Source organism: Impatiens glandulifera, chromosome 1, assembly GCF_907164915.1.
Source record: "Impatiens glandulifera chromosome 1, dImpGla2.1, whole genome shotgun sequence".
NCBI lineage: Eukaryota > Viridiplantae > Streptophyta > Magnoliopsida > Ericales > Balsaminaceae > Impatiens > Impatiens glandulifera.
In genome coordinates, this window is record NC_061862.1 from 19,064,571 (window position 1) to 19,136,659 (window position 72,089).

At 32.1% G+C, this 72,089-nt stretch overlaps 4 protein-coding genes and 1 pseudogene across 8 annotated transcripts in view; 3 read left to right on the plus strand and 2 right to left on the minus strand.

Moving 5' to 3' along the window:
• The first annotated feature begins 27,400 nt into the window (after window positions 1–27,400).
• Window positions 27,401–28,265, plus strand: LOC124919896 (annotated as a pseudogene).
• A 2,257-nt stretch (window positions 28,266–30,522) lies between these two features.
• On the plus strand, window positions 30,523–40,765 carry LOC124922279 (DNA (cytosine-5)-methyltransferase 1B-like). Of its 5 annotated transcripts, none has more exons than XM_047463015.1 (15): window positions 30,524–30,628; window positions 30,704–30,756; window positions 32,157–33,453; window positions 33,537–35,019; window positions 35,138–35,302; window positions 35,374–35,521; window positions 35,617–35,728; window positions 35,888–36,035; window positions 36,566–36,763; window positions 37,003–37,287; window positions 37,372–37,533; window positions 37,626–37,844; window positions 38,211–38,354; window positions 38,489–38,667; window positions 40,313–40,765. In XM_047463015.1, the coding sequence occupies exons 3-13, from the start codon at window positions 32,159–32,161 to the stop codon at window positions 38,349–38,351; spliced, it is 4,356 nt and encodes a 1,451-aa protein (XP_047318971.1). In that variant the 5' UTR covers window positions 30,524–30,628; window positions 30,704–30,756; window positions 32,157–32,158; the 3' UTR covers window positions 38,352–38,354; window positions 38,489–38,667; window positions 40,313–40,765. The 5 variants fall into 5 exon arrangements, with proteins under 5 accessions (XP_047318973.1, XP_047318971.1, XP_047318970.1 ...); XM_047463014.1 differs by lacking the exon at window positions 40,313–40,765 and adding an exon at window positions 38,814–39,154; XM_047463013.1 differs by lacking the exon at window positions 40,313–40,765 and adding an exon at window positions 38,857–39,154.
• A 7,018-nt stretch (window positions 40,766–47,783) lies between these two features.
• LOC124921896 (auxin response factor 1-like) lies at window positions 47,784–54,771 on the minus strand. The gene is made up of 15 exons (XM_047462595.1): window positions 54,609–54,771; window positions 53,668–53,786; window positions 52,948–53,063; window positions 52,360–52,455; window positions 52,199–52,255; window positions 51,874–52,026; window positions 51,672–51,756; window positions 51,205–51,295; window positions 50,960–51,124; window positions 50,641–50,760; window positions 50,478–50,553; window positions 49,654–49,819; window positions 49,028–49,455; window positions 48,702–48,892; window positions 47,784–48,367 (listed from the first exon to the last, which is right to left on the minus strand). The coding sequence occupies exons 2-15, from the start codon at window positions 53,711–53,713 to the stop codon at window positions 48,187–48,189; spliced, it is 1,971 nt and encodes a 656-aa protein (XP_047318551.1). The 5' UTR covers window positions 53,714–53,786; window positions 54,609–54,771; the 3' UTR covers window positions 47,784–48,186.
• A 10,139-nt stretch (window positions 54,772–64,910) lies between these two features.
• Window positions 64,911–70,082, plus strand: LOC124920035 (extra-large guanine nucleotide-binding protein 1-like). Its single transcript, XM_047460423.1, has 8 exons — window positions 64,911–66,681; window positions 66,759–66,896; window positions 67,602–67,706; window positions 67,836–68,021; window positions 68,299–68,479; window positions 68,648–68,889; window positions 68,984–69,150; window positions 69,224–70,082. The coding sequence occupies exons 1-8, from the start codon at window positions 65,365–65,367 to the stop codon at window positions 69,327–69,329; spliced, it is 2,442 nt and encodes an 813-aa protein (XP_047316379.1). The 5' UTR covers window positions 64,911–65,364; the 3' UTR covers window positions 69,330–70,082.
• A 1,099-nt stretch (window positions 70,083–71,181) lies between these two features.
• Window positions 71,182–72,089, minus strand: part of LOC124919764 (protein root UVB sensitive 4) — a 2,892-nt gene continuing 1,984 nt past the window's right edge. The window contains 4 exon segments of the mRNA XM_047460091.1: window positions 71,182–71,533; window positions 71,684–71,749; window positions 71,834–71,985; window positions 72,078–72,089. The exon segment at window positions 72,078–72,089 is cut by the window's right edge and continues 91 nt beyond it. Coding sequence (XP_047316047.1) covers window positions 71,294–71,533; window positions 71,684–71,749; window positions 71,834–71,985; window positions 72,078–72,089 — 470 coding nt within the window. The 3' untranslated portion in view covers window positions 71,182–71,293.

A 72,089-nucleotide genomic window follows, 5' to 3' on the forward strand; every position in this document is an offset into this window, starting at 1 on the left:
TTTCTCGACACCACAATCTACTGGAATGGTGAACTTCACAGTTGGGTTAAGCATGGAATTTTCATCAAAGACAACATTCCTACTCAGAATAACCTTCCTCTCAGAAGGGGACCAAATCCTATATCCTTTCACACCATTCCCATAGCCTACAAATACTCCCTTCTTTGCTCTTGGCTCCAACTTCCCCTCATTAACATTATAGTAGACCGTGCAACCAAAAGTTCTCAAAATAGAGTAATCAGTAAGCTTCCCAAACCACAGTTCATAAGGAGTTTTCAGATTTATACTTGTGTGAGGTCCACGATTAATCAGATAGCATGTTGTGTTAACTACTTCAGCCCAAAACATTCTTGTTAACCCAGCATTTGAGAGCATACACCGAGCTCTCTCCAGTAGTGTCTGATTCATACGTTCTGCTACACCATTCTGCTGAGGTGTATTCCTAACCGTATGATGTCTGGGAATCCCCTCAGTCTTGCAAAACTCATTAAACTCAGACCAACAGAATTCTAAACCATTATCAATTCTTAACCTCTTGATCTTCTTTCCAGTTTGATTCTCCACTAATGTCTTCCATTGCTTGAAGTTCTTGAAAGCATCACTCTTATGCTTCATTATGAATATCCAGGTCATCCTTGAATAATCATCAATCAACGAAAGAAAATACTTGTGACCCCCCAAAGACTCTACACGTGACGGCCCCCAACAATTAGAGTGGATGTAATCAAGTGTTCCTTTTGTTCTATGAATCGCTTTGAGGAACTTGCTGCAATATAGTTTCCCAAAAACACAATGTTCACAAAACCCAAGATCCTTTATCTTATGCCCACACAGAAGATCATCTTTAGATAGAATTTGCATCCCCCTCTCACTCATATGCCCAAGCCTCATGTGCCACAACTTCGTCATGTCTCCTTGGTCAATCTCGGAGGAAGCAACAACAACAGAATCAAATATCGTAGTACCTTGTAGAAAATACAAAGTGCCCCGCTTCACACCTTTCAAAATCACACATGAACCCTTGTAAACATGTAAGGCTCCACTTTCACCTTTGAAACTAAACCCCTTCTTGTCCAAAAGACTTAGAGATATCATATTTTTTGTCATGTGTGGAACATGTCTAACTTCGTTCAGTGTATGGAATTTTCCATCATGAGTCCTAATATTGATCGAGCTCATCCCAACCACCTTGCAGGTAGAGCTATTGACCATAGAAATATTTCCACCATTCGCTCCTAGGACAAATATGGTAAGATGCTCCATAATCCAGAACCCACACATCAGTGTAATGTGTGTGACCATCAGAAACTAAGGCAATATCCTCTTCGGAGTTTGTACCATCTTCAGCAACTGCAACAGTACGTGGTGCCTTCTCATGTTGACTTTGTCTCTTCTTTGGACATTCATTCTTCCAATGTCCCTTTTTCTTACAGTAATTACACACATCTATTGGTTTCGAACCCCTACTGACTGGTTTCTTGGGGAACTTCTTTTTCCCCGGTTTACCATATCCTTGATGGTTGTTTGCAACTAGCCCAACAGCCTGACTATCCGAAACAGTGCCACTGCAGCTATGTCGCAATTCTCTACTGTGAAGGGCAGATCTAACTTCTTCTAGAGCCAATGAATCTTTACCACTAATAAAAGACTCCCTAAAGTTTTCATATGATATTGGTAAAGAAACTAATAGAATCAAGGCAGCATCCTCATCATCTATCTTAATATCAATATTACGCAGATCTAATAATATTGCATTTAATTGATCTAGATGGTCTCTAAGAGGTGTACCTTCCTGCATACGCAGACTGAACAGACGTTGCTTCAAAAGCAACTTGTTGGTTAAGCTCTTCTTCATGTATAAAGTCTCCAGCTTAGACCACAAACCAGCAACGGTTTCCTCCTCAGCCACCTCAGTAATGATATCGTCTGTCAGAGCCAATAGCAATATTGAGTGTGCCTTTTCTTCCAAAGACTCCATATCAAGAGGTGGTGGGACAGGTGCAGGCTTCATCAAGGGAGCCCATAGGCCGTGTTGTTTCAACAATGCCCAGACTTTGATCTTCCACAAACTAAAACTATTCCTCCCATTAAACTTGTCGGCTTTCAAACTTTTACCTCCAACCATCGTTCTTGCTTGAGCAGATCTGAACAACCCTGCTCTGATACTAATTTGTTATAACGGATGCGAAAACAATGATAATAATAATAGTAAATGACAGAATGAAAGCGACACCCGATTTATCGTGGTATCCAACAAAAGTGCTGACTAATCCACGGGCAGAGCCACTGAAAAATATTCCACTATAATCGTTAACACAGATTACAGATACTCAAAATAGTTCAAGAGAAAACTAACACCCAAGCCCTTTATTTATAGGGTCAGGTCAAGACATTTTTCTTGCTCACTTTCTATGTGGGACAAACACCCAAAAAGAATATTCTAGGCAAAGAAACCAACAGAAAACACATGCCTCTGGAAGATAACAATCATCGACAAGTACATACTTCGAGATAACGAATGGATGCCTCTTTTGGGAAGAAAGTCTAAGGGTAGAAGCCTATGGGGGCGTATCTCTAAAACATGGGAGAAGATTCACCCCCTTCTAATATTTACGGTTGGTAATGGTAAGAAAATCAATTTCTAGAATGATTAGTGGCACCCTAATGAAAAATTATTAGACTCTTATCGGGATCTTTTTGAGATCTCTAGTAAAAATGAGGCTAAAATGGAAAACTATTTCCGTCCCATATCTAATCAAATTATTTGGAGAATTCCTTTAAATAGACGTATTTCCATTGAAGAAAAGGGATGCAATATCTCCTCATAGAGGCTCTTACCAACGTTTCAATTGACCTAGAGATTGTCGACAAGTTTTTTCTATCCAACTCTCCCGATTTTAAGACTAGCTATATTTATCATGCGTCTATCCAAAAAGTTTCATCTTAGTTTCCTTGGAAAGAAGTGTGAAGATAAAAAATTTCATCCAAAAATCTCAATTTTTGGTTGGGAAGCTATCAATGGAGGAGTATTGACATTTAAAAAACTGGAAAAAAAAAGTATCTCGCTAGTAGATGCAATATTTGTTTGAAGAGTGAATAATCCATTGATCGTATTCTTCTTCATTGTGCCTTACCAAGACCATGTGGGCTCTTCTACAGAAACTTCTTCAATTTCAATGGGATACACCAATAAAAGTTGTTGACTTATGTTACAAATGGATTGCATGGAGTTTTAACAACAAAATTGTGGACAACTGAAAACCAATTTCCCTCATCATATAGTGGACAGTCTGAAAAGAAAGAAATAGAAGAGTTTTTGAATGAAAAAGTTATGGATAAAAGCGTCTCAAATGATTTATGTTACACGCGTTCACTTCAATCCGAAAAAGAGGGGTTTGTACGGGATGACAATTTTTCGATCTTAATGGCATTTAACTTTTTTATGTTGTTTTCTTATTTATTGTTTTATTTTTTTCCTTTCATATTATAACGTTTTAACCCATCTTGCGCTCTTTTTAATAAAAGTTACCTTTTTAAAAGAAATATTAAAATAAAACTTAAAATAGAAACTAACGGTTAGTCCACTACTAACAATAAGTTTAAAATACACTAAAAACGAATATGTGCAAAATATGTGCACTATTATAAATTTAATATAATAAATTCCACAACCCTATTCGGTTTTTCAACATCATACAATTCTTTCATTCTTTGGATTATATAAGTTGTTTGTTTGAGAATATTTTATTTTCCGCATATTCTTTGGATTATGAAAATTATATAGAATTAAAGAATTTTTTTATTTTAATAAACATATTAAAGTTAGTTTCAAACTGAATTAATTAAATGTAATTTAGATTAAACGAATAATTAAGTTGGTAATATTATGTTGACATTTAGCTTGTTGTCAAATTATTTAGTTATTATAGTTAGGAGAGTATGAACTATTAATTATTAATTAGTTATTGTTGGGTTGTAATTAAATTTTTGACAAATATAATTTTTGTAATTTGTTTTAAAATAACTTTAATTAGTTGTTGTTGGGTTGTAATTAAATTTTTGACAAATATAATTTTTATAATTTGTTTTAAAATAACTTTACATACACCTCCATAACCACTTTACAAGTTGTAGAATTTGCATTGTATATGTAGTAATTATGATTTTAAAATATAATTATTAATATATATTTATAAATTTCATTATAATAGATCAAATTATAAATGTATAAAATATATTTTAAAATAAATTTAATTAAATGAATTAATGGGACCTTAAATAAAGTGAATGAATTAATCGGAAAAGTCACGCGGATGGATTTTAGGGGAAATTTGAGCAGATGACCCTAAAAATAGGGTGAAATGCGAAAAGTGAGGGTGGATAATTTAAATAGCGTTGGTGACCCCTTTTACTGTTTTTGGACGAAACTGCCCCAGTTGCGTCACGCAACTTCAGGTTGCGTGACGCAATTTTTTATTTTATTATTTTTCTAAAAATTTTAATTATGAAATTTTTTGGACGAAAATGCCCTAGTTGCGTTACGCAATCGCGTCACGCAACTCCAGTTGCGTCACGCAACCCTAGTTGCGTCACGCAATCGCGAGACGAAAAAAAAATTTTGAAAAAAAAAAATTCGGTTGCTTCACGCAACTGAAGTTGCGTTACGCAATGGTACAATTGTCATTAAAAAAAAGAGGGTCACCAGCGCTATTTAAATTTTCCACCCACACTTTCCGCATTTCACCCTATTTTTAGGGTCATCTGCTCAAATTTCCCATTTTAGGCGTTTGTTCAAATAAAAAAAAAGTATAAATACACTCCTCCTCCAATGAAGAACTCTGCGCTAGGTTTACGCCAAGCCAATTAGAGGAAAAGCGATCGATCGGATCCACCACTGAATCCGCGTCTCTCTTCTCGGTCGGTAGGTCGGTCGATCGGAGCTCTACACCAGTTAAGAGGAAAAGTATGATCGGTCGGAGAGTGAAATCCACCACCCGACCGACGACCGTTCCTTCCACATCATCCTTAGGTCAGTCATTCAGTCTTCTCTAATCATTTCTTGTATTGTGAAATAATTCTAATAATTAATGGCTCAAGACAAACCCTAATTTCCCAAACTTTCTTACCCTGTTTGATCAATCAATCAATCTCAATCAATAATCATGTTTCTTAATTAGTTGATCAATGAAACTCTTTCTTGACGTAAAATGGATCAAGGTTCGTCCCATTGCACCTCAAAACATTATTTGATATAAGGTTTTTTTTGGGTCATGCTGATATTATTTTTTGGATTATGATCCAGATTTTTCATTTGGTATACGAATTAGATTCTGCATCAATATTCCCAAATTGTAGTATAATATTGTTCTGCTTCCTTTGAAAATATTTCTGTATCTTTTTCATATTCATATCTTGCTTGTTGCGCTAAGAGCACCTATGAGTGAATTGTTCATAGTTGCAGTCTGTTTGATGTACTAGCTATCAGCAAAAGGCAACAATGGAGGAGGAAGACACATTTGTCACCCACTATGAAGATTACATGAAAAAAGTCCAATTCAGGTTCATACTCGGTTTCTTTATCAAAAGTAGTCTTTATGTTCAACTTTTTTTTTCTTTATTGTGTTACTTTTAACCATATTTTCCCCACATTTGTGTATGATGAGCTCGAGATAATGTGGATGATTTATAATTTTCAATACTTCTTTTGCTAATCTATCTGACACTTGATAAACATGGAACATTTACCTTATTAACAGATGAATTCGTTCAGTTTGACCTCGGTGTGAAATGTTTAGAGGGTTGGGTTATAAGTCCCCAGTCTCTTCTTTTCTTACTTATGATGATGTGTGATGATCATTTATACAAGGAAAATAACTTATTGAGAGACATATGATAAACTATTTTATTGTTGTGTGTGCATGGCATTCTGTTATGTAGATGTATATATATCGAAAACATCTTTGTCTTCCTGAAAAAGTGTCACTAGTTATTATATTCCAAGGCCATTTTGTGTAATAGTTATTCCTACCAAGAGTAGTATATAATGGGTAATCACTATTATGTTATGTTAGTTGAATATTGGAGCCACTTTGACAAATCCAATATCACTTTATTCATATTCTTATTACCAATGTTAGTTTATGGTGATTGTGATTTAAATTGGGACATATTATTATATTCGGTTTAAAATTATAAAAATTTTGTGTATGAAAATACTTCATTTCTCCATATTTTCATACTTAGATGGTTTAGTCTATAAGACCATATTTTTACGGTATGGATAGAAACACAAAATTTTAAAACATTGAGAATGATCACTTACTAATGTTATTTATATAGTGATTTTGATTTGGTGTTTTTAGATTTGATTGACTTGTGATTTGAGACGTATAATTATATTCGGGTTGAAACTATGTATGAGAATACTTTATTTATGCATATTCTCCTACTTGGTTGATTTAGTCTTACAAATAATGTGATAAAACTATATTGTTGTGGCGTGGATAGAAATACAAAAATTCTAAAAAAGATTGAGAAAGATCATTTACAAATGTTGTTTTATAGTGATTGTGATTTAGTGACTTGTGATTTGTGCCGTACAATTATATTCAGTTTGAAATTATAAAAACTCTGTGTATGAGAATACTTTATTTTTGCATATTCATCTACTTAGTTGATTTAATTTACAAATAATATGATAAGACTATATTGTTGCCGCGTGGATAAAATCACAAAAAATCTAAAATATTCAGAACGATCATTTATAAATGTTGGTTTTATAGTAATTGTGATTTGGTAGATTTAGATTTGAATGACTTGTGATTTGAGACGTATAATTATATTTGGTTTAAAATTATAAATACTCCGTGTATGAGAATATTTTATTTCAGCATATTCTCCTATTTAGTTGATTTAATCTTAAAAAAATATGATAAGACTATATTGTTACGGCGTTGATAGAAACACACAATTTTAAAAGATTGATAACGATCACTTATTAATGTTATTTTATAGTGATTTTAATTTGGTGTTTTTATATTTGATTGACTTTTGATTTGAGACGTATAATTATATTCGGGTTGACATTATAAAACTATGTATGAAAATACTTCATTTCTGCATATTCTCCTATTTGGTTGGTTTAGTTTTACAAACAATATGATAAAACTATATTGTTGTGGCGTGGATAGAAACACAAAAATTCTAAAAAAAGATTGAGAAAGATCATTTACAAATGTTGGTTTATAGTGATTGTGATTTAGTGACTTGTGATTTATGGCGTACAATTATATTCAGTTTGAAATTATAAAAACTCTGTGTATGAGAATACTTCATTTCTGCATATTCCTTAGTTGATTTAATCTTACAAATAATATGATAAGACTATATTGTTGCCGCGTGGATAGAATCACAAAAAATCTAAAATATTGAGAACGATCATTTACAAATGTTGGTTTTATAGTAATTGTGATTTGGTAGATTTAGATTTGAATGACTTGTGATTTGAGACGTATAATTATATTCGGTTTAAAATTATAAATGCTCTGTGTATGAGAATATTTTATTTCTGCATATTCTCCTATTTAGTTGATTTAATCTTATAAATAATATGATAAGACTATATTGTTACAGCGTTGATAGAAACACACAATTTTAAAAGATTGATAACGATCACTTATTAATGTTATTTTATAGTGATTTTAATTTGGTGTTTTTAGATTTGATTGACTTTTGATTTGAGTCGTATAATTATATTCGGGTTGACATTATAAGACTATGTATGAAAATACGTCATTTCTGCATATTCTCCTATTTGGTTGGTTTAGTCTTACAAACAAAATGATAAAACTATATTGTTGTGGCGTGGACAGAAACACAAAAATTCTAAAAAAGATTGAGAAAGATCATTTACAAATGTTGGTTTATAGTGATTGTGATTTAGTGACTTGTGATTTGTGGCGTAAAATTATACTCGGTTTGGATTATAAAACTCTATGTATGATAATTCTTCATTTATGCATATTCACAAAATTTCTAAAAGATTGAGAACGATCATTTACACATATTGGTTTTATAATGATGGTGATTTGGTGACTGTAGATTTGAATGACTTGTGATTTGGGACGTTTAATTATATTCAGTTTGAAAATATAAAAATTATGCGGATACTTCATTTCTGCATATTCTCCTACTTAGTTAGTTTAGTCTTATAAATAATATAGAAGACTATAATATTACCGCGTTGATAGAAACACACATTTTTTAAAAGATTGAGAACAATCACTTACTAATGTTGATTTTATAGTAATTATGATTTAGTGAATTTAGATTTGAATGACATGTAATTGGAGGTATAATTATATTTGTTTTGGATTATAAAAATTTTGTATATGAGAATACTTTATTTCTGCATATTCTCTTATTTAGTTGGTTTAGTCTTACAAATAATATAAAAACCTATTTTGTTGTCACGTAGATAAAAATACAAAAATTATAAAAGATTGAGAACGATCACTTATTAATGATGATTTATGTTTAATGTGATTTACAGACTTGTGATTTGCGGCGTAAAATAATATTATGTTTAGATTATAAAAACTTTGTGGATAAGAATACTTCATTTCTGCATATTCTTCTACTTAGTTGATTTAGTCTTACAAATAATATGATAAGATATATTGTAGCCGCGTGGATAAAAACACAAAATTAAAAGATTGAGAACGATCGTCTACCAATGTTGGTTTTATAGTGATTGTGATTTGGTGACTTGTGATTTGAATTGGGACGTATAATTATATTTGTTTTGAAATTATAAAAACTCGGTGTATGAGAATACTTCATTTCTGCATATTTTCATACTTAGTTGGTTTAGTTTTACAAATATTATGATAAAACTATATTGTTGCATAGTGGATAAATATAAAAAATCTAAAAGATTGAGAACGATCACTTACTAATGTTATTTTATAGTGATTATGTTTTGGTGGATTTAGATTTGAATTACTTTTGATTTGGGAAATATAATTATATTTGGTTTGACATTATAAAACTATGTATGAGAATACTTTATTTCTGCATATTCTCCTACTTAGTTGATTTAGTCTAACAAATAATATGATAAAACTATATTGTTGTGGCGTGGATAGAAACATAAAAAAATCTAAAATATTCAGACCCTCTCTCCAACTTCAAATAGTTGAATCCAAAATAAGTATGCTCAATATTCAGAATATCATCCAAGTTTGTTCTCTTTTTGAATTGCAGAAAATAGAGATCATGGATGTTTGCAGAAACCTTCTTCAGTCCCTTCTGTTCAAATTGTTTCATTAGTGATTTCTTACTGACTAAGATAGATACATAGTTCTTTTCTATGTAGTTCCTAACAGATATATTTTCTCAATCTTTGGCGCATTTCTCTTCCACTTCAGTGAGCAATTTAAATTCAAAAGAACAGTTGAGAATCTCAACTTTTGTTTAAAACTCACCAAAATAGATTTGACCTTTGTATGTATGATCCTCTACTTTCTTATTTGCATTCTTTTTTCAGACTTCATTTACCTTCTAGTTGGAATTTCTTCTGATAGTATAGGTCTTTGATTTTGGGGACTTCATTAACTCTCTTATTGTTTTTACCGACCAGTTTATTATCTTTTCGTATTCTTCCTTTTTTAGTATGTTCAATCTTTAAAATATTGTATATTTAATTGAACAGTTGTTTGCTATATTTTTTCTTTATTAAATATAATCTCTCATTTTTTTGTATGCCTAACTTTGCGATTTGATTTTCATGTCCAAAGATATTTGCTTAATCATTATACCCAACCTTCCATATTTCTTCATTTTTCCCCTTTTTTCCTGCTATATTTTTTTTCAAAATTTTTATCAGCAATTGGTTCCTTATCTTTGCTGCATTCCTATTTTTCCTGGATAATTTCTTCAGCAATCTTATCAATTTCCTTTTCAGTTGCCTCCCTCAAACCTTCCATCACAAATTCTTTCACTCCTTATTCTTAATACTTTTCATTCTTCCCATTTTAATGAAGAACATAACACAACAATAAAGTAAAACAATTACATAATAGGGTACACTAGAAACTTTAACTATTATAGACCAGGGTAAATTACAAATCCTAAACTTCCAACCAAGCTTTGTATATGATGATCGACCTAGCTATTAGAGTCGATACCATGTTGTTCGTGCTGATTGTGCCGATCGTGCACACGTTCTTGATTTGATAAGGGATCCTAACCAACTAGAAACCGCTACCACAACAAGAGAACCGCGACATTGATATTGTGTCGTTCGTGCTGTTTTTTTCGTTTGTGTCGATTGTGTCGATCGTGCCGATCCTGTTTTCAAATCTCCAGAGCTTTTAAAAAATTAAGAATATTCACTAGGGAGGTTTGGGATATCCACCTCTAATTTTTGCTAGGTTATAGAGAGAAATTAAGAATACTTCATTTATGCATATTCTCCTACCAGTTTGTTTAATCTTACAAATGATACTATAAGACTATATTGTTCCCAACGTGGATAGATACACAAAAGTTCAAAAAGTTCAAAAAGTTCAAAAAGATCGAGAACGATTACTTACTAATGTTGGTTTTATAGGTATTTTGATTTGGGTGGATTGTGATTTGGATGAATTGTTATTTTGTGGCTTTAGATTTGGATGGATTGATATATGTGACGTATAATTATATTCGATTTGAAATTATAGAAGTTTTGTGATTGAGAATACTTCATTTCTACATATCTTATTAATTAGTTGATTTAATCTTAAAAATAATATTTGATAAGCCTATATTGTGTCCGCATAAATAGGACCACAAAAATTTAAAAATGGGAACAATGTCACTTACTAATGTTGGTTTTATAGTGATTGTGATATGGTGGCTTGTTATTTGAATGACTTGTGATTTGGGATGTATAATTATATTCGATTTAAAATTATAAAAATTGTGTATGAAAATAATTTATTTCTGCATATTTTCCTACTTAGTTTGTTTAGTTTTACAAATAATATGACAAAACTATATTGTTGTCTACGTGGATAGTAACACAAAAGTTCAAAAATATTGAGAACGATCATTTACTAATGTTTGTTTTATAGTGATTTTAACTTTGGTGGATTGTGATTTGGATGAATTGTTATATGTTTGACGTATAATTATATTCGGTTTGAAACTATAAAAGTTTTGTGTTTGATAATACATCATTTCTGCCTATTCTATTACTTAGTTTGTTTAATCTTAAAAATTATATACGACAAAACTATATTGTTGGTTGCGTGAATAGAACCCAAAAGTTTAAAAAATGGGAACAATACCACTTACTAATGTTGGTTTTATAGTGATTGTGATTTGCTAACTTGTGATTTAAATGAATTGTGATTTTCGGCGTATAATTATATTTGGTTTGAAATTATAAAATATATGTGTATGAGAATACTTCATTTCGACATATTCTCATATTTAGTTGGTTTAGTTTTACAAATAATATGATAGACTATATTGTGATTTGGTGGATTCAGATTTGAATGACTTATGATTTGGGATATATAATTATATTCGGTTAAATTATAAAAACTTTGTGTATGAGAATACTTTATTTCTGTATATTATCTTACTTAGTTTATTTAGTATTACAAATAATATGATTTACTATATTGGTGGCTTCAGATTTGAATGACTTATGATTTATGACGTATAATTATATTCGGTTTGAAATTATAAAAACTCTATGTATGATATTAATTTATTTTTGTATATTCTCCTACTTAGTTAATTTAGTCTTAAAAAAAATATGATAAGACTATATTGTTGCCACATGGATAAAAAACACAAAAATTCTAAAAAATTGAGAACGATCAACTATCAATTACCAATGTTGGTTTTATAGTGATTTTGATTTGATGACTTGTGATTTGAATTGATATGTATAATTATATTTAGTTTGAAATTATAAAAACTATGTGTATGAGAATACTTCATTTCTGCATATTCTCATACTTAGTTGGTTTAATCTTACAAATAATATGATAAGACTATATTGTTGTGGCGTTCATAGAAACAAAAAAATCAAAAAAAATTATTTATATTTTTTGTATTATCTTTTACAATATGCTTTAATTCGATTGGGTGCACTAGATGTATAATAATCTAGATTAGTTTGAGGAGTCGTCGCAGAAGGAACTTACTGAGAGCTGTTTTGGCTAGTTTCATCGGTAAATTTAGGGTTGGGGAGCTGGGGATAATAAGTCTCCTCTTCTTGGTCGACGGTTTGGGAGTCCTTTCATCTCTTTCATTCTTTGTTTTCCTCACATCCAATTCAAATAATTCATCATAAATGTTGACTCGCATATCTTCAAAGTCCTCCCCGGAGTACTTCCTCTTCTCCTCCTCAGACTCATCAATTTTTCTGAGAACATTGCACTTCTGGAGGACAATGAATACCTCCCGTAGGGAGTAACTCATGTAGGATGTATAGAGCAATGGGGAAAAAGAGACTGACGGGGAAATTTGATCAAATGACCCTAAAACTAACCCTCATCTCAAAACTAACCTTTATAAAACGTTTTTGCAAATATAACATTTTTGTAAAAATTCTGACTATTTTACCCTTACTAATTTTTTTTATTCACGTTAGTCTCTTTCCCCCCATTTCTCATTTTTATTTCTCTTTTCTCCGACGACTGTTGCTCTCCCTCCCCTTCTCATCTCCCCGACTCCCGCTCCGACTCCCCTAACTACAATCCAACATCCTTGACGATTGCCAAGCCCTAGACGCTTCCCCCACGAGCCCGACTCCCCGAAGATCGCCAAGCCCTGAATGTTTCCCCTGCGAGCCCGACTTCCCGACATTCGCCGACATTCAGGTTAGTTTTTGTTTTTTTCGACTACTCCTCCCTCTCTTGCATGTTGAGTATGAAAGGTTTTAGGGTTTTAGTTAGTTCTATATTTTTTGCATTTAGGGTTTTAGATTTTAGTGAGTTCTATAGTTTTTGCATGTTGAATTAATGGTTTGAATGATGGGTTTTTCTAGATTGATTTGTGAACATTGTTTCTGAATGGATTGAATGTGTGGTATGCAAAAGCAATTTACGTGGTGCGCAAAAGAAATTTGAGTGAGTACACAAATTTGCGTGGTACGCAAATATAATTTGCGTTGGTACACAAATTGCTAATTGAGTTTGCGTGGGTAAGTAAATTGTAGTTTTGACTTTGCGTCCCCACGCAATTTGCATTGGTTTACGTCTGAAATTGTATATATGACATTAATCTAACCAACTGTTTCTTTACAGATGACACCAACCGAAACCATTATTAATAATTTTACTGGTCGTGTTTCATGGAAATCCACCAGCACCAGCTTGGCAAGGATAAATGAGAGATTTACTCACCATGATCTTTTGGATAGGGCTTTGTAGACCCAATTCCAGTATTTATTCAAAGCCCCGATAATATTTTTTTAGGAACCATACTCCATCAGACGCTTATTAGGAAAATCAGCTCAACTTCGAAGGAGATAAGGTTCTTGGTCAATGGTGAGGAGGTCTGCTGGGGCATGAAGGATTATGCCTTGGTGACAGGCCTCAACTTTGGCAGATTTCCTTTGGTGGAAAACATGGAGGTTAAAGAATGTCCACCCCTTGTCCGCAAATATTTTAAGGGTAAAATGGATGTTAGAGTGAGAGAGGTTGAAGCCATTTCGTCAAATACTCTGATAAGAAGAATTCATGGAACATGGGGCTCATATTCCTCATTTACCAGTATCTGTTAGTAGTTAATAATAGGAGGAAGGTAAGTTTCAAAATATTTCGCATGGTGGAGGACATGGAGATGTTCCTCCAATTTCCATGGGGAAATGTGTCATTCAGAGTAACTTTAAAGGGTATTAACAAAGATATGAAACACCTCTAAGGTTATATCTCACCAAGAAGAAAACTTGGAAGAAGAAAAGCGTTTGTGATGTCGCTTATACTTTACATGGGTTTGCACTAGCCTTCCAAGTGTGGACCTATGAGTTTATCAATACATTTGTCCCAAAATTTGCGGAAAGGACATGACAAAATCCTACAAGCCCAAGGATATTGCTTTATACATCCTACAGAAGTTATTTCCTATAAGAGATATTCACTGCCCTCTAGAAGTGCAATGTTATCAACAAAATTGATGAGTCTGAGGAGGAGAAGAGGAAGTACTTTAGGGAGGACTTTAAAGATATACGAGTCAACATTTATGATTAATTCTTTGAATTGGATGGGAGGAAGAGAAAGAATGAAGAAGATGAAAGGACTCCCAAACCGCCGGCCAAGAAGAGGAGACTTATTAGTCACCAGCTCCCCAACCTTGAATTTACCGATAAAACTAGCCAAGACATGTCTCAATAAATCTCTTCTACGACGATTCCTCAAACTAATCAAGAGAAATCTACATCAAGTGCACCCAATTGAGTGTCTCAAGCCCATACTGATGCCAAACTTGATGAGCTGACAAAAGATGTAAAGGAGATTAAAATTGAAATTAAGCTCAACAAGAAGAATAACATCTTATAATCACATTATTGGGAGAAATAAAGGAACAAAAGATTGGTGATTTAATGGAGGAGTTTAAGGAGGATGATACTACACTTGATACTGAGAATGAGAAGAAGAGGCAGAAGAGAAAGGAGATGAAGAAGAGGAAGGAGGATGAGGAGATGAAGAAGAGGAAGGCGACTGAGTTAGCCAAGAAGAAGGAGTTGGCCAAGAATAGGAAGGCGAAGGCGGAGATGTCTGAGAAGGTAGATTTGCGCACCACGCACCATACTAAATGTATATTAATATAATTTTTTGATTGTGTAGAACGAGGAGGAGAAGGAGAAGGAGAAGGAGGAAGAGGAGGAGAAGAAGAAGGTAGATTTGCGCCCCACAACCAAGCCCCGTGCACCACGCTAAATGTATATTAATCTAATTTTTTGACTGTGCATGACGAGGAGGAGGAGATGACCAAGAAGGTTGATTTGCGCCCCACGCTCCACGAAAATTCCATTTTGCCTCCCACGCAAATTGCATTTTGATGGCCAAGAAGAGAAGAAGGAGGAGGAAAAGGAGAAGGAGGAGGAGAAGAATGAGGAGGAGGAGAAGAATGAGGAGGAGGAGAAGAAGGAGGAGAAGAAGAATGATGAGGAGAAGACTGTTAAGAAGGAGGAGGAAGATGAGGAGAAGGAGGAGAAGAAAGAGGAGAATGTGAAAGAATTGAGTCCATTAAAATTTGCTGGAAAATACTTTCACAGAAAGAAGAAGTCGAAACTATTGGAGGACTATACCAACCCTATTGGTAAAGGGTTTAAACTCAATGATCCAGTAACGGTTAATCCTCTTTTACATTATGACGAGGAAAAGATGAAGAATTTGAAGAAATGATTGAAGAGTAAGGATGAAGACTTCAAGGATGTGATTACTTGCAAAGTAGATCGTTGTTTATTTACCAGATTGCTCACGCCTCAAAAATGGTTAAACGATGTTGTAAGTATTTTTGTTCATTATTATACTTTGGACTTGCGCGCCCCACTCAAGGTGCATTTTGCGTGCCCCACGCAAGGTGCATTTTGCATGGTACTTTGGACTTGCGCCCCACGCAAGGTGCATTTTGCGTGGGACTTTGGTCTTGCGCCCCACGCAAGATTCATTTTACGTGGGACTTTGAACTTTCTCCCCACGCTTAATCAATAATTTTTTTTGCAAGATATAGATTCCATATGTTTCCTAATGAGACGAAGGGTTGCGGAGTTCCATTAGACATATCCAAATAAATTCACAATAGTTGACTGTCATCTCTCAAAAGTTCGAGAATCACTATGATATGTTTACTGTTGATCCTGAAAGCTTCAAGTTCGACATAACATTCATGAAATATTTAATTGGTGATGCTAAGAGATATTTGACTTCTTGGAATACTGTTGATATCATATATGTTCTTATGAACCCGAAGTTGAAGCACTAGGTCCTGTGTCAGGTTCATCTACAAGATTGGTGCATATACGTATATGACTACGAACAGAAAATTTTCCAAAAGGATGTATATGACAACTTCATGAAACCAATGTGTCAAATGATTTCATACATGCTTGAATAGGGATTCACCTATATAAAAAAAAGCCAGGTTGTCGCGGTTCAACTTGGAGAATATGCCATATTCTATAATACCATACCCAACAGTCCCAAAGACAACCAAAACTGGGGACTGTGGTGTTTTTACTATTATGTATATGGAATACCTTACTGCCTCATTGGATGTATCAAATATGATCACCAAAAACATGACTTTTGGAGAAAGAAATGGGCCAGTAAGGTTATTCCACCAAATAACATACCCGTAATCTACATTGAATAGATCTACATTTTTGTTATGAATAGAAATACATTTTGTTATGAAATATTTGTGTATAAAACAATAAGAATTTTGGCTTAGAATAAATTGTTATCAAATAACCAAGTACAATGGCATCCACCAAATTGTTCAAAAATAAAATCAAGAAGCATTCCAATCAATAGGTGAAATTAGGCCAAACCACAAAGTATGATCCCTCAAATTACCTTAGAACACTATTTGAAAAACCACGCCTTAGCCCCATGACCATGCCAACGCCCAAGCCCACGTCTTAGCCCCACGTCTTAGCCCCACGCCCCACGACCAAGCCCACGCCCCACGCCTTAGCCCCATGCCCCATGCCTTAGCCCCACGTCCCACGCCCTAGCCCACCCCTTAGCCCACGCATTAGCCCCACGCCACATGCCCTATATCATTCAGGCAAGTTATCTCAACAAACAATACAATCCAAAAAAACAATACAATCCAAACAAACAATACAATTGAGATTCAATCCAAACAATACAATTAAGATTTATCCAAATAATATAATTTAATTAAAAAAAATGTTGTCTAGAGAATGTGTCAAAGGTTGTGTACAAGATTGTGCACTAAACTGTGAAGGTTCTAGAGAATGTGACAAAGGTTGTCTTGTAGTATATGGTATAGGCATCACTACTGAGCATGTTTCCCTGTTATGGCCTCGACCGTCACATGAGCTGCACTGTCTCTATTCCTTACAAGGCTCACCTTATGATGGCCTACACTTTGTTGTTGTTCAACCTTTCTTAACCTTGACAAGGGGTTTTAGGCAAACTCGTTCCTTTATATTATCTGGAATATCCCAAGAACCTTCATTGAAAACTGGATAACATGTCTTCGCATATGCCATGCACCACGCTTCAGTTGAGTAAAACCTGAAAAATGATATTTAAGTCATATAAATTCAATCTTAAAATTAAACATGCAATCATTCTCTAACCTTGAATAGTACTCATAGGGAACATATTTCCGGGAACGGGCAACAGCCAGGGCATGTGTACAAGGAATACCAGATATATCAAATACCCTACAAGTACAAGTTCGAGTTTAAAAGTCAACTTGAAAATCATGTTCACCGTCATTCACATGAAAATCGTATCGGTTAAGAGGATTAATGTTGTAGAATCTGGCATTCTCGACTTGTTCACGTAAGAATTTTTCATAATATGGGGATAAACGTTCTGTGTGGTTGGAAGATTTTTCTATTCTATTATGAAACCAATCTTGTAGTGTGAATTGTAAATACTCAGTTAATGTTGTTATGGAATATTTCCTAGCATTCCTACTCTAACTATTAAAGCTCTCACCGTAATTGTTTATCATTTCACTATATCGCAAACCAGTGAAAAATGCACGACTCCATCTCTCAATTCCTATTTGTTCCAGATAAGCAGCAATCTGATGGTCCTTATCCTTGATATTGTCAAAATATTGATAGAACCGTGGCACTGTATATGTGCATGAAGCCATATTAAACTCAACGTAGCAGTTATCAGTTTTAAATTTGGCCATAATATTCATTTTGATGTGGTATGTGCATTCACCGTGATGTGCTTATGGAAAAACCGCGGATAAGGCATTGGCAGTATTTGGGTGTCTATTAGATACGAAGACGAGATCCGGGACTACTCCAATTGTCACTCTAAGTTGTTGCATGAAATATGTCTAAGAGTTATTATTCTCGGAATCAACGACGCCAAAAGTAATGGGATATAGTTGTTCATTCGCATTCAATGCAATCGCAACCAATAGTTGACCTCCAACATTGTGCTTAAGAAAATTGGCATCGACGCACAATGTAAGACGACAACATTTTCTAAAACACCTAATTGAGAAGCCTATGATCATGAACATATACCTGAAGTGGCCATGCTCATCCGTCTAGATGTCAGTTATGGTACCCAGGTTATTCTTCGCCAACATGAACAGGTATGATGTCAATTTTCTATAGGATTCCTCCATAGTTCATCGGACCGACATTAAGGCCATTTCCCTAGACCTCAAAGTCTTATTGTAGAAAAAATAAAGAAGAGAAAGAGATAAATTTTATTTCTTGTGTTTTTGTTGTTTCTTACATAAGTACTCCAGTGCTTAAATAGTGAACATTACATATGCAAAAAAGGAAATGATTTAAACAATAAAATCATATAATTGATTTCATATCAAATCTTCAATCAATTTGCAAATCAATTAGTTTCTCGGTCAATTAGCAAATGAATTAGTCTAATTGATTAATTTGCTACTGACTTTCCATATTTGAAGATAATTCTACACTCCCCTCAAGTTGGGTAATAATGTTGAGATTGCCCAACTTTCCACATACTTTCTCAAATCGACTTGAAAGAGCTTTAATTAGAATGTTAGTCACCTAATAGGAAAGGCATTGGGCAGCTATGAGAGTGGAGAGGATGTTGTCGAGGAGATGGAAATGTTTATGACATTCTTTCAATTTGACTGATTCAAATTCATGATTCAATTAGTTAGAGGAGTGGCTCTTGGCACTTGGCTCTTGGCTCTTGGCTCTTGGCTCAGCTCTTGAAGTGAAAAGTGATAATTTTTGAACAGCTGAAATGTTGGAAGAAATCTGTCGAGACATGAAGACGATGCTTGCCAAAAAAGGAGAAAAAATAAATCTGTCGAGACACGAAGATGATGCTCGATACAGATTCGACGGAACTATGAAAAAAACGCACTAGGATTTGAGATAAATAATAATTTTAGAGAAATTTGAGATTATAGAATCATTTGAGTTCTCCTCCAATGGCTATTTCCACCATTGGAGGAGGCAACGAAAAATTGTGAACAGGTTCCTTCAAGAAGGAAAAACCTGCTCTGATACCATGTAGAAAATTTAAGAAAATAGAGAAATTTTATTGCTTGTGTTTTTGTTGCGATTCTTACATAAGACTGTCTAGTGCTTAAATAGTAAGATTACATTAGCAGAAAATGAAATAATTAAATAGTAAAATCATGTAATTGATAATCAACGGCCAATTAGCAAATCAAGCAAATCAATTAGTCTAATTAATTGATTTACAAATCAATTAATCTAATTGTTTGATTTGCTGCTGACTTTCTCAACATTCCATTCTTGGAATTATTTTTTTTCTTCTAAGATAATTCTACATGTAGAAAATTTATGAAAAGAGAGAAATTTTATTGCTTGTGTTTTTGTTGTGATTCTTACATAAGACTGTCTAGTGCTTAAATAGTAAGATTACATTAGCAGAAAATGAAATAATTAAATAGTAAAATCATGTAATTGATAATCAACGGCCAATTAGCAAATCAAGCAAATCAATTAGTCTAATTGATTGATTTACAAATCAATTAATCTAATTGTTTGATTTGCTGCTAACTTTCTCAACATTCCATTCTTGGAATTATTTTTTTTCTTCAAAGATAATTATACACTCCCCCTCAAGTTGGGTAGTAGATGTTGAGACTGCCCAACTTGGCACATGCTTCCTCGAGTCGGCTTGGTGAGTATGTCAGTCACCTGATTGCGGGATGTAACGTAAAGGAGTGTAATAAAGCCTTGGCATAGATTGAAGAGGGTGTTGCCGATGAATTGTTGATGACATTCTATCAATTTGACTGTTTAAAAATCATGATTCACTTAGTTAGAGGAGTGGCTCTTGGCTTTTGGCACTTGGCACTTGGCACTTGGCTCTTGGCTCTTGGCTCTTGGCTCTTGGCTCTTGCTCTTGTTCTTGCTCTTGCACTTGCTATTGGCTCTTGGCTCTTGGCTCAGCTCTTGAAGTGAAAAATGATAATTTTTGAACAAATAAAATGTTGAAAGAAATTTGTCGATACATGAAGACGATACTCGATACAGATTCGACTGAACTATGGAAAAAAATGCACTGAGATTTGTGATAATAATTTTAGAGAAATATGAGATTATAGAATCATTTGAGTTCTCCTCCAATGATTATTTCCACCATTGGAGGAGACAGCGGAAAATTGTAAGTCGGTTTCTTCAAGATGAAAAAACCCGCTCTGATACCATATAGAAAAAATAAAGAAGAGAAAGAGAGAAATTTTATTTCTTGTGTTTTTTTTGTTTCTTACATAAGTACTCCAGTGCTTAAATGGTGAACATTACATATGCAAAAAGGAAATGATTTAAACAATAAAATCATAGAATTGATTTAATATCAAATCTTCAATCAATTTGAAAATCAATTAGTTTCTCGGTCAATTAGCAAATCAATTAGTCTAATTGATTGATTTGCTACTGACTTTCCATATTTGAAGATATTTCTACACTTATTATAGGCCAGCTTAAACCCATAGCTTGTTTGCATGTCTTCCATTATTTTCTTAGGCATGTGGTCATGGTGATGGTCCATGTACTTACATTTGATGCACTCCGCAATTACGCATGATGATGATTGCCTCACATTCTTTTGCCTTGTCAAAATTGAGCATGCGTGTTCTTTTACTAATTTTTGAATCTCAAACATCTCCTGAAATTTTCCTTTCACAGCACGCAATCTCCACTTGCAGTTCTCATTCACACATTTCACAAACCAAAGATCTTTTGTTGACTTATCCACTTTGAATTCAAAATGAATAGCCATCGCATGTCTATGCACCCTCAATTGAATTTCTTTATTGTCCTAAAAAAACGTACCCACGTCCAATCTGCTTTCAAGGGTTAATTGAGCATGTGTTTCAACCTCGATTGATTCAAATGAATCAAGCAACTCAATATGGCTGGATGTTTTCCTCATATGGAAAGTGATGGGTTGTCGGGGTGCAAAAGAAGGAGAGGTACTAGTTACCAATTCACTCGGACGCAAACATGGGACTTGTTATCCTTCATGTACATGGTGTATGTCATTTTGACTTTGTAATACATCCTGCTCAAATATAGGGAATTGAGGAACCTCCTCTCATGGTATTTTACTTTCATGAGTTGAGTGTAAATGTAGTGACTTCTCTACTAAAGAGACACATAGAGGAGTGCGAAGCTGGTGGGATGAAGTCGAAATTTCTTTTGCATAGAACATCACATCTCTATCATATTGGATAACAATAGGAGGAGCAGTTTTTAAAACCAAATTATACTTGACTTTGAACACTAAATCATATCTCAATTTGTCCACACGAATAGCATCATAGACAATGTCAGTTAATTCGTCATACGTAGTATTTATGGATAGAGTCACACCTATGCATGAACTTAAGACAAAAGAATTAACTCCATCATCATCTTTCCACTCTCCATCATAGAGGACAAAACAGCTAACAAATAAATTGGGATCTGTAATTAATACAAATTGAAATGTTAGCGTAGTAAATAAAACCATATTATCGTGGTGTGGTGCGTGGGACGTGGGACACAAACACAAATTTCGTGGGGCGTGAGAAGCAAACGCAAATTGCGTGGGGCGTGGGAAGCCAATGCAAATTGCGTGGGGCACAATTTGTGTGGTGCGCATTTTCACACAACATTGCAAGCATACCAAACATATTTCATATTTTATTTCAGCTATTGAGTGTTCAACTAAATGGGAATGAAAGAAATTAACATACCTATTTTTATGGCGATGATGTTGGTCGGTCAGGTCTATAGTTGCATGCGTTTGTGGTTCGGTGATGCTGTTAAAGTCGGGGAACTTGTTTTCGTCCTCCGACATTGAATGTGGGTCTCGTCGTCCTACGGCGTTGCTTGAGGAGTCGGGGAGATGAGAAGGAGAAGGAGAGATGGGACAACAGTCGTAGGGTCGGAGAAGAGAGAGAGGAGAGAAAATGAGAGGGAAAAGAGGGTAAACGTGAATAATAATAAAAAATAGTAAGGGTAAAATTGTCAAAATTTAAAAAAATATTTATTTTTTCAAAAACATTTTATAAGGGTTAGTTTTGAGATGAACCCTCTCTTGGGGGTCATTTGATCAAATTTCCCGACTAATGTGAATAAAAATAAATAAAAATTAGTAAAGGTGTGTTTGATAACCCTGGAATTGGCATTGAAATTGGAATTGGAGTGTTCAATTCCAACTCTTATGTTTGTTAGACACTTTAATATTAAGAATTGAAATTGGAATTAGAATTCCAATGTAATTCAATATAGTGTAATTTTATAGTTCTCAATTCCAATCTTTTTAGGTCAGAATTGTAATTCCAAATTAACACATTTTTCATTTTTTGACATGTTTAACACGTTTTTCACACATTAAACACGTTTTTAACACGTTTAACATATTTTCATATTTTGGCACGTTTAACACATTTTTGGCACGTTTAACACATTTTTGACACATTTAACACGTTTTTCACGTTCTTGACACGTTTAACACGTTTTGACACGTTTAACATGATTTTCACGTTTTTAACACGTTTTTGACACATTTAACACGTTTTTGGCACGTTTAACACGTTTTTGGTACGTTTAACACGTTTTTGACACGTTTAACACGTTTTGACACATATAACACGTTTTTCACGTCCTTAACACGTTTAACACGTTTTTGACACATTTAACACGTTTTTCATGCCCTTAACACGTTTAATACGTCCTAGACACGTTTAACACGTTTTTGACACGTTTAACATGATTTTGGCACGTTTAACACGTTTTTGACACGTTTAACACGTTTTGACACATTAAATACGTTTTTCACGTTCTTGACACGTTTAACACGTTTTTGACACATTTAACACATTTTTCATGTCCTTGACACGTTTAACACGTCCTTGATACGTTTAACACGTTTTTGACACGTTTAACATGATTTTCACGTTTTTAACACGTTTAACACTTTTTAGACACATTTAACACGTTTTTGGCACGTTTAACATGTTTTGATACGTTTAACACGTTTTGACACATTTAATACGTTTTTCACGTCCTTGACACATTTAACGCGTTTTTCACATCCTTGACAAGTTTAACATGTCTTTGACACGTTAAACACATTTTTGACATGTTTAACATGATTTTCACGTTTTTGACTCGTTTTGACACTTTTAACACGTTTTTGACACGTTTAACACGTTTTAACATACTTAACACGTTTTTCACGTTCTTGACACGTTTAACAAGTTTTTGACATATTTAACACGTTTTTCACGTCATTGACATGTTTAACACGTCCTTGACACGTTTTGACACGTTTAACATGATTTCACGTTTTTGACACCTTAACACATTTTTTACACTCTTGACACAATTACCTCATTTTTTACAAGTTTAACACGTTTTGGCACGTTTAAAAAGTTTTTCACATGTTTGGAACGTTTAACACATTCTTGACAAGTTTTCTTGTTTTTAACACGTTTAAAACTTTTTTAACACATTAAACATATTTAACACGTTGACACGTTTCACATGTTTTTTATGTTTTTGAAACGTTTGACACATTTTTAACACATTTAACACGTTTTTCACGTTTTGGCACGTTTAACAAGTTTTTCACTTATTTGGCACGTTTAACATATTTTTGATATGTTTAACACATTTCTACGTTTTTGACACGTTTAACACATTTTAAACTTATCAAAATGTGTGAAAAAAACATATTAATCGTATTAAAAATGTCAAAAACGTGTTAAATGTGCTAAAAACATGTGAAAACGTGAAAAACATGCAAAAACATGAAAATGTGTAAAACGTGCCAAAAACATGAAAACGTGTTAAAACGTGTGAAAATGTGAAAAATGTGTTAAACATGCCAAAACGTGAAAAACGTGTTAAACGTGTCAAAAATGTGTAAAACGTGTTAGACATGTCAAAAATGTGTTTAACGTGCCAAAACGTGACAAACATGTGAAAAACGTGTTAAATTTGAAAAACATGTGAAAAACGTGTTAAACGTGAAAAACGTGTTAAACGTGAAAAATGTGTGAAAATGTGAAAAACGTGAAAAACGTGTGAAAATGTGGAAAACGTGTGGAAAACGTGTGAAAATGTGAAAATGTGTTAAAAACATGTGAAAAACGTGTGAAAACGTGTGAAAACGTGTGAAAACGTGTGATAAACGTGTGGAAAACGTGAATAACGTGTTAAACGTGCCAAAACGTGTCAAAAATGTGTAAAACGTGTTAGACATGCCAAAAATGTGTTTAACGTGCCAAAAACGTGAAAAACATTTTAACATGTGAAAAACGTGTTATATGTGAAAAACGTGTTAAACGTGAAAAACGTGTTAAACGTGAAAAACGTGTTAAATGTGCCAAAACGTGTCAAAATTTGTAAAACGTGTTAGACATGCCAAAAACGTGTTAAACGTGTGAAAAACATGAAAAACATGTTAAACGTATGAAAAACGTATTAAACATGTCAAAAACGTGTCAAAAACGTGAAAAACGTGAAAAACGTGTTAAACTTGTTATAATGTGTAAAAAACGTGGTAATGTGTGAAAAACGTGTGAAAACGTGTTAAATGTGCCAAAACGTAAAAAACGTGTTAAACGTCTCAAAAATGTGTAAAACGTGTTAGACATGTCAAAAACGTGTTAAACGTGCGAAAAACGTGAAAAACCTGTTAAACGTGTGAAAATGTATTAAACATGTTAAAAATGTGTCAAAAACGTGAAAATCGTGTTAAACTTGTTATAATGTGTAAAAAACGTGAAAACGTGAAAACGTGTTAAATGTGCCAAAACGTGAAAAAACGTGTAAACGTGTCAAAATGTGTAAAACGTGTTAGACATGTCAAAAACGTGTTAAACGTCTGAAAACGTGAAAAACATGTTAAACGTGTGAAAAAATGTATTAAACATGTTAAAAACGTGCCAAAAACGTGAAAAACATGTTAAACGTGTGAAAATGTGTTTTAAGTGTGAAAATTTGTTAAACATGTCAAAAACGTGTTTAAACGTGCCAAAAACGTGTAAAAATGTGTTAAACGTGTTAAACATGTCAAAAACGTATTAAACGTGCCAAAATGTAAAAACATATTTAAAAAGTTAATATTTTGAACCGATATTTTATTTTACAAAGATCGGAATTATAATTGAATTACAATTCTATCATTTCCCAAACATAGGAATTGGAATTGAATTACAATTCTATAACTTTTCCAAACATAGGAATTGAATTGTAATTCAATGCCAATTCTCATGGAATTGGAATTAGAATTTCAATGCCAATTCTAATTCCCCCTCATCAAACACACCCTAAGGGTAAAATGGTTAGAATTTTAAAAAAATATTATATTTGCAAAAACGTTTTGTAAAGGTTAGTTTTGAGATGAGGGTTAGTTTAGGATCATTTGAACAAATTCACCTTTCAAAGAAGTCTCAATCTTGTAAAAGATAATACAAAATTTTTTTTCCAGATCCTCTTCTCACAAAATACAATATTTTTATATTCATTTATTTTGAAATAATTCATAAGAAAAGTTAAAGCATTCATTTCCCCCAAAGTATTTCCCGAGCATGGAGCCTTGAAGTTTCGAAGCTCCCTCCGCATCTTGAACATGGATCAAACCTTTCACTGCCTTTATATTTACCCAAGCCAACACCGAGCCCCATCGAGCCATGCAAGCTGAGGATCTACTCTCGAGGCCAGTCTCCCGAGTCCCGAGCCTAAGCCGCGCGCAACCTTCATCTGAGCCTTTGGAAGGACTTGTTTGTTTATATTTTTGATTATTTCGACTTGGTTTCCACTTTTAAATGTTCAAAACATTTTATAAAAATTTGAAAAAATAAAATAATATTGAAGAATATTTTTCTTAACCAAAAATAAAAATTTCATAATTTTTAGGAGATGTTTAAATCTCAAATTTCATTAATTTTGTGATATCACAATTTGATTTTTATAACTTAAGAGTAATGGGAAAAAATTCTTACATGCGTATAATATTTTCTTAACAAAATCATATCCATCAAATCATAATTTGGAAACTTCAGATTTTATGCTTTATTTTATATTCTCTTATTATTTAAGTTTCTTTTATCGCTTTCCTTTTCAACCTGTCTAATATTATAGATATCGTATAGTCACTTCTAAGAACAATATAGGCATAATCCCTTTTAGATGTAGGCTACAAATTTTATACAAACAATCATAAGTCTTAAACTCAAACACTAGGGTAAGAATCTTCAAGTTTGAAGAGGCCAATTATTTTGAACCATATCGTCAAGACTATTTTCCACGCGTCCTCAAACACCGAACCCTTATTTCTAAAAAAAATTATTTCCTAATTTTTTAAAAACAAATTAAGCGACGACTCTTAAATCGGTCTCATTTGGTTAGAATCCTACATTTGGTTCTTCATCTCACGTTAGAGAGACAACTTTTAAAAGAGTGATCTTTTCATTCAGTTTTATGAGATTCGAAAGAAATCTAAGCAAAATAAATTTATAAAAGAATAAATCAATCCAAAACAAAACAAAGCGTTTTTCCTAGAACCAATGAAACAAATTGATACTTACAATATTATTGGGATCTAAAAAGAAAAAAAAGTGTATTAGTAATTTAATTTTGTTCAAATTCAAAGTTTTGTTTTTTGAGAGAGACGGTGGGAGGGCCAGCCACCGTCCACCGCAACGCCAGCCGAAGGAGGTGGAGAGAGATAGGCGTTCCTTATTTGACATTATTTATTCCAATAGAAGCTTCCGATACACACAGAAAGTGAAGTCGCAACCGTCCTCATCGTCATCTTGGAGCTCTTGATTCGCATTGTCGATCAAATTCAAAGTTTTGTTTTTTGAGAGAGACGGTGGGAGGGCCAGCCACCGTCCACCGCAACGCCAGCCGAAGGAGGTGAAGTCGCAACCGTCATCTTGGAGCTCTTGATTCGTACACTAAAAACCCTTATTTAGTTTCTGGAGGATTCTGGGGCAACTTCTTTTACAGGTTTATCGAATCTTAAAACAACCCAAATTTCACTTCTATGCTCCCAGCTCCCCCATCCAATGGCATACTGCACTAAATTAACTCCTTTTACTTTTCGCTTATACCATATCTGGCGTGCAAATCGTCAGTCTTCAGCCGGGAAAAGATTGGGGCTTTTCAGACACCTTTTAAAGGTTCTGCCTTTGGTAATTCCAACTCAACAACCCGATTTCATCCTCGCTTCTTATCGTTGTCTGTGGGATCAAACTTTCGTTTCCAGCACTGTTTCAACAACTCGGGTTGGTCACTTCAGTGTTTAGTTGGCCGACAATTGTTCCACCAGCTCATTTCAACGGTTTCCTCGAAGGCTGGCCATTTGTGTTCTTCTTCGTCTATCATTACTTCTTTTTCTTCAACGTGAGTGTTAGGAAACGATTGTACGGAGACTACTATCCTCGCCAGCACGATCCCAAATGGGAGACTACTATCGTGTCCTGTTTAGTGCTGGAGTCCTGATTGACCATTGGCTTGCAGCTTTTGAAGGACCAGAACTACATCTTATTCCAGGTGGGTGGAGCAATCTGTGTATTTGGAGCTTGATAATGGTTACTCTGTTTGTCCAATGCAATTCCACATTATACCCTGCTAACTATTCTGAGAAAGTGGTAGAGCCAACTGCAGTCGTGCAGTTTGGTCCATTCAGATGGGTTCGACATCCAATATATGCATCTATGATGCTTTTGTCTGTCTCATATTGTGCTGCGCTAAGAGCACCCATGAGTGCATTGTTCATAGTTGCAGTCTGTTTGATGTACGATCAGCAAAAGGCAACAATGGAGGAAGCTGCCATGTTAGACACATTTGGCACCCAGTATGAAGATTACATGAAAAAAGTCCGATTCAGGTTCATACCCTTTATTTACTAGTCAAGTTTCAGATAGATTTATGCCATGGTTTTGTATTCTGGTAACTCTCAATACTGAAAGTGGTTTCCTTATCAAAAGAAGTAGTCTTTGTGTTCAACTTTTCGTCTTCTTTATTGTGTTACCATTAAGAATTAAAAACAGTTCAGTTTAACCATATTTTCCCCGTTTGTCATTTGCTACTGTGATGAGATAATGTGGATGTTTTATGATTTTCAATACTACTTTTGCTAATCTTTCTGACACTTGATAAACATGGAACATTTACCTGTTACTTTTAGCAGATGAATTCGTTCAATTTGATATCTGTGAGCCCTCGGTTCCATTCCTTTTTCTTATGGTGATGTGTGATGAGCATTTATTAAAGGAACTGATGAGATCACGTTTGGAAAAAAACTTAGTGAGACATACGCATAAAGTGTTTCCATATGGTTGCATGTGCATAATATTCTGTTATGTAGATGTATATATCGGAAACCTCTTATCTTCCATGAGTTATTATTCTCTAAAACCATGGGCCATTTTATGTAATAGTTATGCCTACCAAATGCAGTATATAAAGGGTAATCAGTGATATCTCATGTTTGTTGAATATTGTAGCCACAATGACAAATCCTATATCACCTTATTCATATTCTCTTCCCACTTTAACTCTACTGTTTTTCATTCCACTCTATCTGTATTTTCATCTCCATTATTGGTTATTCTTATTGGTTTCTAACCATTAGAAAAACTAAGCTCCCCAAAGTGTCTTAAATGTTCCTAGATATTGCGATTTATTTCTGCGTTGATTTGGATTTCGCCGAGTTGTTCAAGGCGACCAAGGGTAGGGTCACAAAGAAGGTCCCCTATCTTTTAAAAGATAATTCAAAACAATAAATGAAATTCTTTTCCACACCCTCTTCTCACAAAATACCCTATCTTTTGATTAATTTCCTGTGAAACAATACATAACAAATGTTAGTGCACACCGGATTGTTCAAATAACTGAGCTTCTTTAAGCTTGGACATCAAAGAATTGATCGATGGCCATTTGGGATGAAAACCCCAACTATGGTTATTTAGATTGTACGAGAACAAAAGTGAAATAGACACATAATAAAAATGACCTTAATACATTTTTTCCGTAATTCAAATACTTCGCCCGATACCTAACTTCATTCTAAAATGTGTACCCTTTTAAATTTGGATGGTGGAAGAGCTAGGATAGGTCAGTTATATGAATAAAATTGAAAGCTTTTCCAAATAGCGGTCCAAATTTAAGTTTAGTCGAATTTCCTTATTTTTTATTTCCATCAAATCATTAAATAAGTTTCTTCAGCTTGAATTGAAGTTCAGCTTGAATTGAAGTTGCTCTGTTATTTATTAATTACTATATTCATTCTTGTTCCTATTAGTAGATATTAATGGTAATCTTTAACATTTTGCTTATTTCTACTTCCAATAAGGGAGTGAGTGATCTTGCTTTTCTAATGGCTACAAAATCGAGATGTTGAATGCCAAAGTCATTGAATGAGTTTATATGACTTTTATTCTTCAAGCAAATTATAATAGTTTTAATTATAATAATAAGAAGTTGAAGTAAATGTAAGTTTCAAGATGATTCTTTACCTAATGAGTTGCAAGGATTATGTGATAACTAGGGATATGAATGAGATTTTGTATATTGTTTTTAAAATTTTGTTTGATAAAATTTATTTGATTCTTTTAAAAAGTTCATGTTTTAAATGAATACAAATTGCCTTTTAAGTTTAACACCAAAACATGAAGTTAGGGAAAAAATAGAGTCGTAAATAAAGACCTAATTATCAAAAACAAGAAAAAAAGACAAATACATTGATCAAGAGCAAGACAAAGTTTGTGTTAATTTTATCTTTGTTTTCTTAGACAACTTTTATTACTTGAATTTTTTTTCTAGATAGCTTCTTGGGTTGGTGGAGAGTAAAAGGGTAAAAATTGCAACAACTGTTTTCGTTAGGACATCTCTCTCACTCCCACTCTATTTGTTCTCACAAAGGTCAGTCACACCCACAGTCGCTATGTATTCATACCAATTCCAAAAAAAACGAAATTTAAGGTGTTCAGTAAATTACTTTCGAGAGTTGCTGTTAATGGTGGCTTGGCTGCTTCCAAATTGGCTTTCAACTTTCCAACTTTTGAAGCCAAAGTACAAATGGTGAAATACCCGAATTCCTCGAACCCTATTTAGTTTTGCGATATCATAAATTTATTTCATTATTTGGATTGAGGATATCTCCGGAAATTTGGTTGCAATTAGTGTTATTAATGTCATTTATTAACTTTTCTGGTAAAGTTAATAAATTTATTGACTTTAAAAAAGAAGATGAATCTTTATAAGATTACGCCTGATTATGAGAATCTATTAAATTTATTAAATGGAGGGTTTAATCTCCTTATAACGGAATTGGCAACAAAAAATTGGCTTGCCGAATCGGGGAGAACGGGAATTCAGAAACAGAGAGAATCACCTAAGAGAACCAGAGGGATTTTGCTGCAGGTAAATTTATTTTCTTCTTTCACTGATATTCACTGATATGATAGATATCAAACTGCTGTAATTTTCATTTTTCAGGCACAGAGATAACTGTCTTCAGAGAACCAGAGGAATTTTGCTGCTTTAGCAAGGTAAACCTTATTTTCTTTCACTGATATGATAGATAGATACTTCATGCTGTTGTATTTTTCATTTTTCTTGGATCCTAATGATTTTCAGAAGAAAAAAAAAGTGTAGATTGGGAATGGTAAGTGATCTTTTTGAGCATGCCAATTTTGCTAACAAATAGATTTGTTTATAAATTAAGTTAAGGGAATTTCTGATTGTAGAAATGGATTGACTCAATGTCCAAGAAAGGATTTGGCTATTAATTATATTTTTGTTGCTGTAAAGCCTTTTTTATTTATGCATGAACAATATTGCTTGGTTTTCAATTTGCAATTGTTGGCTAAGCAAATCTGTGTAGGTATGTTTTGAGAGTTCAATAATGGATAGAGTCTTACCGGACCATTTAAAAGTATATATATATTCATATTCGTGAGTAAATATTATTTAAATATATGATGGTTAATTATTTATTTAAAATACTTAGATCTTTCATGACTGTGATATGTAATGTTGTGCTAGTTTACTCCTGAAAAGATAAAAAATGAATCTCAAGAAAGAAAGAAAAGAACTGTAGAGCTTATTACACGTGTCAAACCAAAAAAAAGTGAGATACATGGAACAGAACTATGTAACTTTAATCTGTGCATATTTATACATTTTCACTTTATTTTGTGATCATTTTCTGGTTTCTCTCCACCCTTTCATAACTCATCCTAGCTCAAGTGGTTGACAAATCCTGCATGCACCACGTCCTCTAATCTCTTTTAGAACACACATTCTCATTTATCAAGCTCGTCTGATGCAGCTTCGTTTCCAGCTCCAAACCGTAAATAAGGGCTCATCCCCAATGACCCCTAATATCTGCAGAAAATAAAAGTTATCATTGATAGTCTCGCTGGTGCTAGACAAAGCATACATCTCAACAAATTTAATTATTTATGTTTTAGAGAATTCGATCCTACTAACCTTTATCAAAAGAATCCTTTGTAATGTTGGAATAAATCTATATTAAGTGGTTGTTATTATTATTACAATATCCTATTTATAACAAGTACCAAAAAACGACAAGAATCTTCTTGTCGATGGAAAGAAAGTTTGTCGTTTCTCTCCATTAAAAAATGATGACTTTGATTTTATCAAATATGTTGATGGCTTATTTTAATTTATAATATAAGTTCCAAGCTTATATCAACGAGAAATTGAGACATTCGTTGTCCATATTTTTAGTTCAATATATTTCTTGTACATGCATATGTTGTATCAATTGTAATTTTACATAATACTATGTTTCTTTTGATCCTGCAGTCTAGTTTTGAAAACAAAAAGAAACTAGTTTTGTACTTTCAGTCTTCAGGGTTTGTGCATTTTTTTATTTTTTATTTGACATACTTTTTCTGAATTCACAAATTTATTATTGTTACAGGAATGGGTGGATCTAAGAATCACACTAAAACACGCCACATACCCAAGAGAATAGATCAAATAGTAAACGAGGAAGTAGAAGCTATTGCCTTAACAAGAGGGGTTGATGATCCTCGACCTAATAGAAGGTTAATAGACTTTGTCCTCCACGATGTAAATGGAAAACCACAACATGTAGAAATGTTGGAAGTGACGGACATTTTCATTTCTGGTCGTATATTACCATTCGAAGAAAGTTCCAACAAGCACAAGGAGAAAGGAATAAAATGCTTGACCTTTGGACGTGTGGAAACATGGGAAATATCTGGTTATGAGGATGGTTCACCAGTTGTCTGGTTGTCAACTAAAATAGCTGACTACAAATCTGTTAAGCCGGCTAGTAGCTATAAAGAGTTGTATGATATTTTCTATGAAAAAGCTTATGCTTGTATAGAAATATTCAATAAACTTAACGGATCTAACGGAGGCGATCCGAATATGAGTTATGAAGAATTACTCTGGAAGGTTGTCCACTCAATGAGAGGAAGTAAGAATATTTCTCAAGGTTTATCAGTTAGGAAATTCATTATTTCAAATGGTGAGTTCATTTACAAACAACTAACTAGCTTGGATTATTCATCTAAGAAAAATGATCAGCTCTTTTGTGGGCTTCCTGTTCTTACTTCCCTTAGGGATGAATGTAAAAATCTTTCATCATCAATGGCAGTTATGATAACACATCATAAAAGTTCACTGGAGATCGAGGAAGAGGCTAAAGAGCAAGAGAGCCAGTCAGCTCATGTTGATGATATAGGGATAGTCCCAAAATTGGTTTGTGACTCCCACAAACAAAAATCATGGCAACATAAGAGTCAAAGCAAGAGGAAGCGCACAACTGCTCCAGCAAAAAAGTATTATATAAAAACTAACGAAGATGAGATTGCAAATGACTATCCACTCCCTGCATATTATAAATCTACTTTTCAGGAAATTGATGAGTATCTCATATTTGATGAGTGTTACAAGACAAGTAGCTCGAATGAACTTCCTAAAGCAATCTTGCACAATTGGTCTCTCTATAATTCGGATTCTCGCCTCATTAGCTTGGAGCTCCTACCAATGAGATCTTGTGCAAATATGGATGTAGTAATTTTTGGATCGGGTAGAATGAAAGATGATGATGGAAGTGAGTATCTCCTTGATGGAGAAGACAGTTCTGACGTGGAGGGAATTCCAATATACCTGAGTGCTATAAAGGAATGGATGATTGAATTTGAGCCTTCAATGGTCTTTATCTCAATCAGAACAGATTTGGCATGGTAAGATAAATTATTATTTAATGTGTTTGCAAAAAAAGTTTATTTATCATATTCTGATTTTCTCTTCTCCCCTTTGTTTTTAGGTATAGACTTGGAAAACCATCAAAACAATATCTTCCATGGTTTGAACCAGTGCTAAAAACAGCAAGGCTTGCTATTGGCATCATCACCATGCTAAAGGAACAACCCAGAGTTTCGCGTCTTTCTTTCTCTAAAGTCATTAAGAAAGTGGCTGAATTTGAGAAGAATCATCAAGCTTACATTTCATCTGATCCAAAAACAGTGGAGAGGTATGTAATAGTTCATGGACAAATTATCTTGCAACAATTTGTTGAGTTCCCGGATCAATCCATACAAAGATCTTCTTTCGCGAAAGGTCTTAACGAAGAAATGGAACAAAGACATCATACCAAGTGGCTATTGAAGAAAAATGCAGTAATAGATAAGGATAAAAGGAATCTGAATCCATGTGCACGAATGCTGGCTTCAACAAAGTCGAAAAAAATGGCTATGCCAGCCACTATAACAAAACTGGTCCATAGAATCTTTAGAGCATCTTGCTATAATGACTTGGCTGATTCTGAGATGGACGAGAGGGAACATGAAGCTGACGAGATGCAACCAGACAACGATAAACAAGAGCTCGAAGAAGAAATTAAAATCCTAACCATCTGCCATTGTGAAAAGCCGGATCAGTTGACTTCACACACTTCGAACGGAGAAATTAGATGGGATGGAGAGGCAGTTGGAATGAATGACGGTAATGTTATTTATAAGAAAGCGATAGTTCGTGCAAGTGTTGTGTCGATAGGTTGTTCCGTGCTTGTTGAGTCAAATAAGTTGGTGGAACCTTCTATTTGTCTAATTGAATATTTTTTTGAGAATTCAAATGCAAGAAAGATGGCTCATGGTAGATTGATGGTAAAAGGGTTTCAGACAGTTCTCAGGGATACTGCCAATGAAAGGGAAGTATTTTTGACGAATAATTGTTTGGTATTTGATCTAAGTGATATTGTGCAAAACTTAGTTGTGGAGATCCGCTCAATGCCATGGGGTTATCAGCATAGGAAGGAAAATTCTATCTGGGATAAATTAGACAGGGATAAAGCTGAAGATAGAAAAAATAAAGGTTTGTCCGTTGAATATTTCTGCAAATTCCTATATTGCCCTGATGAGGGTGGTTTCTTCTCTTTTCAGAAAGATACCATAGGCCTTGGTACTGGGATGTGCCATTCTTGTGAAAAAAATAGAATTCTAAGGGAGAAAGAGATGTTTAAGATAGATTCTACTTCAACTGGTTTCACATTTATGGGAGATGAGTATTACCTCCAAGATTTTATTTATTTGGGTCCTTCTTATTTCGAGGTTAACAAAAAAAAATGTGAAATTTTCAAGGGAGGAAGAAACGTGGGATTGAAAGCTTACGTCATTGGTCAACTACTAGAAATCGTAGTTAGAAATAATACTAGAAAAGTGGATCATAAATCTCTTAGGGTTAAAATTCGAAGATTTTTCAGACCAGAGGACATTTCTGCTGATATAGCATATCGATCCAATATTCGAGAGGTAATTTTAATGTCACGTGATTATTTATTTCATTAAAAATAAATATAATTGTAAATATGGATATTTTCCTTTATATTATCTTGTATGTGTTTTTGACTCTTCTTTGATAATTATGTAGGTATACTACAGTGGAGAAATAGTGAGTCTTCCTATAACAGCAATTAAGGGTAAATGTGAAATAAGGAGAAAACAAGATGTTTCACATGTGCAGCCTTTGGGAGTTTTCGATCATATCTTCTACTGCGATTGTTTTTTTGATCATAAAAGTGGCAAAATCGACCAGGTAATTAAATATTTTTTACAATATATATGAGGAATGTCCACTTCTCATTTAAGTTTGCTATTTTTCTACAGTTGCCAACTCATATGAAAGAAAGTTTCTCAAAAGGTATAGATGCAATAGGAAACAAAAACAAAAGGAAGGATAATCCCATTACTCCCTTATCAACCCTTGATGTTTTTGCTGGTTGTGGTGGTCTATCGGAAGGGTTAAGACAATCAGGCAAGTACTTTTTGTATTGATAAAATTGATGATTATTAGCTTATATAGATTCTAGTAAAATTGGCATCACTTGTATTTATGAACATTTTTTGTAGGGGTGTGTGAAACCAAGTGGGCCATTGAGTATGAGAAAGCTGCCGGGAAAGCTTTCAGACAAAATCATCCAGATACAATTGTGTTAGTTAATAATTGCAATGTTATTCTAAGGTATGAAGTAATGTCACTATTCTTTTGCTTGCCTTGTATATATATATATATATATATTTTTTCATTTTCTATTTCTGACGGGATAATTTATTATCCGTTTTTAGAATTGTTGCAACTCCTTATGTCCTCAATAATTGACTATTTGTGGATGATATCTAGGGCAATCATGGATGCATGTGGGGATTCCCATGACTGCATTTCAACTTCTGAGGCTACAGAATTGGCCAAAAATCTTGATAAGAAGCTGATGAATAAATTGCCTATGCCGGGACAAGTTGACTTCATAAATGGAGGACCTCCATGTCAGGTATACTATAATTGTTACCAATTCAACGCTAACAATTTGGTATGTATGGTATTTGTATTATTTAAAGTCTCATTCATGGCAACTCTATTAATATATATTTCCACATTTCAAAGGTAAATGATTAGAATCTTCGTGAATGTTTGACTTTTTGTTTTTCCTTGCATGTTAACAACTTTTCAAAGCAGAAAGTGAAGAAAAATAAAAGGACATAAGGTTCATGCATTTATGTTTTGACTAAACAAACATTGAAGAAACAGAAATGACCCATGCACATTTAGTGTTTTGAATTAAATGACCTTGTTAGTAATAGTTCATGTATATTTCAACCTTTTAAGGACCTTTTTCATCTTTGAACCCAATCCTTTATTATTCTGATTATTGATACGTGTATTTAAGAATTCTTGAATGTATAATTCATTGTTTTTTTAATACTATTTGCACACTGAAAAAAAAATTCATCAAAGTTGGGATCATGAAAAAATGTGTTGTAGGACGCATGTATTTAGATTGTTTTGTATACCTATTTGCAGGGTTTTTCTTTGATGAATAGATTTAATCAGAGCTCCTGGAGTGAGCTTCAGTGTGAAATGATCTTAGCATTCTTATCTTTTGCGGATTACTACCGGCCCAAGTATTTCCTTTTAGAGAATGTGATGAACTTTGTTTCATTCAATAAAGGACAGACATTTCGCTTAACCCTAGCATCACTTATCGAGATGGGTTATCAGGTAAATCATATTTTCAACAGTCAGTTTCTTTTATGGATGCCTTTTTCTTTATTCTTAATTTCCTGAAATTAAAATGTAAAGAAATTATTTCCTTCTAAATATCAAGACTTGTATTGTTTTTGTTAGGTTGTTTTCATGGCTATTTTCATGTAATTATGAAATTATGAAATTTTGTAATCCTTTTCCATAAAAGAAATGCAGACATTTATATTGACGTATATATATTTTTTAATTTGCAGGTGAGATTTGGCGTTTTGGAAGCTGGGGCTTATGGTATATCGCAATCGAGGAAGCGGACATTTATATGGGCAGCCGCACCTGGTGAGAAGCTACCTGATTGGCCTGAACCAGTTCATGTATTTGCCACTCCAAATCTTAAGATCAACTTAAACAGAACTGTTCATTCACATTATGTTGCTGTTAGAAGTACCTCATCAGGTGCTCCACTTCGTTCAATCACTGTTCGAGATACCATAGGCGATCTTCCTGCTGTTAACAGTGGGGCTTCAGTAACATCCATGAAAGTATGTGTTCTGTCTTTGGTTCAATAAGACTGATTGACATCACAAACATTAAACAATAACAACTTTTTTTTTTTGCTTCTGCAGTATGGAGTGGACCCAATATCCTGGTTTCAGAAGATAATAAGAGACAATATGGAAGTTTTAACCGATCACATATCTAAAGAAATGAATGAGATTAATCTAATCAGATGTAAAAGAATTCCTATTCGTCCAGGTGCTGATTGGCGTGATCTTCCAAATGAGAAGGTAACTACTAATAGTTGCATTATTTTCTGTCTCATTGAGCATAAATGACACTAAGTAATGGAGAACAATCAAATAACATCTTCTCCTTACAGGTCCGTTTGAGCAAAGGACAATATAAGGATTTGATACCCGGGTTCCTGCTAAACTCTTCAAAAAGGAATAACCAGTGGAAAGGTCAGTATGGAAGGATGGATTGGGAAGGAAATTTTCCAACCTCTATCACAAACCCACAACCTGCGGGCAAGGTTGGGATGTGCTTCCATCCAAACCAGGATAGGATTATTACTGTTCGCGAGTGTGCTAGATCACAAGTAAGTTCATTACCCGCCTTTTTTCTTCTTATTTTCCCAACAAAATTCTTAGATTCCTTTCTTTGGGCTAATTCTATGTGCATATAGCTTTTTGAAAAACTTATTGATTGAATCACTATTAACCTATGGAGAAGTTCTAGTTATGTTTTATTTTGGGGACTAGTACTTTCGTTGAAAAGGAATGAGTTTTTCTTTTCTAAATAAACATTAATATGTAATCTAAAACAAAAACAGTTCATGCACATGCTGCATTTATTAAGAGAGTCGAGCTCCAAGTTGATATGAGCTCCTTTGAGGTTTTTATTTTGATTAATTTATGAAAAATAATGGCATGACTATATATATATGTTTATATTTACGTCGCAGGGCTTTTCAGATAGCTACAAGCTTTTTGGGAATATTCAGCACAAACACCGACAAATTGGAAATGCTGTCCCTCCACCACTGGCATTTGCTCTCGGGACAAAACTCATGGAAGCCCTTGAAGCAAATAAATCTTATTTATGAAAAGTACTATTTATTATTCGAGGCATTTGTGGATTTTATTTTCTTCCTTTTCAGTCTGATTTTATCATTTCTTTCACATTGATAATAAAATAGCACAAAATAATGAAGCACATGCAAATAACATCACCTTCTTACAGGTCTGATTGAGCAATGAACAAACTGTGGATTTGATAATCTGGTGTCTTTCAAACACTCCAAAAAACAGTGGAAATGTCTGTTTGGAAGATTGGATTGGGATGAAAATATTCCAATCTTATCACTGACCCACCCAAACAAAGATAGGATCTTTACTGTTCGGGAGTGTGCTAGATTCCAGGTAAGTTCATTACCAGCCTTTTTTTAGTTGACCGATTTGATAACTTTTCTAAAAGCTTATATTGATCTACTTTCAATAACCTATAGAGAAGTTCTAGTTTTCTTTTTCTTTCTTTTTTTTGAAACTGTGAACATGTCTATGTCTAGTTAAGGGAAGAGGTTTGATCTACTGGAACATGATATATTGCAGGGTACCAAATTGAAGGAAGCCATTGAAGGCAAACAATATATTTGCTTTTGTTAAAAATGTAAAGTTGTTGTTGGCTCGCAACAATCCGAGACGAAATCAAAGCCGGAAATCAAAATTCCGGTAAAAAAATTTCAAACCTCTCATAAAAATAAACTTTAATTAATTGTCATTATCCTATTTCTATTTTAATTCTTACCCTATAGTTCTATAAATAAGATTATGTACTTCTATTATTATCACTAAATTCATTTCAATAAAACATGTTTCAATAAAATTCTTTTATTTTATTGTTTTCTCTGTTATATATGTTTATGTTGCTTTGTTAGTGTGTCCATAGCCACTGTTTTGGCTAATGTTTTGGCTAATGGGGTTAAAATTGATAATAATTATATACTTAGATCTTACTTTTTCAGTATCTTGACATTTTATGTACATTTAGATACAATTCAAAATTCTAATCTGAAAAGGTTGTGTATCTTGACATTTGATGTACATTTAGATACAATTCAAAATTCTAATCTGAAAAGGTTGTGTTCTAAACTAATGTTTCGGCAATTCGTAAAAAAAAGAATAAAAAGAGCGAGGTCAAAGTTCGGCCAAAACCTCAAATAGTCGATGGAACGGAACAAACAGTGACTAGTAGTTAGTGCTGTGTAAACCATTTTGATCTTGTTCGAATTGAAAGTAATTAAATTATTTCACAAGAGAAAACCTAAAAAATAGGAAAATCCTTCCTTTTGAACTTGTAATTTTTATTGCTCACTTAGGAATGATATTTATAAATTTATCTTCATCCTTTGTAGGGAGAATGTTTGGTCACATGGATTATACTTTTTTTTAAATAATATAATATTATATTTCATTTATAATGGAATAAAAAATATAAAAAAATCTTTTTATCGCTTTAGATAATTCTTTGCTTAGTTGGCAATAGTGTGGGCAATTTTATTGCATTTTCTCTTAACAAAAGAAAATTTAAAGATAAAACTCTAATTGAATTATGCTCAAAATAAATTATTCCATAAAACTAAGATTAAAGCCATAAAAACAATAAAGAAGTATATCTAGGAACATTTAGCAAGATCCTTCTTTTTTGTATTGCCTAATTTGCAACACCCTCTACTTATACATTTTTTTTACACATTCAAGACAAGAATATCAGTAAAATAGATGTACATAAGAATATATATATGCACAACTAAACATATGTAAGTCTGTGCCATCATGTATTCCAGAGAACTTGAAAAGAATAGAGCAAAGTTTTGTGTATAAGAATCCTTAGAACTTAGTTGGCATAATGGATGCCTCCAAGACAGTTGATCTTCTGTGCCAACGGGCATACAGATTCGTATGGAAAGACGTTGTCTTTCTCAAATGCCAAAGCGGAAATACAATATATTTTTTCTTGAAAAAATCAATACAACAATGGATACAAGAGTAACTTACTTTTGTGCAGCTCCTGGTCTGTCTGCTATGTGATTCGTGTGGACATCTCAGACAAGATTTTTCAGGCTAATAGCTGACGAAAGGATTATCATAGTGATTGCAACATTAAGACTCGGACCCATGACCTTGCGGACATGATTTCATAAGCTCTATAACTAAGTTAAATGAGTCTTCAGTTACAAGTATGATCTGATATCATACCAAATGCAGAAATATCTGGCATTGGAGAAGGTAGCACAGCCAGCCATGCTCGTTTGTTTCTATGAAGAGGTTGAGAGTTTGGAGGAGTTGCAGCCACTAGTGGTTCTAATTCCCATGGTGAAACTCTTTCTGGACGGAAAATGGATGAAGGTTCGTCCCATTGCACCTGAAAATGTGTTTCTGGTTAATGAAAATGTGTATCTTACTACACACCAACAAAGAGAATAACTTGCATTATTTGTTTACATCTCAAGGAGATATATAAAAAGATTGATATATCTAGTGATGGACTCAGATCTTTCTCTTATTTCAAAAGAGGGAAGGAAACACACATAAGCATGAAAACATTAGCTTATTTGGAAACTAGTATAGATTTTTTTTTTTGGTCTCATGATGATATTATTCAAAAAGAAGATGAATCTTGTTAAGATTACATCCGTCCTAGTTGTAAATGAGTGATTCACTTAATTTATTAAGCGAAAAGTTTCATATTTTATCTATTAAGTGGAGGGTTTCATCTCCCTATAATTAGGAGCAACAAAAAATATTGGCACGCCAAATTCGGGAGAACGAGAATTGACACAAAGAGAGCTTGTGCAATTGTATGTATATTATCAATTTCGGTTTTGCGATATCATAAATTTCTTTCATTATTTGGATTGGAGGAAATATTCGGTTGATTCTTCCTACAAATTTGGTTGCAATTAATGTTAATGTGCAATATCTGCATTTATTAACTTTCCAGGCAAAGATGCGGTGGGAGGACGTGGCAATAGAAAATTTGTTGACTCTAAAAAATAAGATGAATCCTGATAAGATTGTGTATTTCCTAACTGTTATGAGTGATTTTCGTAATCTATTAAGTGGAGGGTTTTATTCTTAACTATTAAGTGGAGGGTTTCATCTCCCTATACTTAGGACATTGGCAACAAAAAAAATAATCGCACCCAAATTGGGGAGAATGAGAATTTGGGCAAATAAAAAATTTGTTAACTCTAAAAAAGGAGATGGAGAATGGTAAGATTATGTTTGTCATAGTTGTTATGAGTGATTTTCATAATCTAATAAGTGGAGGTTTCATCTCCTAAGCTTAGGGCATTAGCAACCAAAACATATTGGTACGTCATAATAGGGAGAACTAGAATTCAGGCACAACATATTGGTACGTCATAATAGGGAGAACTAGAATTCAGGCACAGAGAGCATGTGCAATAGTCTGCCAATAATCACTTTCGATTTTGCGAAATCATAAATTTCTTTCATTATTTGGATTGAAAAATCTTCAATTGATTCTTTCCTACAGATTTTGTTGCAATTAGTGTTAATAATGTGCAATATCTGCATTTATTAACTTTCCCGGCAAAGATGCGAGTGGAGGACGTGGCAATAGAAAATTTGTTTACTCTTAAAAAGAAAATGATTCGTAATCTGTAATCTATTAAGTGGAGGGTTTTATCTCTATACTTCGGGCATTTGCAACAAAAACAATATTAGCACGACAAATTGGGGAGAACGAGAATTCAGCATAGAGAAATCTTGTGCAATTGTTTGTCAAGAATCACTTTCCATTTTATGATATCAAAAATTTTCTTTCATTATTTGGATTGAGAAATCTCCGATTGATTCTTCCTAAAAATTTGGTGGCATTTAGTAACTTTCTCGTTAAAGATGTCGTGGGAGGACGCGGTAATAGAAAATTTGTTGACTCTCAAAAAGAAGATGAATCCTAGTAAGACGTTTGTTCTAATTGTTGTTTGTTCTAACTGTTAGGATTGATTTCCATAATCTATTAAGTGAAGACTTTCATTCTTAATCTATTAAGTGAAGGGTTTCATCTCCCTACAATTAGGGCATTGGCAACAAAAAAATGATTGCACACCAAATTGGGGAGAACGATAATTCAGGCACATAAAGAGTTTGGGCAATTGTTGGTTAAGAATCACTTCGGTTATACGATATCATAAATTGTTTTAATTATTTGAATAGGTAAAATTTCTCGTTGATTCTTGCATTCTTGCCAGGGACGTACCAACACTAGGGCTTAGGCGGGCTTAAGCACGCCCCTAATTTTTTTTTTTATTTGATATCCTTACTTTTCCCTTCTACAATATCTTTCATTTATTATCTTTTCATTTTTTTATTTACTTAAAAAATATTTCACTAATTTAATATACTATTAATTCTTTTATTATTTAAATTTTATCATTTAAATTTTTTATATTTATTTTTTTAATTTGAAAAATATAGAATCTCACTATTTGTTTCTTCTAATTCTCTTTTCCTAATATTTATTTCTTAATTTATATATTGGTTAACTTTATTATGTTTATAACTATTTGAAATTTTATTATGTTGGATTAATATTACAAGTTAACATTATCTAATTTTTTTCAATTTTATTTATAATTTCACTATAACTGTTTAATGAAATATTTATTTAGTTTTAACTTACAACTTTTACTACTACGGAGCAAACATTTTCAGCAATAAAAATGCGAAGACGAAATTTCGCATTAAAATAGAGAATGATTTTTTTGTCGATTATTTGATATTATATATTAAACGAGATTTATCTAAGAATATAATATATATTTTATTATAGATGAATTTAATATTTTAAAAAATTCGATAGTGTTTAACTTATTTAATTATTATATTATAACGTCTTCTTTTAATATATATAATTTATAACATAAAATTTAAGTCCAGAATCTGTTCCTGATTATTAGCTCTTTTGTGGGATCCTCCTCTTACTTCCCTTAGGCATAAATGTAAAATCATTCATATTCACTGTCTCTTATAATAACATCTCAATAAAGTTAACTAGAGATCAGCTCATTTCGATGATATAGGAAATTGTTGGGTATCTCATCTTTGATGAGAGTTACAAGGTAAGTATATCGAATGAACTTCCTAAAATAATTTTGCACAATTAGTCTCTCTATAATTCAGATTCTCGCCTCGTTAGCTTGGAGCTCCTACCGATGAGATCTTTGCAAATATGGATGTAGTAATTTTTGGATCGGGGAGAATGAAAGATGGTGATGGAAGTGAGTATATCCTTGATGGAGAAGACAATTTTGACTTGGAGAGATTCCAATAACATGAGTGCAATAAAGGAATGGATGATTGAATTTGAGTCTTCAATGATCTTCATCTCAATCAGAACAAATTTGATATGGTAAGATATATTATTTTTTTTTTTATTTAATGTGTTTTAAAAAAAAAAGTTTAAAAAACATCAAAAACAAAATCTTCCATGGTATGAACCAGTGCTAAAAACAACAAGTCTTGATATTGACATCATCACCATGCATGCTAAAGTAACAATCCAAAGTTTCACGTATTTCTTTCTCTAAAGTCATTAAGAAAATGACTGAATTTAGAAGGATCATCAAGCTTAAATTTCATCTGATCCAAAAACAGTGGAGATGTATGTAATTGTTCATGGACAAATTATCTTGAAACAATTTGTTGTGTTCCCGAATTAATACATACAAATATCTTCTTTCGTGAGAGGTCTTAACGAAGAAATGGAACAAAGACATCATACCAAGTGGCTAATGAAAAGAATGCAATAATAGATAAGGATAAAAGGAATTTGTATCAGAAAAGTGCACAAATATTGGCTTAAATAGTGTTCAAAAGAAAGGTTATGTCAGACACTGTAACAGAAATGATCCATAGAATCTCCTCTTGATTCCGTCTATATTTAGTTGCAATTAGTGTCATTAATATATATGCTTTTATTAACTTTTTCAGGGTTAAGATGAAGTGAAAAGACATGGAAATAACAAATTTATTAATTTTCAAAAAGAAAATAATCCTAGTAAAATTACTCAAATTCCTTGAACCCTATTCGGTTTTGTGATATCATACATATTTTTCATTTTTTGAATTGGCGAAATCTCATGTTTATTCTGCATATATTTGGTTGTAATTAGTGTCATTAATGTGTAATATCTGCATTTATTAACTTTCTCGGGGTAAAGATGTAGTAGGAGGACATGGAAATGGTAAATTTGATGATTCTCAAAAAAAAAAAAAAGATGAATCCTTGTAAGATTACCCAAATTCCTCTAACCTTATTCGGTTTTGCGATATCATACATTTTTTCATTTTTTGAATTAGGAAAATCTCCTATTGATTAGCCTATATTTGGTTGCAATTAGTGTCATTAATGTGCAATATCTACATTTATTAACTTTTTCGAGGTAAAGATCTAGTGGGAGTAGTGGGAGGACGTTGAAATAGTAAATTTATTTATTCTCAAAAAAAAAGATAAATCCTAGTAAGATTTCCCAAATTCCTCTAACCCTGTTTGGTTTTGTAATATCATACATTTCTCTCCTTCTTTGAAATGAGAAAATCTCTTGTTGATTATGTCTAATATTTTGTTGTAATTAGTGTCATTAGTGTTCAATATATGCATTTATTAACTTTTTCGGGGTAAAGATGTATTGGGAGAACGTGGAAATAGTAAATTTGTTGATTCTCAAAAAGAATTTTGAGATAGACGAGAAGGAAAATGAAGCTGACAAGACATAACCAGACAAAGACGACCACAATAGTCAAGAGCTCGAATAAGAAATTATAATCCTAACCATAGGCATTGTGAAAATCTGATAAGTTGACTTCACACCCTTCGAACATAGAACTTATATGGAATGGAAAAGTACTTTAGAACAAATGATGGTAATTTTATTTATAAAAAAAACGATAGTTCGTGCAAGTGTTGTGACGATAGGTTGTTTTGTGCTCGTTTAGTCAATGAAGTCGGTGGAACTTCTATTTGTCTAATTGAATATTTTTTTTAGAATACAAATGCAAGAAATATGGCTCATAGTAGATTGATTGTAAAAGGGTGTAGTTTTGTACTTCAAGTCATTCCATCCGTAGTGTTTGTGCATTTCTTATTCCATATTTGACATACTCTTCATTATTTTACATATTTATTTCTATTATAGGAATAGGTGGATCTAGTGATAATGTGCAAAAATATATTGACATTAAGAATCACACTAAAAGACGTCAAATACCCAAGTGAGCGTCTGTAAACAAAAACATGTTAACTACTTAGAAGAGTCGGATCTCATAGAAGCCAGAATAGATCAAATAGTAAACAAGGAAGTAGAAATTATTGCCTTAACAAGAGGGGTCGATGATCGTCTGCTTAATTATTATTTTTTTAAAGTTAAAAATCGAGGCTTTATAGACGACTTCATAATTTACCTTTCCGTAAAATTTGAGAGAGATTGAGAGTTTTTTAATGAGAAGTCGTCATAGGCCTTCCTTAGAATTTTTTCAATATTAATTAACCTCACAACTAAGAGTCGTCACTACTTTTAAAAATTAAGAATTCAAGAGATTGAGTTTCGAGTCAATCCCTAAGCCCACTACAAACCAGTGGAAACAAAATTATATATGCTTTGCATAGTCCAATTCTAGCATGCGTTTAGTTATGTGTGGGAAAAGGTTTTTTTAGACATTATGTCCCACAACGCCTTAAAAGTCTATATTAATTAATTTTAATCGTTTTTCAAATTTTTTAAACTTTACAATTTTGAGTTTTACATTTTTAACATTTTAAAATTTTAAAGTTTGAACGAGAGAAAAGGCAAAGAAGGAAATAGACCAAGACAAATCTTAAAGACTAGACAAATAATCCACAATAAAAATTTTCTAAAAGATTAAGACTAAGCACATTATTAATTAAAATTTTAGTTTACTTGAGTCTATTTTAATTTTTAGAAATTTTGTTAAAATGAATAATTGATATTATAAAGGCTCTAATTATTTTATTTTTTGATTTTAGAGTTTTCTAAAATTTTATTTGATTTTTATAATATTATACTCTTGGATTATGTTGATTTTTAGTTATGTTTTAGATTTTCTAACCTAGGATAAGTTAAATCACAAACTACAAACAAAGAAAATCAAATAAAACCCAAAAGATAAAAATAAAAATAAAAAATAATTAAAAGACAAAAAATTGAAAATCTGGAACAAGCCCTGGTTCAGCAGCTGGAGCAGAGCATCAACTGGAAAGCGCCGAGACTCTTTTTAGAAGCACTGGAAGGCTGAAGAACATGTGTTGTCACTTCGTTTTTGCGATTTGGTCCTTTTGCAGCTCTAATTCTATCAATTTGGTAACCCTAAATGGCTCCTTTTTCAAATATTGTTGCACCCAAAATTTTTAATACATAACATTAACGTAATACCAAAAAAAAACAGAAGATTATTCGGATCAAAATCAAGTACTTTGAGGATTAAGATATAATATTATGTTTTTTTAGCCAGTTAGGTTTTATCCTAATCTTCAATCTAATCCAATTCAATTGTATTACATTTTTTGTTATTTTTGAACTAGATCACTTATAGCACATAACATTACAATAAAATTACATGATTAACTAAATTAAAGCCAAAATCAAAGTGAATTAAGGCAGAAAATTTAGTTTTATTTTGTTTTTGGTATTTTCATCACAATTTTGGTTTTATACTTTCTGTTTTTAGTTTTTGTTTACGTTTATGTTATTTACATGTTAGCATATATGTTTACATATTTTATCATGATTTATTGCAGAAACTAAACCAATAACAAAAGAAAAGTCCTACAATCATGTAAAGAAATTGAAAAGACAAAGCAAGCATGATTTATTTAAGTTATAAACAAACACAAAGTTAATGAGATAAGGATCAAGAAGAAGCTTACAAAGAGGGGATATGCTACAACCAAAAGTTCCTAAGCAAAACTTGAGAGTGTTTATTTAGGTTTTTCTTTTAGATGGAAGTAGATGTGGACAACTTAAAAATTAAAATTTAAAAACAATTTTATACAAATTATAATTTATAATAGTTAATATATTTTATTAAATATTATTTATATTATATCTAATAATTACAAAAATAATTAACATAAATATATAATTAAATTATTACAAGTAGAAAAATAATACGAAAACCGAACCGATTAACCAATAAAATAAAATCGATAGTCAATTTGGTTTCCTAGTTGTCAATAATGTGAGCACGTTTATTGCATTTTCCCTAACAAAAGAAAATTTAAAGATTGGCCTATAGGAAGATAAAACTCGAATTGAATAGTAAGCTCAAAATAAACTATTCCATACAACTAACATCAAAACCATACAAACAATTAAAAAAAGTCTATCTAGGAACATCTAATAAGACCCTTCTTTTCTGAAGGGTATCTTCGCAATTCAATTTGCAAAACCCTCTACATAATAATAAAAGCTTGGTTTTTCAAATAATATATATTTAGTAAAGTCCCTTCACAGAATTCAAATGAAGAACAAAAATAGATCACAGCTTGTAGACATGGCATGTGGCAAGAATTCAACAAGAATGAACACTGACAAACATTTTTTTTACACATTGAAGACAAGAATATCGGTAAAATAGCTGTACATAAGAATAAATATATGTATATATATTATATACACAGCTAACTCGTGTAAGTCTGTGCCATCATGTATTCCAGAGAACTTGAAAAGAATAGAGCAAAGCTTTGTATATAAGAATCCTTAGCACTTACTTGGCATAATGGATGCCCCCAAGACAGTTGATCTTCTGTGCCAACGGGCATACAGATTCGTAGTAGCATCATTTCCAGCTCAAAATAAAAATCAGGGATAGAATACCCGAGTTTTTTTCGCGACATCAGCTGGTGGGGACCACATCGGATGGATGACTAATCATCAGTTCAGTGCTGACAATGGTATCGGAAATGGACTTGCTTGGTTTGACCTCATTCTTAAGTGGAAATTTCGTCTTCTGTGATAGCTTCATCACTTCTTCATTTGTGTAGATAACTATTTTCCTTACCATGCTGCAGAACTCACTGGAAATGAAAAAATAATATTAATAAATTAGCAGATGTAAAATGGGAAGTTATACAATGAAAAACAGAGCACCTTTCTTAAGTTTTAGATTCTTTTATACCAAATGAAATAAGAAATTATACTATAATTTGGATAATGACCTAGAAAATGATTTACATACAATGAAGTAACAAAAATCACCACTATAATCTCATCCAGAAAATAAATAGAAAAACACTTTCAGTTTTAGTTTTGGAGATTTTCTAATGAGATTGTGACAGAAATTGTAACGAAATATTAGTTTCCAAATAAGCTCAATGGAAAGAAGGTAAGGACATTTTAGTTGATACTTACTGCCAAGGATCATCACCAACCATCATCATGTCACCCTCATCATCAGTGTAAACCACTTGCCATTTCCCATGTGATCCAGTGAGTTCGTTATCAATTTCAAACATTGCCTCTAGTTTCTTAAGCAGATCCTCGTAATTTCCGAATTGCGTTAAATCCACCGCCCTCCCAACTGCCATTCCTTGCATGTGCACCTAAATGCAAGTCACTTTACATGAGACTAGCATAGGCATGTGGAAGGACTTTGTCTTCCTCAAAAGCCAAAGCTAAAATACAATATATTTTTTCTTGAAAAAATTAATACAACAATGGATACAAGAGTAACTTACTTTTGTGCAGCTCCTGGTCTGTCTGCTATGTGATTCATGTGGACATCTCTGAGAAGATTTTTCAGGCTCGCAGCTTACGGAAGGATTATCAGAGTGATTGCAACGATCAGAATGCCTGTCAGATTCAACATCAGCTGAAGTTTCTTCCACGTGGGCATTGTCACGTAACTCGACACCAAAAAGCCTGTAGTCACCACGTGATTCTTTGATAGTAACAGCAACCATGGAGGATTCTGTTTTGGATTCCACTAGGCTAGACCAGTACAAGGACTTTCTGGATGTTGGAGCCAATGAGTTATTCTCACTATAGCTTAGAGAAGTGACCTTCCCAGGTGAAGTAAATTTGGGGGATGGATTGTGTTCTGTTCCACGTTGTAACTCACCAAAAGAGAAAGTAGATGGAGATTCAACTTGATTCCTCCAAGTGCCTGTTGTAACAAAAGAAGAAATGCCATGGAAAGATTAAGCACAAGAATTAATTGTAAGGAAAAGATACAAGTATGATCTCTTTTTTCTTAAAATGGTCTTGTCATGAAGACTCGAACCCATGACCATACGAACATAAATTTTTACACTATCACTGAGCTAAATGAGTCTTCAGTTACAAGTATGATCGGCTATCATACCAAATGCAGAAATATCTGGCATTGGAGAGGGTAGCACAGCCACCCGTGCTCGTTTGTTTCTCTGAAGAGGTTGAGGGTTCGGAGGAGTTGCAGCCACTAGTGGTTCTAATTCCCATGGTGAAACTCTTTCTGGACGGAAAATGGATGAAGGTTCATCCCATTGCACCTGAAAATGTATTTCTTGTTAATGAAAATATGCATCTTACTACACCACCAACAGAGAGAATAACTTGCATTATTTGTATACAACTCAAGGTGATATAAAAAAAGATTGATCTAGTGATGGACTCAGATCTTTCTCTTATTTCAGAAGAGGGAAGGAAACACATATAAGCATGAAAGCATTAGCCTATTTGGAAACTAGTATTTGATATAAGGTTTTTCTTGGATCATGATGATATTAATTTTTGGATTATGATCCAGATTATATGTGATTTATCATTTGGTACACAAATTAGTTTCAACATCAAGATCCAAATTGTAGTATAATGTTCTGCTTCATTTGGTATTATACAGAGATTTTTTTCGGATCAGAATTTTTTCTGGATCATTCTGATTTTTTACAAACATGACAAATGTATTTTTTATTGATCACGGTCAATATGAATTCTGTTTATAACAAAACAAACCATTAGCTCAAACAACCAAAAGAACAGAAATATCTGATCTTTTCCTCTCACAAACATTGAAAACAACATGATATCACAATTTCTACTTGGCGAGGAAAACTGGAGTATACCTCTACAGGATCTAATTGCATGGTGGTAAGACATCCTTATGTAAGACTAAAAACCTGTCATTACCATGAAAGATGACATATTTACCTTCAGTGATCTCCATTCAGACTCGGGCCATCTTGACGATGTCCTTTCTTCCACACCAACAATTGTGCCACTGAATCTGCGAACATGCGATGCAACACCAAGCAATTGAAGAAAACTCCTAAATTAAAAATATATGTTTACTAAGAGCTTGCTGAACACCTACTTTCTTTCGGGAACCTCCTCACCCTCAAAGCACATTTTAAATCTCATTCCAATTGAGAGCTTGTAATCAAGTGCTTCAAGATACCTTTTGACGCTAACAATGAATTCAGATCGGCTCGTTCTGACACATGTAAAACAGATGTTAGAATTCAATTGCATAGAAAATAATATCCCGATCCAAGTGACAGCTCAGATTTCATGTTTCAAGAAAACGTAGAAGATAAGAAAGCAAGATAGCCTCAATGGGGGTAATGGGAATAGTACATTGAGAATATATTTGTCAATAACAAACAGAAACAACAAATTATTTTAATAACAACCTTGGTTTGTAGAAAACAGAGAAACGTGTCCCAGTCAGTATTGCATGAGATGCAGTAGCAAGAACCCCAATATGCATGCTATGACTGGATATAACAGATGTTGGCATGTTTATTTGTTGTCTCATAAGTCTTCTCACACCAACACGCAGTTCGCCATTCTCACCTCTGGAGAAACGTTGGATAACAAAATCATCATATGAGATCAATAACTCAAAAAATGCATTGCCTACATCTTATATACGTACCTTAGAAAAATGAATGCATCGCCAGCCACTAATTTCTTTGCACTAACAAATACACTCCAACCAGTGGTGAGCAAATGGCGCCTAGGTTGCCCTGAAAAAGATGATACAAATTAAATCTTCATATGTAACAACCTACCAAAACTTGTGAACATGCAATGTGAAAAATACCAACAGATAGTTTTATTGGTATGACAGCTTTAGACAGTATAGAAATGAGAATGGTGAACTGAAGAAAACTAAAAACTCTGCCACCCCGAAAGAAAAGGCAACTCACCTATCAAACTTTTGAACAAGATACACATGTAGAAAGCACCACTACATGGTTTTACTCGCATAACAGAATTAGACTAGAATGAAGATGGTAAAAAAGAAGAAAACTAAAAACTGCATATCTTGTGGCATATGGCAGAAACTATATAGGGAAGAATGAAAACAATACTTTCACTAATTCATAGAGTGATGTTTACCTCGAAATATGTGGCGAAAATGCCATTCATTTCCATGAAGATCATTTGCAACTAATTCCTGCCATGGTGGCTGTTGGGACATATCCTGAAGGGAAAAAATAGAAGTTAGTCCTGAGTTCCAAGAAGTGAGATTTGAACAGAATCACAGTAACTGTATTTGAATTTTAATGATAACAAGGATTTATCAATATTGTACACTCACCAGGGGAGGTAAACATTCATCTGCATGCCTCCTCAGAACAGAGAATCCTCCATGAGTGCTTGTGTCAGAAGCAGTGAGTGTTTTGCAGAATGAATGGACCTTGCAGCTTGGAGGCTCTGGAAGAGGAGGATCAGGACTAGAGACCTTATTTTGCTGTTCCAAGAATGAGAAACTAAGTAACTCTAAAGAATGCACAAAACAGTATCAGGACAAAATTGACAAATAAAGTATACACGGGAAACATGAGATAACCGCAAAGTCAATAAAATAGGAATGACAGATTTAATGCATTTTTTCAGAAGATTTTATCAAAAAAAGAACTTACATCTGCTTCTGGGAGAAGAGTTATTTGTGCATAGACTTCGTCTGTTTCTTGTTCAGCCTATAATCCAGCAGTGGTTATCAAGCAAAAGTCAGATATGAAAAAGCTGATTACTGCACACAAAATATAAGAAGGATAAGTGGAAGCAAATCATAAGTGCTCACCTGCAGGGAGACGTACATTACTTTGCAAAGTATCTTGCATGGTAAGTCAAAAGAAGGTAATTGTTGATCTATCCCTTGGTGTATGGATGCTTCAAGCTGCGTACACATCATAACTTCAAAAACTAGTGGAATGACTAAAGCATTCTTCAACATAAAAGATAGTTTAACTAGTAAAATGAGGATTGCACTTATTAATTGGATCATAGATCGTTATCAAATCCTGCTCCAAATCTATTCCCTGCCCCAACCACTAATCCTCCATACATAAAAAACACCAGTACACAACAGAGAATTATAAAAGTCATAATCAATGCATTTTAGCTACCTCAGGACCACAAACAAAGGAATCAGATGATCACGATTCAATAAATCTAAGAACAGTTAAATTGCATTAAAAGTTAATTTGAAGTACAGCTCAAGAAATAATGAAAAAATAACAAATTGCTTCTAGTGGCTAACCACACATAAACGAGTGAGAACTGTTAAGATCGCATCTTAGAAAAGATACAGCTGGTCAAAATCAAAGCATGATTGAGGGGTGGAAAAGGCATAAAATATAGCTTCCAATTACACATAAGATAGTAATACCTGTTCCATGTGACCTTCTGGAAAGTAGTAAACTAACTCTCCTACAACAGGAAGAGAGACCAGTGGACCGGCACAAGCATGCCATAGTTCCGTGTTTAAAGCATTGTTTGAGTCCCCTATACACAATAAAGAAATCAGTGGATGAAAAACTATCAAATACGACAAAAGTACAGAAAACAAACAAATGAAAATACTAGTATATAGTCAAATCTATTCATGTAAATATATGCTTATTTATTCTGTTAACTCGTCAACAAGTAGGAAGAAGGAAATAAATATTATTAAGTATGCCACTCATCTTATACCAAAATACCATGATTATAGTGGAAAGAGAGGGATCTTGAAGTAAAAGGAAATAGTCAAATGTTTTCTAATGCAAATGTCTTTAGGAGAGAGGGAAGATAGCCATTACATATTCTTCTTCATTCCCCTTATGATGATCGAGTTTGGTACAAGAATGAAACACTAGCGAACATAATCTTTCATTATGGAGTTATGTTAATTATCATTAATTTTGTCAACTTTGCAGCCAATAGTTTGGCGAGTCCAAGTAACTGAGATTCTACAAACCAAGCTCTGATTTCAACACAAGCTACACAAAGCATTCGAAAAAATAAATTTCCCAAGTAAGTGCAGGAAACTTTAAGCTGCTGAATCATACATATGTGCGAAGGGCTTTATATAATCCAGATATCAACTTATTTTATAACAAGCACAAACCTAAGTGAGATCCTCCAGACAAATTATTTCCAGCAGACTGATCCATAAGAATAGTAAGACAAGATCCTCAGACAGCACAATCCAGCAATAGAATTTTCCTTTGGACTTGGTGCCTTTTTCTGTACCAAAAAGAAAGAGTGTTGAAGACAAATAAAGAGTAACCCACCAAACTGAAGCCAAAGAATGTAGTAAATAGGACTTCAATAAGTGACAATAAGAAGAACAATAATATGGGATATGATTCCAGAAAGGGGGTGTTTATAGACCGGCAATGCACACATAAATTGACCTCCGACTTAGAGTCTTAACTCAATGCCTGTATAGTTTCCAGGAGAAAAGAGGAAAATCACCAACATCTAACTTCCTTTAAGCTTCAAATTTGGAATCCTCCCAGTAATGCCAAATTAGCCTCTGTTATTTAATCGGTGACAGACGAAAAGCAAATCCCTACATCTTTACAGAACACAACACGATCCAACCAAAGCTAGAAGCATGATCAATGAGATAATCAGTTGATACATGGTTAGTGCACAGCACAATCAGTATATTACATTTAATTTCCATTCACAGAAACATAGACAAAGAAATTTAAGACAAGTGGCATAATTCATCAACATGTGCAGCTACAAAGATTGATGAAATCATGAAATATATCGACATATCCACTAGTCACGCTCCAGATGCAGATCGGTCAATCAGAACTAATAACAACAAAGTCATAAGATTCAGGCAAAGATGAAATGAAGAGGCATATTTATTTCAGCTGAACATACAGGTATAAAAGTTCAGTGCAAGCTAAAGATCACGCCTGAGAAACATAGATATGCATATCTACTTGTATCCTATGTAATGCATATATAAGATCAAAATGGACATACAGGATATGATGAACCAAATAATAACTGAAAACGAAGAACAGGGGAAATTGAGAAGCAAAAAACCTTGATGATTTGTTGGAAATGGTGCGGACTGAGATGGATCGGTAGGAAGATTAGGGTTTCACGAAGAGGTGAAGTTGTTGGAAGAAAGGAAGAAGAAAGACAGATGGACTACAGGTCTTTGCTTGGTGAAAGCCGACATGAGTGATGCAATTAATATACTTGAGTAAATTATTGGTTGGCTGTCCGAATTCCTCCCATGGTTATTAATTATATACCATGATAGGACTAACAAATTAAAAACATTATGGTTATGTTTCCAAACAGTTGTGAGTTTAGAGCTCAAGGAATGGTTTTTTTCATTATTAGTTTTGTTTGTTTGATAAAAAAATTAATATAATTAGTTTCAAATATGATAATACATCTTAAATATTATTTTTTTTTAAAATAAATTAATTTTTATTAATTCAAGTAAGGAGTTACATATCGAAAATTAAATTATAGAATAATGTCAACAAAGTCAAAACAACTAAATAAATATAAGTGTTAAATAATATGACATATTTGTAATAATTAAAATTTTAATGATGACGAACAATCTTGTAATTTATTGAAGGTGACTTCAAAGATTCGTAACGATGAGTGATAAAGTAAAACAAGTCGAACAAACCAATCAAACGGTGTCGGAAAATTCTCTACAAAATATTCTGAATGGTATTGAATTTTGTCCTTGACCGAGGATTGGTAAGCAACGCCGGAAAATGTCATATCAAGTGATAACTAATCATCTATATATATGGTCAAAGAAAGTAAGAAACTCGTAGAAAAAATGGGAGGATACATGTAAGAGAGCCTCCGATTGAAAGATCTTATTTGGTGACTCTTAATTTAGAAAAATGAAAAACAACTTCAGATCTGGTAATTTCGTTTTTTTTGCTGTTAAAAATGGGACAAAAACGGACTCGAGAAAATATCACCAACGCAATCAGATGGTATAAGCAGCAAACGATTCACTAAAGATTGAAAGAATTATTCCGATCACAAAAATTTAGGATAAAAATATTGATCTAGCTACATAAGATGTCGCGTCGAACAAAATATAACACCAACTTAAATCTGGGTGGTGCAAAAAAAACATGAATCATCTGATGCTAGAAAAGTCATAGAAATGCCAAAAATGAATGTCTTTTCAACTTCTCAAAAAAAAATTGAGAGAGAAAAAAAAAGATAAGTAAATGTATATATATGGGATAAATGACAAATTTAGTACCGTCATTGGAGAGCCTTGTTAAATTTAAGACTTTCCTAATATTTTGTCATATAAAGAACTTTTTTTACCTTATTTAGTTACTAGTAGGATGACGTTGTTTTGCATGAAATTTCATACAAAGTGGTCATCACAAGTTGATTATCAAAGAATCATCATTTCAGTGAATATTGATGGTGATCTTCCCATATAGAGGGATTGGACTGCGTCTTTCTTTTACAAATTTGTAAAATTATCATAACACACTGTTTGTCATTAGTTATATTCAATATTTTATGTATACAAGAGGCAAATGTAATCTTCAACGATTATTAGATCCATAAATCGCATGAGAAATTGTATTACAATTTTTGTAGAAACAACATAACACACTATTTTTCAATAATTATATTCAACACTTATTTATATATATATATATATATAAATATAAAGTGTTGCGTTTTTTTTAATAAAAAATTGACACTAAATTATAATTCGACGGATAGTATTGATGGAGAATAACCAACTTTAAAAAAAAAAAACTCAATCATACCTTATGGTATTTCATAATAACAAAAAAGATAATGTTAACGAAGACCTTACATCTTCTCTATTTAATTCTAGACAATAAAGATAAATCATAAATTTAAAAAAAAATACATTTATGAACTCACAAATACCAAAAATATCATAACACACCATTTATTATTAATTATATTCAACACTTTACGTAAACAAGAGACAAATGTAATTTGCAATGATTATAATATCCAAAAGTCGCATGAGTGTACAATGGAAAAATATATATATTTCCATATAAGAAATTGTACTATAACTTCCTTCGGAATGTTTGTAGAAACAACATAACACTATTTGTCAATAGTTATATTTCACACTTATAGATTATTACCACTTAAGTACGAAATTTCACTTGTGCCTTTTCCTTTGAAGCACCGTTTATTGGAATCAAAATGATAAGTACGAAATTTTACTTGTGCCTTTTCCTTTGAAGCACCGTTTATTGGAATCAAAATGGTAAGTACAAAATTTCACTTGTGCCTTTTCCTTTGAAGCGCCGTTTATTGGAATCAAAATTTAGAGAAATTCCATCAGGTTAGGATGATAATATTATACAATTGTAAGAATCTATAGATGCTTTAGAATGACCCATATTTGTAAAAAAATATATAGACAAATTTGATAGGTCACGGAAGAAGAATAGTCAATGAAAAAGAATAGTTGGTCGCCCTGTTGGTTTGAGATCTCGCGCGAACGCTGAATGGAATATCAATGGAAAGAATTTAGAAATAAATGAAATAAATAGGTTTTGTTTATTAAAAAAATAATATTTAACGTTAAATAAGTAACGGAGTTTAGGAGAAGTTTTGAATATAAATAAATGAGTAATGATAAGGAGCGAGAAAAAACTTGACAGAAATATATAGGGAATGATGTGTCACTTTCTAAATGGATTTAAAATCTAATAGGAGAAAGAATTTTTAGATTTTCAGTCAAATTAAAAAATGATACCTCATTCCCTATGCATTCTTGTCAAGTTTTTTCCTGCTCCCTATCATTACTCTAAATAAATAAGATAATAAGAGTTCTTTAAATGAAAAAATATTAGGAGAGTCATAAATTTAACAAATCTCTCCAACAATAATACTAAATTTGTCATTTATCACGCGCATATATATAAATGTGGCTTGTTTCTCTTTTCACCACTTAAATTTGAATTTGCGACATTTTATTTAGTTGGACCAAATTTTTCATCCCAATTTTTTTTGATTCGAATAATACTCGATGGGTCGTTTCTTATTCATACTCTTCGATCATGTTGATGATATTTTTTACAGCCCGTCTCCTTTTTAGTAGCAAATGAAACTAAAATTATCGAATTTAAAATTATTTTTCATATTTTAAATAATAAGTTATTTGATATGGTCTTTCATATGGATACCTTCTTACATAAATTATCATATTATTTGTACAGTTTTTTATTATTAAACTATATACGTAGATTGTCAATTATAATTTCAATTGTCACTCAAAATATTTGATAAAAACTCGTTTGGCTTTTTATACTTCAACCCTCATAGTTTATAAACTCAAATTGAGTCCTTCTTAGATTGGTCTTCGAAAAGTGGCATGATTGTTGAATTTTTCTTATTGAGAATATTTAAATCATTAATTATTTGTATTAATTTTGTATTATTTATTAATTAATTTTTATATTTGATTCTTGATTAAATAGGAATTTGATTAAATAAGAATTAATTTTTTTATAAATAGAATATTACAAAATTAATACTAACGTGGTTATTTGGAAATTAGGTTTTTTTAAAGGAATTTATTACTATCAAATTTATTTTAAAAATGATTAAATAATTTTATTTTTAGTAACAGGAATCTAGATAAGAATATATATAAAATATTATTTATTTATAAATATTTTAGATAAAATTAATATTAGACAAATCTAATTAATTTAAAATTGGTTTTAATTTATAAAAATTAAGTTTAATCTTAAATTTAATGTTAACATATATTTTATCCCCTCGACACCTACTTAATCCCTCAATTGACCCTCATCTTGTGACTCACACTTTTTCATATGTCTTTTTTATGCCTCAGTAAATCATCCACCAATCTTATTCGACCTTAATTGATGACACATCATATCTTATCTCTCGTCAAACTCAACCACAAACCCCCAATCGACATTTATCTTGTGAATCACACTTTTTTATATGCTTCTGCAAATCACTCACTGACCATAAACTTGTAATTCACATTTTTTTATATGTCTTTTTATCTCTTGACAAATCACTCATCAGTTTTAGTCTACCTCTCTTTTACTCCCACTTCAACAAATCAACTTAAAAAATTGAACTAATACTGTTAAAATATCCCACATTCATCAAATTTGGTGTTAAATTTAAAATATAAAGTCTTATTAACCCAATTGGTTAAAGGGTTGTACTTGTTTTGTTAGGTTGCAAGTTCAAAACATAGATATAACATTTTTATTTTATTTTTAACTGTTTAAAATTTATGGGTGGATCAACCCACAATCTGACCCAAGTATCCATTTAATTTCACATGTATATCCAAATTAATCACAGCTCTTGAGTCGACAATCCAATCACTTTGAAAATTAAACATCATTATAATTATATATATTTATATATATATATATATATATATTTGATATATAAAATATAATATAATAAAATAAAATAAAATATTTTAGGTGACAATAGATTATGTTTTTATATAAAAATTTAGTTTAAGCTAAAGAAACTTTTTAATCCATTTTCTTTATTACTATCACATCTATTTTAAAATTTGTTAAAGTGATTTGGTATTCATTTTAAATAAAAAAATATAGTTAAATTAAATACAATATTTTCTGTAACAGTTAGTTTAAGCTAAAGAATACTTTTTTGATCAATTTTATTTTTAATAAACATGATTGGTTTTAAGTTTTATCAAAACTTTTGTGTAAGACAAACATCTTATATATTGTTCTTGTTTTGTTTGGAGTTTAATTCTTTTATAATTATTGCTTCATATACATGTCTTTGTTTTTTAACTTTCTTTTATGATTTTCAGTTCAATCCATGATATTTTTGTTTTAGTTTATATAAGTTTTGCTGGGTTGGAACGGTCTCAACTAATCATTTGTCATATTTGTTGAAATTTGTAAAATTATAAATTGTAAAATAAGACTACAAAGTTTTTTTTTATTTATATTTTTCACATTTCCACAAAATCTCAAAATAAGTGTATTTGATTAAAATTTGTGATATTTTAAAAAATAATACCACAACAAAAATTGTATAATTTTTACATATTTTTATATTGAAGATTTTCAATTACATTTTTTATACTAAAATATAAACTAAATTATTTTTAATTTAACGAGTTTAAAAAACGATTATATTTTTATAATAATTTTGATCAAATGTCGCAAAAAGGTCAAGTATACCGATTATCGTGATTTCTTTATTCATAATTTTCGACTTTACACCTGTGACAAATACTGTGTTAAAGAAACTTAGTTTTACATATAAATCCTTTAATTTTCAATAGATTTAACTTTTACCCATACACTTCTAATTATTAAAATAAGCACTTAATTTGATGAGCTTGAAAGACTAAAGTATGGACTATTTCTATCCATCCAGTTCACTTGAATTTACAGTTCATTGCAAATTTATTATACATATTATAAGATTTAATTATTGGTCATCAAAATTTTGTTTGTTTAAATTTATTATATAACCATGTAAAATGTTATAATTATGTTAAAAATAAGTACAAAATTTTCATATGCATTATATATCCTTTTTTTTTTTTTTAATGCGGTCAAATCTCTCAACTTCGTCTTTTGACAATTTCTTCGTTCCATTATAAAAAAACTTAATTATTCCATTCAATTTTCATACAACAATTTGTTGGCTAAGACGACGACGATGTTGTTACTCATTTATCCCATCAATATATTATTTTAATTGTCTAGATGTGATTTTGGGTCACAACAAATAAACAACATTTAAATATGGGGAAGACGAACTGACAATAATCTCCTATTCTGATTAATATACAACATCATTGTTTGAAAATATAGTAAAACAATTACATTGTCGTTTGAGAATTGAGACTAAAAAATAATTTATAATAAGATTCATAAAAAGAAATTTATTTCACTTATATCAAGAATATGTGCATATTTTCAATTTTCAAACAAAATTATATATAAATAGGTATTTTAAACTTAGTTAAATATATATTTAAAAAAATATTATATATATTACCCAAACTAAGTATCCTAATTTCCTTAAATATTGATGTGAACAGGGCCGTGCAAAAAAACTGACAAATCGATAATCTAACCGAATCGATAGTTTACCGGTTTCATTTTATCGATTTATTGGTTAATCAGTTTTAACGATTCCGATTAACCGGTTTTTACCGGTTGAACGGTTCGGTTTTTTGTTAAACTATTTTTCTAACAATTTAACCGGTAATAATTTAATCATATATACGATGAATGTCAATTTTACGCATCAAGTTGTAAGAAAGTATCAAATTTACTTATTAAGTATCAAAATTCTATTTATATTTACTAACTTGTCAAAAAGTGTCAATTTAAAATAACATAAATGTTAAACGGAGTATCCACTTATTTTTTTATTTTTTAAATTAAAATTACTTTAATTATTTTTTCATTCAAACAAACATCAAAATCTTTTCTTATTTATTTTTTCTCTCTTTATTCTCACAACCTTCTATTTTTTTTTTTTTTATTTTGTTCTCTTCATTTCTCCATCTATAATATGAGTAATTTTATTATTAATAAGAAGGAAGAAGTTAAAATAAAAAATGGAGAGTTGTGGAGGAAACGAGAGAGAGAAAATGTATTTAAAAAAATAAGTTTTGTTTGAATAGAAAAATAATTAAAAATAATGTCAATTTAAAAAATAAAATAGGTAATTATATGTGTAAAAAAATTTGACGTCGTTTTAATATTTCTATTATTGTAAATATATTTGACACCTTTTGACAAGTTAATACATATAAATAGAATTTTGACACTTAATAAATAAATTTGACACTTTCTTACAACTTGGTATGTAAAATTGACATTCTTCCCATATTTATATTAGATATTTTGTAAATATTAGATATATTATAAATAATATTTAATAATATATATATATATATAATTTTTTTTTTAATTTTAAATTATAATTTGTATAGAATTGTTTAAAAAAATAATAATTTATATGAGTATTAATTTAAAAATGAATACCATTAAAATATATTATATTGTTAGAATAATATAATAAATTATAGAATATTTCTAAATATATCTAAAAAAAATATTATTATAATATATTATATTGTTAGAATAATATAATAAATTATAAAATATTTTTAAATATATCTATAAAATATTATTATAATATATTATATTATAACAATATTATAATATAGATAAGAACTAGTTCAAACAATAATTTTTTTTAAAAAAATTATTTAATAAGTTTAATACTTAATTTTAAAAATTGAATTATCGGTTCACGGTTAACCGAATGGTACTGACCGAAACCAATGGGTTCAAAACCGGTAAAACCGATATCAATACTGGTTGATTAACCGATTTATAAAATAAGAGTTAAAACTGAACTTAACCAGAACCGTTTAACCGACCGATTGAACACTCTAGATGTGAATTTAAATTAATATGAAAATTTTATTAATTAATATATGGGTGAACTCTCCTATTATATTAATTAATATATTTTCTACATAAAAATTATAAATATAAATTAATATTTGTAAGTAATATAATAGTTAAAAAATTATAATCTACAACAAAAATATAAATTTAAATGAGAGAGTAATTATTATATATTTTTATAAATTTACAAATATCAAGATTATCAATAAAAATTTAGGAAGAATAATATATTTGTGCGGGCGAGGTGGAAGGAAAAATATATTATGTGTATACATGATCCTTTTAACTGTTATTAAATTTATCCAAACAAATTAAAAATAAATAAATTTGTCATGTCATCTAGATAACACAGATAATTTTTTTTTTAAAGTTTGAACTTAAAACCTGATCATCTAAGTTAGATCTATAAGCCAATAAGGTTACACATTTTCAATTAAAATAAAAATGATTTAAAATATAATTTTTATACGTATTTATTTTTTATAATTTAATTTTGAAATAACTCGTTTATCTTTTTAAATTTATAAAATAAATGTTTTTAATATGTTATTTTTAAACTTTTTAATAAATTTATATATATATATATATTATTTAAATTTTGTGAATGTTTGAAAGTTAATTAATAGGGAGATTTAAATTTTCTTATAAAATTTGAAATTTTTTACATGGTTCTAATTTTAAATCGAGGAAACATAAAATAATATTAACTCTTTTTTAATCTTATTATATACTAATACAATTTTATAATTATAATTGACAATAAATCAGTTAGTTATTTTTATTTTTTTTTTTACAATTCTTTAATATAAGTTTTACTGACACCTTTACATAACATTTTAATATATAATTTGTCTCTCTAATTAGTAATATTATATTATTTTAAATTTCCTCAATTTAAAATTAGAACATTGTAAGAATTTTATAAAAAAATATTCTCATTTTAATTTCCAAATATTTAAAATATATATATATATAAATTTATTAAAAATTTAAAATATTATATTTTAAATTATTTGTTTTATAAATTTAAATAGATTAACAAATTACTTAAAATAAAAATTAAATTATGAAAAATGAATACATAAAAAAGACTATATTAGATGTCTTATCTAAATGTATCAGATGACATAAAATTTATATTGGGTATGTTAGAAGATAATGATGAGAAAATTGATAGAGAAGAATGGCGACAGTCTGTCAATATCTATTTATATTTAATTTATATTTGTGGTGTTCATAGTTTTGATTAAAAAAATTAGTGCCATTTGTATTAAATTTTGAAAATTTGTGAACACTATGATCCATTATAAAATTTGTGCAAAGTCTGAAAATAGTAACACATTTGATCATTAATATTTTTTTAAAATCTTATTCATTCATATTACTATTATTTAATCATGAAATTATAATTTATCAACTAAGATATTTTAATAAATCAACTAAAATATTATTATTTACTTATATTAAATTTAAAAATAAATTTTAATATTTTATCATCAAAACAAATTTCATATAACCAACTATATTTAAAAAATAATCTATAAGATCAAACTCCCGTGATGTCTTTTATATATATATATTTTTAGAGAACATGTGATGTACTTACCTCTAATAGTATATTAATAAAATTAGCTATTGCAATCTAGTCCATACACTTCATATATTAATACTATTATATAATTGGGTATGAAAAATTGATTAAACGGTTCAAATTGAAATTTGAACCGAATTGATTTAAAACTGATTTAAAACTAATCAAAAATCAATTTAACATTCAAATGATTAAAATCAATTAAAAATTTACGAAATTACATACTTCAATTACAACTAATAGTTAATTCACAAGGCAATGTAAGTTCAATCAATAAACTATAATAATATATCTTGAAAAATATAAATAATAATAGTAAATATTTTTTTTAAGTAATACATTTTTATTTACGATATTGTCTCTCACTTTTGTTAGAAGAGAACATGGGAGGATGGTAAATTAGGAACAGAGGATCTAAACAAATTTATATGCAGTTTATTATTATTATTATTATTATTATTTTAAAAAAATTAAATATATTATAATTATTAGCAATAACTTTTTGCAAATTAATAAAACGACCAAATCAACCCCAACAAACTAAAATCGATTCAAAACTACATAAATGATTTAATTATGTATCTCTATTTACAATTAAACAAATTCACTTCCACAATTATTTATATCTCAACTTTTAAAAGGTAGGTTTGTTAATTTTGTAAAGATTTAGATTATTTAAAAATAACATTTTAATAAATACATGTTATATATAAAGTAATGAGTGAAAAATATAAAAAATATGTCAAATTTTGTTATTTGGGTCTGGTTCGGTTTTGTGTTATTCAAATAACCCAAACAAATTAAATATCACTTTACTCCTCTCTAATTAATCAATTAATCAATCAAAATATTAAAATATTTTTTATTTTTTATTTTAAATTATTATTTTTATTTTATTTATATATATCAATATCTTTTAAATATTTTTATAAAAAAAATATCCTTACATTGTCAAAATCATCACCAATCAACATTTTTTTTTCTCTTTAAATTATTTTAATAATCCCAACCAAACAAGGCCTAAAGATTGAAATTGTTTTAATCCAAAACTAAACTATCAAAAATAAAAAATGGAACTACCGAATCGGATCGGGACCCGGTCCGGAATTTGTATAGGGTTGGTAAAATGTCCAAATCCAGCTGGTATCCACGTGCCAACTAGCTGACAAGTAAAAGAATATTACGGTAGAAAAACTAAAAAAAAAAAAAAAGTGAAAAAAAAACTAAAAAAAAAAAAAAAAGAAAAAGAAAGAAAGAGAAAGAAGATGCCATTACTTGTATACATCACACTCACACCCATCAACCATGTTTTCTCTCTCTTCTTTCTCTCTCCTCTGGTTGTCTTTTTCCTCTCAAAGCTTTCCCAGCAACATCACCTTTTCTTCACCCCAAGGACAGGACAATACTACACAGCTTTGAAAAATAAACAATACCCTTCATTCAGATTCATTATTATATATCACGGTAAGGAAGGAAATCCAAATGACTTGTTGATCTTTGTTATTCTATAAACAAATTTCCAAGAATTCCTTTTTTTCAACTTTTCTCTTTCGTCCTCTGGATGTGCTTCACGTGAATGCTACGCAGATTTTAGGGTTTTTATCTTTCTCTCATTCTTTTCCCTGATTTGAGCTTGTTTTAGTTTCTGGGTTTGCTTAGATTCCTCGTTTTTTAGCCGAAAAACGTCTGTTTTAGAGTATCGGATGGTTAGGATAAGCATTTAGTTGAGAAAATGCCGCCTGGAGGAGGGAGGGTTTCAATGGCGGAGGTTGTTGAAGTAGAGTATTCATTTGCTTTAGAGTATGATGGACCGCCTATAACTCATGATCTTCCACGAGCTGTTCCAATTAATGTGGAAAGTATTCCGGTGGCTAAGGTTGTTGCTGAGGTTTCTCAGACGGAAAAGTTGTTGTTGCCTGTTGTTCATCCAATATCAGCTTCTGATATTTCAAGAAGGTTTTCTAAAGAATTGAGTCTTGCCTCTGTAACCACTGTTTCTCCTACATCAGTTATTGAGTTTGAGCGAAGGATTGGGGCTGGAGATGAATGCTTACTACAGAAAGAACCGTCTTCAATTTCTGTTTCTCCAGAGTCTGGTATTGGAATTGAAGAGGGAGATTCGAATATCTGCAAATTAGCTTCAGCAGATGAATTGGGTGGTTCGTGTAGTTTTACATCGCAAGATGATGGTATTCATTCTGGGGATTTATTGGAAAGAACCCATTGTTCGGCTGGGTTTGCATCTTCCTCTATGAGTCGCGAAATTACGAACGATCCTTCGTGCAGTTTAGGGTCCTCCTCGGGTGCATTGGATTTTACCAATAACTTTGTTAAACCAAAAGATCTATCTGGTAGTTCCGCTTTGCAAGAGTTTTCAAATGATCACAAGGATAGTATAGATTCCAACGATTTAAGCCAGCCCGATTGGTTATCAAATGAGTCTGTCTTAAGCATAGATTATCCATCTTCTCGGGTTTCTTCTCAAAGGGTGGGAGATGCCAACAGTACTGATGCAAGAAGGGTCCCAATCGTTACTTTTCGTGACCTCGAGTTAGCTGAAGAAGATGCTCGTGATGAATTCACTCGTGTTAAACTTGAAACCATCAGAGAGAAGAGAGAGCCTGAAGTGAAGACCAGGAAAGGAGCTTGCTACAGATGCAATAAAGGAAACAGGTTCACCGAGAAGGAAGTTTGCATTGTTTGTGATGCAAAATATTGTAGCAGCTGTGTTTTAAGAGCAATGGGCTCCATGCCAGAAGGAAGGAAGTGCATTACGTGCATTGGGAATTCTATCGACGAAGGAAAACGTGCAAACTTAGGAAAATGTTCCCGGATGCTCAAAAGATTGCTTAATGATTTGGAGATTAGACAAGTAATGAAGGCTGAGAGGTCGTGTGAAGTTAATCAGTTGCTTCCGGAGTATATATTTGTAAACAATAAGCCTCTATGTCAAGAAGAGTTGGTTATATTGCAAAACAGTCCAAACCCACCGAAGAAGCTCAAACCTGGAAGGTATTGGTACGATAAAGTATCAGGTCTTTGGGGAAAGGTGAGTAAATTGTTTCTTAAGAACATTTTGTATTATTATATATCCAGGATCTTTGACTGCTATGCTCTTTGCAATAGGATGGTGAAAAGCCTGCTAAAATTATCAGTCCCCATCTTAATGTTGGAGGTCTCCTCAGAGCAGATGCTAGCAGTGGAAACACACAAGTATTTATTAATGGGCGGGAGATTACAAAAGTAGAACTTCGTATGTTGCAGGTTAGCAGTTCTTGCCAAGGCTTTCAACCATCTTAATAATTATGTATTGTTCTGTGTGTGGTGTCTAACATTGGGGATTTCACAAGAAATAGGATCATCCTTATAAGCGAGAGGCTATTATTGAGTTATAGTTACAAATTTACGCATCTTTTGAGCTTATGGTGTGGTGGTCCGATTATTTTGTCTAGGTGTCTATATTATATCACAAGATTCACAACAGTACCCGACTACGAAATAAAGTGTAACCGGACCATCTCTTGAATCCTACACAACTAAGTGAACGTGGGTCACTTCTAGCCTGGTTTGATGACCCACTATTCCATCAACAATCCACCCATCAATCACATCACTCAAATCATCAAACAGCATACCCTACACCAAACAAGGTCTTTTTAAAATAACCACTTGGTTATTCAAACAACTCTAGATCAAACAAGGTCCTAGAGTCCCAATTGAAGACGAATCTAATAATAAGCACGACGAGGCCATTGCATGTCTAAGTTAGGGAGATTCTGACGTCCCATATTAGAAAATCAAAACAAAAAAAAACTATTGGGCTATAGTTACCTTCCTAAGTATCTTCTTGGCTTGGACTGTGGTGTCCAACCTTTTGGTCCATGGTTCCTTGGTTCATGGTTCCTTGGTCTAGTTTATTTCTTTGTGTTCCAAGTATAGTTATTATTTTTAAATATGTTTCAATGGCAGCTTGCAGGAGTCCAGTGTGCTGGTAACCCACATTTCTGGGTGGATGCAGATGGGTCATACCAAGAAGAAGGGCAAAAAAATACGAGAGGATACATATGGGGCAAGGTCTGTTGCATGGACTTATATCTCTTACATTGCCCAATTGTTACTCCATGCTATGGGAAATTCTGTTTATTTGTTTTCTTTTTGAGATTTTTTTATGGATTTGTTCTATTAAATTTGGTTATCATTTAGGCTGGGACGAAGCTGATCTGTGCTGTGCTGTCACTTCCTGTTCCATCAAAGTCTGCAAATTCTTATGGGGAACAAGTTTATAGTATGACAAGCAGACCTGCATCTGATTATATTGACCCGAGAAATATTCCAAAACTACTTCTAATTGGATCTAGTGGATCTGGGACGAGTACCATATTTAAGCAGGTAATGGAAAATTCAGTTTATGAGGTTAAATAAATATATATGTGAAAATCTAAACTTTGGCCATTCTAAGATGCTGCTGAGATGTGTGGGTTTCTTCTTTCTTTAAATGTAGCTTAGTCTGTATGAGGTCTTGTAGCAATTTTTATTCTCATTTTCATTATGAAAGATGTAGTTGCTTATGTGATGCGAGTGTATCGTTTGAAGTTTGGGGGTAGTGTTATCCATTTTGTGGATTCAAAATGACTTCTCTGTTCCTTGTTTAAAATTTCTATATTAGGCGAAGATCCTTTACAAAGATGTTCCTTTCTCGGAGGAGGAACGTGAAAATATAAAAGTACTGATCCAGAGCAATGTGTATGGTTACCTTGGTATACTACTTGAAGGGCGTGAGCGATTTGAAGACGAAAGTTTAAGTCAAATAAGGGGAAGACATTCTTCTACTGAACATGTGGCTGCAGGTAAACTATAGTTTAAACTCCCATGTAGTAGAATTCTTATCCCTTCATTTACCCATTTCATTAACAGTCAGAAATTTGAATACAATTTCAACAAGGGAATTTAAGTTGATGTGCATTTCCTGATTATTTAAGTTGATGTCCCTAAGATGTCATTCTCATTTATTGCAGGCAGTACTGATGATGGTGATCAGAAAACTGTATATTCCATTTGCCCTAGGCTAAAAACATTCTCGGATTGGCTGCTAAAGACAATGGTGACGGGTAATCTGGAGGTGATTTTTCCAGCAGCTACTCGAGAATATGCACCACTAGTGGAAGAGCTATGGAATAATACAGCAATACAAGCTACATACAACCGAAGAAGCGAACTTGAAATGTTACCCAGTTATGCAAACTATTTTTTAGAGCGGGTAAGTTTTTTTTTATTTCTCTTTATTGTAATTGTACAATAATAATACCCACAAATTACCTTTAGTTAAGTCTTCCATTGTTTTGCTCTTTCAGATTGTTGATATATTGAAGCCTGATTATGAACCATCAGATGTTGACATCTTGTATGCCGAAGGTGTTACTTTGTCAAATGGACTTGCTTGTGTAGACTTCTCTTTTCCTCAGTCAGCACCTGATGATGATGACATTGATTCTGGTGATCAACACGATTTTATGCTTAGGTCAGCAGAATTTAAATTCGAAACAGAATAGAAATTTGTATGATTTCTTAATTTTTATTTATTGTGGCAACAGATATCAACTAATTAGGGTACAAGCTAGAAGTTTTGGGGAGAACTGCAAGTGGTTAGAAATGCTTGAAGACGTCAGGATCGTTGTTTTCTGTATTGCAATTGAGTGACTACGATCAATTGGGTTCGACGGAGACGGGATCTCACCAACAAGATGATACTCAGCCAGAAATTCTTCGAGAGTGTTGTTACTCACCCAACTTTCGACCAAGATGGACCCTTCCTTTTGCTTCTTACGAAATACGATGTGTTTGAGGAGAAAGTAGAGCAGGTTCCCTTAACCCAATGTGAATGGTTCAAAGATTTAGGGCCGATTATAAGTCGTCACAACCTCCAACAGCAATCGGAATAGCAATGGCATAACAGTAATCCCTCCCTAGGGCAATTGGGTGTACATTACATTGCGGTTAAGTTTCAAGAGACGCTTTTTGTCACTTACTGATAGGAAGCTTTACGTGTCAAAGGTAAAGGGTCTTGAGCCTGATAGCGTTGAATGATGCTCTTCGATATGCGAGGGAGGTTATGAAGTGGGACGAGGAAAAACCCAACGTCAGCTTGAGCGAGTACTCCATTTATAGTACGGAGGCATAGTTCATTCTCTCATTAAGGACTTGCTTCTTTATTAATCATTGTACAATGTACATAGAGGATATGTTGTTGCATAAATCCTGATTAGGTAAATTGGATGGTCATGGGTTTGTTATAGAAGATGTTATAACTTTGTTGTTGTCGTCGGGACTTGTGGGTTTTGTATTCAGTGTTAGCAATGTTGGTGTAGTTGTAAAATCTTGGACCCAATTCAACCATAGATAGATATGGGTCCCTCCATATATTATGAAAGAATCTACTGTTTTATCTGATCACACTATGTCTATATATGCTTTAATTTATGTCTTTCAGGGGTTGGTGAGCCCAAATTGCATTATTATACATTGTGTGATCTAGAGAATATTTTTCTTGAGCCTCAATTGGGTAATTGGTTGAGTCATTAATTCATTATTTCAAAAGGAGTATCAAGAACAAGAACTTTCGGACTGTAAAGATTATTAAGGTATAAAATAAGAGAAAATCTGTAATGAAAAATTGGTGGAGTTTGTTCGATTGAAATTATTTGAACTAGCATGTATCCCGTGCATTTGCACGAGTAATAATATAAAAAACCGTGATAAAATATTACGGTAAATTCTTTATGGGCGGGTCAACTCACAATCCGACCTAAGTATCAATTTACTCACATATATCCAAATTACCACAGCTTTCGACCCGGCAATCCGATACTTTAAAAATTAAGTATCATTATATATATATATATATATATATATATATATTATATATAGTAGTTAAAAAGTTGACTTATATTGTTAAAATGTCACGCGTTTATCAAATTTTGGGTTGAATTTAAAATATAAAGTATTATTAGCCTAGTTGGTTAAAAGATTGTACTTATTTTTGTTAGGTTGCAAGTTCGAACCATACCTATAATATTTTTAATTTTATTTTTAACCGTTTTAAGTTTATGGGCGGGTCAACCCACAATCTGACTCAAGTATCCATTTACTCTCACATATATTCAAATTAACCACAACTCTCGACCCGGCAATCCAGACACTTTAAAAATTAAGCATCATTTTATATATATATATATATATATATATATAACTTAGATGTGATTATTTTTAGTAAAATGACTTACAAGATATTGATATATATAAATAAAAGATAAAATACTAATTTAAAATAAAAAATATTTTAATATTTTGTTTAATGAATAAAATAATTTAATAAATAAAAAAAAATGAAATGATATTTAATTTTGTTTAAACACAACTTATAAATAAAATGCTGTTTGAAACTGTTTTTGGTGCAGTTTCCAAGAGAGAAATAATGACAAATGAAAAATTGACAGTTGCCTGGGTTTCAAAAGTGCCTACTTTAGACAGAAATATTTAGGCTAATTGTATCTTGAAACAGCAGGTGAGACCTTTGTATTGAAACACAGTTGGAAAAAGGGCTCAAACAATATTTTAAAAATAATAAATTACAGAGCTAATAGCTGAAATTGATATGGACAGTACTAAGCAAAATCATATCGAATTTGCTCCTCTGTACTTAGCAAAATGTTCTTTGTAGTCCATCCTAACAATACCATATTTCCAGTCAATAAGGTTAACTCCTGAATTGTTAGGGTTTTCGTTTTCTCAATCAATTTAAACCATTCTCTAATATCTAAATCAGAAAACCGAGCGTCGCAATTTTCTAAGCTGGTCTCCCATCTGCTCCGGCCCGACAAAATTGCATTGCGAATATAGCAAGCCTACATGACAGAAAATCATTTATTCATACACTTCCTTGATAAGTGGTAAAAAAAGTGCAAAGTTCTTTAGGATTCACAATTTTTTTTTGTAAAAAAAATGAGCAAGTTTCAGTATAGAATTTGCAGAAAACAATTTTTTTTACTATTTACCTGTAATACACCCATGATAATATCTGAAGAACAAGCACCCTCCCGCAGGCAAAGCAGAATTTGTTTCTGTTATATTGGTACAACGATGTAAAAATACTGTTTCCGGAAGGTCAAAACTCAAATGTAATAAATAATAAGATTATGCAAGACTAACTTGTTTTGATCTCAAGAATTTTCCGGAACCTCCAAGCATATGAAATAGAAGTCACTTTCTTTCACGGATATTGTAGCCGATGTCAAATTCGATATTTTGTCTTTGGGATTCAACAAACCAATTCTTATGGGCCATACTGAATCACTCCCTAGAGGGAACACAAAAATAATTTCAGTTACAAATAATCCACAAGCCCTTTTAGCGTCGTCCGCATTATTGAAAAAATAAGAGAAATAATACCTTTCACTAGTG

Excerpts from the sequence above, each read along its gene's own strand:
- LOC124922279 (XM_047463015.1), top strand. The coding sequence starts at position 32,159 with ATGGGTGGATCTAAGAATCACACTAAAACACGCCACATACCCAAGAGA. Across the intron at positions 35,020-35,137 it reads ATCGATCCAATATTCGAGAG|GTATACTACAGTGGAGAAAT; the intron begins GTAATTTTAATG and ends ATAATTATGTAG. Across the intron at positions 37,288-37,371 it reads CTTCAGTAACATCCATGAAA|TATGGAGTGGACCCAATATC; the intron begins GTATGTGTTCTG and ends TTGCTTCTGCAG.
- LOC124921896 (XM_047462595.1), bottom strand. The coding sequence starts at position 53,713 with ATGGATCAGTCTGCTGGAAATAATTTGTCTGGAGGATCTCACTTAG. Across the intron at positions 52,256-52,359 it reads TAATGTACGTCTCCCTGCAG|GCTGAACAAGAAACAGACGA; the intron begins GTGAGCACTTAT and ends GCTGGATTATAG. Across the intron at positions 51,757-51,873 it reads ATGAATGTTTACCTCCCCTG|GATATGTCCCAACAGCCACC; the intron begins GTGAGTGTACAA and ends TTTTCCCTTCAG.
- LOC124920035 (XM_047460423.1), top strand. The coding sequence starts at position 65,365 with ATGCCGCCTGGAGGAGGGAGGGTTTCAATGGCGGAGGTTGTTGAAGTA. Across the intron at positions 66,682-66,758 it reads TATCAGGTCTTTGGGGAAAG|GATGGTGAAAAGCCTGCTAA; the intron begins GTGAGTAAATTG and ends TCTTTGCAATAG. Across the intron at positions 69,151-69,223 it reads CAACACGATTTTATGCTTAG|ATATCAACTAATTAGGGTAC; the intron begins GTCAGCAGAATT and ends TTGTGGCAACAG.